The 72,089-nt window shown below is 41.3% G+C and overlaps 3 protein-coding genes across 3 annotated transcripts; 1 reads left to right on the top strand and 2 right to left on the bottom strand.

Annotated features, from left to right (window-relative positions):
- Positions 1-13,834: 13,834 nt before the first annotated feature.
- Positions 13,835-21,529, bottom strand: LOC127527582 (olfactory receptor 10A6-like). Its single transcript, XM_051926688.1, has 2 exons — positions 21,506-21,529; positions 13,835-14,848 (listed from the first exon to the last, which is right to left on the bottom strand). The coding sequence occupies exons 1-2, from the start codon at positions 21,527-21,529 to the stop codon at positions 13,835-13,837; spliced, it is 1,038 nt and encodes a 345-aa protein (XP_051782648.1).
- Positions 21,530-30,311: 8,782 nt separating this feature from the next.
- On the bottom strand, positions 30,312-38,205 carry LOC127527676 (olfactory receptor 6N1-like). The gene is made up of 2 exons (XM_051927247.1): positions 38,162-38,205; positions 30,312-31,542 (listed from the first exon to the last, which is right to left on the bottom strand). Exons 1-2 carry the CDS (start codon positions 38,168-38,170, stop codon positions 30,550-30,552), a joined length of 1,002 nt encoding a protein of 333 aa, XP_051783207.1. The 5' UTR covers positions 38,171-38,205; the 3' UTR covers positions 30,312-30,549.
- A 13,791-nt stretch (positions 38,206-51,996) lies between these two features.
- Positions 51,997-55,744, top strand: LOC114641284 (olfactory receptor 1-like). The gene is made up of 2 exons (XM_028790357.2): positions 51,997-52,078; positions 54,344-55,744. Exon 2 carries the CDS (start codon positions 54,360-54,362, stop codon positions 55,305-55,307), a length of 948 nt encoding a protein of 315 aa, XP_028646190.2. The 5' UTR covers positions 51,997-52,078; positions 54,344-54,359; the 3' UTR covers positions 55,308-55,744.
- Positions 55,745-72,089: the final 16,345 nt, after the last annotated feature.

Below are 72,089 nucleotides of genomic sequence, written 5' to 3' on the forward strand. Positions count from 1 at the left end.
GTTTGATGCATACCTGATGCCACGTGTGGATGAGCTGTTAGAAAAGCTCTGGCAGACTTCATATATCTCCACCCATGACCTCACAAAGGGTTATTGGCAGATCCCCTTGGAGGAGTCTAGTTATGAGAAAACCGCGCTTGCCACTCTGGATGGATTGTTTGAAGTTACGGCACTGCCTTTTGGTCTCCATGACGCACCTCTGACCTTTCAGCATATGATGGACCAGGTCCTGCATCCCCTTTCCACGTACGTGGGTGCCTATCTTGACGATGTGGTAATTTTCAGTGGAACTTTCCCATAATGGCAGCGCGCTTAGATGCTGCGGCTGTGTGCTCTCCGACTCAGAGTTTGGTTTTTCCATCCTGCCTGGATAAATACACCTATAGCCGGCAGGATATTTTATCTATTGGCTTATGGAGCGAGAGTTGCTCGACATCCAAGTTTCTCCGCGTCCACAACATTCCGGGCGACATTGCACGGACACCGGGCTCTCCGTAGATTACAATCCCAGCTTCGAGAAGCCAGCGGCAGCACAAAGAATGTAAACAAAAGAGGGGTTGCCGAGGCAGCATGCTAGCAAGGCTAAGGAAGCTGCCACATAAACCACTGCTTCCAAGCATTTTCTCCTCAAATGTGAGGTCTCTGGCGAACAAACTGGATGAGTGGATGCTGCGGATTGCAACAGAAAAGATCATCAAGAACTGCTGCATCCTGCTGATCACGGCGACATGGCTGAATCCACTCATACTGGATACGGCTATCAAGATAGCAGGCTACACAGCACACCGGCAAGACAGGACAGAGAGCTCCAGTAAGAAAAGAGGAGGGGGGCTGTGCATTTATGTGAACAATAGCTGGAGCACGAATTCCATCATAGTCACCAGACACTGCTCTTCAGACGTGGAGTTTATGTCAATTAAATGCACACCCATATACCTCCCCCCGTGAACTCAATGTCATACTGCTAACTGCTGTGCATATAGCACCAGATGCTTCGGCTCTGGGACTTTTGCATGACACCATCAGCAGTTAACAGAGCAAGTATCCTGAAGCTGTTCACATCATTTCTGGGGACTTCAATCATGCAGATCTTAAAGCAGTTCTCCCCAAATTCCATTAACACATAAAGTGTGCAACCAGGGGAGTAAAAACACTGGACAAGCTGTACACAAACATCAGACAAGCCTATAGGGCTAAACCCCTAGCATACCTTGGCCAGTCTGATCACACGTCCCTGCTTCTGATCCCTGCATATACCCCTCTCAGGAAACAAGCTCCCACTATGACCAGGACTGTTACCATATGGCCGGGGGAGGCCTCCTACAGTTGCAGGACTGCTTCCAGAGAACCGACTGGGAGGTTTTCGATCACCAAGACTTGGAGAACCACACTACGGCAGTCCATGATTACATCAGGTTCTGCACAGACAACGTCACCAGGGACAGACGTATAAGGATTTATCCCAACAGGAAGCCCTGGATGACGAGGGAGGTCCAGAGTCTGCTGAAAGCCAGGAATACTGCTTTCAGCTCTGGGGATGGGGCTCTTTACAGTGTAGCCAGAGCGAACCTGAAGAGAGGCATCCGAGAGGTCAAGGCAGCATACTGAAAAAGGATAGAGGACCATCTGAGGAGCAACAACACCAGTTAGGTGTGGCGGGGTGTCCAGCACATCACCAGCTACAAATCTAGCAACGCCTCGGTCGCTGAGGGATACGCTTTTCTGGCAGAGGAGCTGAACGTCTTCTTTTCCCGCTTTGAGGCGACACCAACAGCAGCTCTATCACAGCCACCTGTTCACAACAGCAACATACTCACGGTGGAAGAGTGTGAGGTGAGTCGGGTGATGAGGAAGGTGAACCCGAGGAAGGCTGCAGAACTCGATGGTGTGGCTGGATGGGTGCTGAAAGACTGTGCGGATCAACTGGTCGGAATCTTCACTAGGATTTTCAACCAGTCCCTGTCCCAGGCTACTGTCCCATCCTGCCTCAAGTCCTCCATCATTGTTCCACTGCCGAAAAAATCCATCACGACCAGTTTGAATAAATTTCCGCCCAGTGGCACTCACATCTGTCATCATGAAGTGCTTTGAGAAACTGGTGCAGAGTCATATCATCACCTGCCTACCAGCAGACCTGGACCCATTTCATTTTGCTTACAAGGCAAAGAGATCCACTGACGACACTGTGGCCACAGCCCTTTATTCTGCCCTGACCCACCTGGGGCAACAGGGAAGTTACATCAGACTTCTCTTTGTGGACCTCAGATAGATAGATAGATAGATAGATAGATAGATAGATAGATAGATAGATAGATAGATAGATAGATAGATAGATAGATAGATAGATAGATAGATAGATAGATAGATAGATAGATAGATAGGATAGATAGATACTTTATTAATCCAAGGGGAAATTCACATACTCCAGCAGCAGCATTCTGATACAAAAAACAATATTAAATTAAAGAGTAATAAAAATGCAGGTAAAAACAGACAATAACTTTATATAATGTTAATGTTTACCCCCCCCCCCCCCGGGTGGAATTGAAGAGTCGCATAGTTTGGGGGAGGAACGATCTCCTCAGTCTGTCAGTGGAGCAGGACAGTGACAGCAGTCTGTCGCTGAAGCTGCTCCTCTGTCTGGAGATGACACTGTTTAGTGGATGCAGTGGATTCTCCATAATTGATAGGAGCCTGCTCAGCGCCCGTCGCTCTTCCATGGATGTCAAACTGTCCAGCTCCATGCCTACAATAGAGCCTGCCTTCCTCACCAGTTTGTCCAGGCGTCAGGCGTCCTTCTTCTTAATGCTGCCTCCCCAGCATACCACCGCGTAGAAGAGGGCGCTCGCCACAACCGTCTGATAGAACATCTGCAGCATCTTATTGCAGATGTTGAAGGACACCAGTCTTCTAAGGAAGTATAGCCGGCTTTGTCCTCTCTTGCACAGAGAATCAGTATTGGCAGTCCAGTCCAATTTATCATCCAGCTGTACTCCCAGGTATTTATAGGTCTGTACCCTCTGCACACAGTCACCTCTGATAATCACGTGGGTCCATGAGGGGCCTGGTCCTCCTAAAATCCACCACCAGCTCCTTGGGTTTGCTGGTGTTCAGGTGTAGGTGGGTTGAGTCGCACCATTTAACAAAGTCCTTGATGAGGTTTCTATACTCCTCCTCCTGCCCAATCCTGATGCAGCCCACGATAGCAGTGTTGTCAGCGAACTTTTGCACGTGGCAGGACTCCGAGTTGTATCGGAAGTCCGATGTATATAGGCTGAACAGGACCGGAGAAAGTACAGTCCCCTGCGGCGCTCCTGTGTTGCTGACCACAATGTCAGACCTGCAGTTCCCAAGACGCACATACTGAGGTCTGTTTGTAAAATAGTCCACGATCCATGCCACTAGGTATGACTCTACTCCCATCTCTGTCAGCTTGTCCCTAAGGAGCAGAAGTTGGATGGTGTTGAAGGCGCTAGAGAAGTCTAGAAACATAATTCTTACAGCACCCCTGCCTCTGTCCAAGTGGGAGAGTGATTGGTGTAGCATATAGATGATGTCATCCTCCGCTCCCACCTTCTCCTGGTATGCAAACTGCAGAGGGTCGAGGGCATGTTGGACCTGTGGCCTCAGGTGGTGAAGCAGCAGCCTCTCCATGGACTTCATCACATGTGACGTCAGAACGACAGGCCGGAAGTCGTTCAGCTCACTAGGACGTGATACCTTTGGGACTGGGGTGATGCAAGATGTTTTCCAAAGCCTCGGGACTCTCCCCTGTTCCAGGCTCAGGTTGAAGATGCGCTGTAGAGGACTCCCATTTAAACTCGGCGTTTAACATCATCCTCCCACAATGACTTGTGTCCAAACTGGCAGATCTGGGACCCATCACTCACCTGCAGTTGGATACTGGACTTCCTGTCTGGTCGCTCCCAGAGGTTTCAGGCTGGGTCCCCACATCTCCACTGCTCTCAGCCTCAACACCGGAACGCCGCAGGGTTGTGTGCTCAGCCCGCTCCTCTACACCCTCTACACATATGACTGTGTCCCCACTCACCATAGCAACAAGATCATAAAGTTTGCGAATGACACAACGGTGGTCGGACTCATCTCAGGCAAGGAGGGTGAGCTGGCATACAGGGACGAGGTAGAGAGGCTGTCAGAGTGGTGCAGAGTCAACCTGCTCCTCAACACCACAAAAACAAAGGAGCTTGTTATTGACTTTGGAAAAAACAAAACTGACATCCAGCCACTCATCATTGGCGGGGCTTGTGTGGAGAGGGTCCCGGTGTCCAGGTTTCTGGGCATTGAGCTGGAGGATGACCTGACCTGGAGCGCCAACACCATGGAGCTGCTGAAGAAGGTGCAACAGAGACTGTATTTTCTGGGAATCCTCAGAAAGAACCATCTCCCCAAAAATCTGCTCCTTGCCTTTTATCATTGTTTCATCAAGAGTGTGCTCACGTATGGACTGTGTGTGTGGTACGGCAGCTGCACTTCCTCAGAAAGGAAAGCGCTCCACAGGGTCATCAGGACAGCGGAGAGAACAATTGGTTGTACCCTCCCCACTCTGGAACAAATCTACACCTCCCAATGCTGCAAAAAAGCAATAGACATTTCACAGGATTCATCACATCCCAGTCATTGCCTTTTCCAGCTTTTGCCATCGGGCAAGACATACAGAGCAATGAAAACCAGGAGAAACCACCTGAAAACAGCTTTTATCCAAAAGCAATCATGGCCCTGAACTCAGAATAAAACTGCTCCATATCATTCTCCCAATGTGCAATATAGACCTTAAGTCAACCAGTGCAATTTGTACATTTAACCAGTGCAATTTGTATATTACTTTTATTACCATTCATTTTGTTATTTTCTCTCTTCTTGTCTTTTTAACTCTTATGCTTCACACTGAGTTGACTGCACCTTCAATTTCATTGTCCACCCATCCATCCATCCATTTTCCAACCCGCTGAATCCAAACACAGGGTCACTGGGGTCTGCTGGAGCCAATCCCAGCCAACACAGGGCACAAGGCAGGAACCAATACCGGGCAGGGTGCCAACCCACCGCAGGACACACACAAACACACCCACACACCAAGCACACAATAGGGCCAATTTAGAATCGCCAATCCACCTAACCAGCATGTCTTTGGACTGTGGGAGGAAACCGGAGCGCCCGAGGAAACCCACGCAGACACGGGGGAACATGCAAACTCCACGCAGGGAGGACCCGGGAATCGAACCCAGGTCCCAGGTCTCCCAACTGCGAGGCAGCAGCACTACCCACTAGGGCCAATTTAGAATCATGTCCAAGGTTTGGGGCAGCCATCCGTGTAATTGGTATCATGTGCAGAAATAGATCTGATGGTATAGGGAAAAGGTGGAGGCATTTAAAAGGGAAAACAGGAAGTAAGGTCAAAGGGGTCAGGCTCATAAGGGTCTTCAGCCATAGGCTCGAGCCCGGACATGACATCACAGGGGCCAGAGCTGGCAAGGTCTTCTTCCATAGGGTCGGACCCGGAAGTGACATCAAGAGGGCCAGGTGGAATCTCCCGTGAATGGTCTGCAGGAGAGGGAGAAAAAGAGTCAATGCACTCTGCTACATCCCAGTCTGATTCGGAAATTGCCCTTACTCAAGCCCTTTAGCTGCCTCCCATAAGCATGTGTGTGACAATATATATATATATATATATATATATATATATATATATATATATATATATATATATATATTCTGGAAACACTTTCCACAAGATAGTGGAGTGTGTCTGTGAGAATTTGTGCCCATTCAGCCAAAAGAGCATTATGACAGGTCTGGTACTGATGCAAGACAAAAAGACATGACTCAAAATCAGCATTCCAATTCCAGTAGGGTTGAGGTCGGGGCTCCGTGCAGGCCACTGAAGTTCCTTCAAGTGTTTGTGGACTTGGCTTTGTGTACAAGGAACATAAAAGGGCCTTTCTGAAACTGTTGCCACAACAGTTGTCTCCCAACTGCGAGGCAGCAGCGCTACCCGCTGCGCCACCGTGCCGCCCCAATTTCATTGTTGTTTTGTAAAAGTGACAATGACAATAAAGATCTATCTATCTATCTATCTATCTATCTATCTATCTATCTATCTATCTATCTATCTATCTATCTATCTATCTATCTATCTATCTATCTATCTATCTATCACCTGGGAATCTCATCTCGTCCACCTTCAGGCCGTGCTTGACAGTTTGCAGCTGGCGGGGTTGATGACCAACCCTAAGTAGTACAAGCTGGGTATGTCAGAAACCCACTATCTGGGTTATTCCAATGGGAAAGGGTTTGCTCAGGCCTCAAATGGACAAGGTGGGGGAGGTGCTTGCATATCCGTGTCCCGAAACACAGAGACAGGTTCATGCCATCCTTGGGCTCGCGGTATATTATAGGTGGTTCATCCCCAATTTTGCACATCGGGTCACCCCCCCTCCTTACGGACTTGACAAAGGGCAGAAAGAATCGTAGTGTTGTCTGAACTAATGCCTGTGCGAGAGCTTTTGCAGCCCTAAAAGCCATTTTATCATCATTCCTGGTTTTGCGCAATCCAGACTTTTCAAAGGATTTTATTCAGCAAACAGATTCTAGCGCTTTCAGGCACAGAATATTGGTTTTGAGGGGGAAGACCATTACGTTTCTCAGCAGAAAGCTGCTACCCAGGGAAGGTCATTTTTCGACTATTGAAAAGGAGTGCTTGGTGATTAAGTGGGCGGTGGAGGCCCTCCATTACTTTCTCTGGGAACAACGGTTTACCCTAGTGACTGACCACACCCCACTACAATGGCTGTACAAACAGAAAGATACGAACACCTGGCTCACTTGGTGGTCTTTCATTTTGCAAGCTTTTGCTTTTGATGTTTGCCACCGTCCCAGGGTTGCACACAGCTTGTACGGTCGCTTTGCCCACACTGGTGGGCAGATGCAAAGTTTCTAAACTCTATTGGGGTTCTCCCAAATGGGACGACATGCCAAAGAGCATCCCAAAGCGCGATTGCCGCGTCTGTGGAAGACAGCTTCTCCATTGCCGGGGCAACTGCAGACTCCCAGCGTCGCAGCGGCTCACTACAAAAGCAAATCCGAGCTGACCGCAGTCACATAATAAGTGCCTGCCATTGATGGGTGATGCATGGAACATTATAAATGCAGGGAACTGTATTACTTGGCCACAAACCTGGCCATGACCCTGCCTGATCGCTGTGACTGTGTATAGGAGAGTGGTAGATTTTACTAAATAACCGTGCTGTTCCTGTTTCAAGCTGTATAAGCTGGTTTTGCTAAAGTACTGAGACTCAGCCTCGTGTTTTATGGTGGAAGACAGGGACTCACACATCACACTATAAACCAATATTTTTTCATATTATATGATTAATGTTGAAGAAAAATAAGATATGCCTTTTGTTTTAATCCACTGGATCAGTAGCCACAGGAAATACACTCAGGTACTAGTCAAAAACTATTCCAAGAAATAAAGAAGAGGCCATTAATAATAAATTGTTTTTTATATTTTCCTCATGGCTGTTTCCTCTGTACAACTCGGCAGTTAGATTAACAACAATAAAAGAGACAAGGCATTACTTTTCTTGCATTGATGCTAAATTCTCATTGTGAACCTGTAAATACAAGAAATATATATATATATATATATATATATATATATATATATATATATATATATATATATATATATATATATATATGTATATATAAATATATATATATATTTGCAGCTGGAGATCCACAAAGGGAGAAAAAATGAATCACGTATCATAAAGTAGTTTTTATTCCTGAACTTTCAACAGATTAATAAATTTGCAAAAACCTCAAGTAAACTTTTTTCACATTGTCATTATGGGGTGTTGTGTGTAGAGTTTTGGAATAAGGCTGTAACATAACAAAATGTGGAAAAAGTGATGCGAGAGAGAGAGAGAGAGAGAGAGAGAGAGAGAGAGAGAGAGAGAGAGAGAGAGAGAGAGAGAGAGAGAGAAAGAAAGAAAGAGAGAATGTTAAAAGCCGCAAACAATGAGACATTTGCTAATGACAAATCCTGCAGCATAAAGCATATACTCTAATATACTAATTAATTAATAATATTACAAATTAAATCACTCTAATATCTAAATAACCACAGGCTACAGATAATAATCAATTATATTTTCTTTACATAGATACAAGTAATATCCCAAGGATGAGCCCTAAACGTGAAAGAAAAGCAGAGTGCAAAAAAACTGTAGAGGAATTTGCTTGTCGGAATCTTTCTTTCTATACTCTTGCAAGCATATCTGGTTGAATCAATGCCAGCCATTTCCACTAATATCCAGTAGGTGACAGCAAAAACCATAAAACAAAAAAGGCTAGATAAATGGAACTTAAAATTATGAATTCCAATTTTAAAACCCTTGGAAATACATTTTTAGATTCGAAATGCTCAAAGCCAGTTAGGTAACTCAATGTTTTATTCAAATAAAACAAAAGTGATGACCAAAAATTGAAGCCTGCAGCTTAGCTGTGCACCTTTAGGCCTGCAGTACAGGTATAAAATTCAGCGCTAAGGCTGGAACCACCTTTGGTAGACAGAGAAGGCAGCCGTCTCATTTGCTTATCAATTATCTGATCAAAAATTTAATCTCTGTACCACATGACAATTAGGAAGAAAATTATGTTTTATAGTTTGATGTGACTATTTCATTACAATAATCAGATACATTTAGTGAAAACTCCAAAATCAAATTAAAAGCACTAGCAGTAAAATTCAATTCAGTTTATTTTTGTATTGTGTTGTTCCCTACATGCAGGCACAGAGCACTGTGACAAGTTCTCAGGTAATATGCAAGTATAAATTTTATAAATTATTATATGCAGTACACGTAGAGATACAGATTTGTTAAATTTCATAGAAAACAAAGTGCTTGACATATAGGGAAACCAACAACATCCATCCATTTTCCAACCCGCTGAATCCGAACACAGGGTCACGGGGGTCTGCTGGAGCCAATCCCAGCCAACACAGGGCACAAGGCAGGAACCAATCCTGGGCAGGGTGCCAACCCACCACAGGACACACACAAACACACCCACACATCAAGCACACACTAGGGCCAATTTAGAATCGCCAATCCACCTAACCTGCATGTCTTTGGACTGTGGGAGGAAACCGGAGCACCCGGAGGAAACCCACGCAGACACGGGGAGAATATGCAAACTCCACGCAGGGAGGACCCGGGAAGCGAACCCAGGTCCCCAGATCTCCCAACTGCGAGGCAGCAGCGCTACCCACTGCGCCACCGTGCCGCCCACCAACAACATCTGTCCATTAATTCATTTTAGAACAATGGTCAGTTGACAATGCAGGGAAAATATAAACTTCGGTCAGCAGCATCTCCGAAGAAAATAAACCTCTTGGAATGTTCACAGTTAGCTATAACAGAAAACATCAAACACAATCACAGTCGTTGTTTATGCAAATTTTAATTTGTTTAGATGGGCTTATAATTTTATAGGTGCACTTAAAACTTTTATACAGATACTTCTGTGCTCAAAAAAAGAACACATTAAAGAGACTTTGGTAGCACTTATATTTTCTGTGATTTTTTTTTTTATCTTTCAAAATTACTCTATGCACATTCAGTACATATCTTACCATCCATCTTCCAAATGGATTCACGGGGCAACTTGAGGCCTATCCCAGCAGGCATTGGCCATTAGGCAGTAACAACACCTGGAAAGGGCGCCAGTCCATCGCAGGGTGAACACACACACACAGACCAATTCAGCACTGGCAATCCATCTATTCTGCATGTCTTTGTACTGTGGGAGGAAACCAGAAGACCAAGAGAACATGCAACCTCCACACAGGGACGCAAATTCCAGTCTTTACTGTGAAGCAGGAGTGCTACCACTGTGCTACTGCGCTGCAGACAAACCTAACCATTTAAAAAAAGTGGATGTTGGACTTTGTTGTTTTATTCTTTAGATTGAAAGTGTCCTCCCATCTACAGTATGTATCTCGTTATACATTATGAACACACAGCAATGCCATGATCTGCCCCATTACACTTTCAGCTTTGACTACATCATAAACCTAAAAGTTAGCTAGGAATCACCTTACTTTACATATAAGTAATGTGGGCACTGATGTGTGCAGCAAATACAATTAATAATTTGTATGTCAATGTGATATATACATTAATTAGTTATGAAGACATTTGTCGCTCTATTTCCCTATTTTACACATAGATTCAGTTTGTAGTGGCCCAAGTACTCGGTGTTTCCCCTGTATTTACTATATAATAAAACACTAAAGCCTTTGTGTCAAGTCCTTCTGAGCAATCTTATTGGTCAGTTTCGTGGTGGTGTGATTGGTCAGTGTGGCTTTGGTGATGCGATAAAAGAGGAAGTGTAAGTGTGAGACACACGAGGAAAAGAAATGGCATGGGAGTCATGCGGTGAGTCACCTTCAAAGACGGCGAGTATAAAAGTGGACAGGTGGTGAGAAAGGTGCCTTGAAAATAATGGCAGAGTCTGACAAGCAGGCTTTATGGGAAAACGCTTGAGAAGTGGAGCACTGGTGGAGGAAGATTCACACACACATGAGTACTGAGAACAGGTGCTGAAGGTACACTTTAGGTAAGAGATTGCAAAATTTTTTTAATTATTCAGTTACTTGTCTTTCGACAGGTAGCAAGGCTAGTCAACCTTAATAAAGAGATAAGTGTCTGTGTGTCTGCCTTTGTGTCCATCTGATTGCTATGTCTCTGTCATACCAAATGATGAAAGCATTTCAGAAATGAAGTGCATTGCATTTGTCATACCAATAGATTACATTACAAACATTAACATTGCTTCATTAACATATCCCATACCAAATGGCATATAACCGAGACATATGCATTGTATGGTCCACTGCAAATGTTAGATTTCAACTCGTAGCATAGCTAGTATTAGTGTAATAGGTCAAGGGAAGAAAGCAAATTCATTCTTACTGACTGCATAACATCCTTGTATTTATATATACTTATATGCATCTCTCTCTCTCTCTCTCTCTATATATATATATATATATATATATATATATATATATATATCCATCCATCCATCCATTTTCCAACCCGCTGAATCCAAACAGGGTCACGGGGGTCTGCTGGAGCCAATCCCAGCCAACACAGGGCACAAGGCAGGGAACCAATCCCGGGCAGGGTGCCAACCCACCGCAGGACACACACAAACACACCCACACACCAAGCACACACTAGGGCCAATTTAGAATCGCCAATCCACCTAACCAGCATGTCTTTGGATTGTGGGAGGAAACCGGAGCGCCCGGAGGAAACCCACGCAGACACGGGGAGAACATGCAAACTCCACGCAGGGAGGACCCGGGAATCGAACCCAGGTCCCCAGGTCTCCCAACTGCGAGGCAGCAGCACTACCCACTGCGCCACCGTGCCGCCCTTCTATATATATAGGCACAAACTTGACCACATGTCATAGCAAGGTTTGGGGCAGCCATCCGTGTAATTGGTATCATGTGCAGAAATAGATCTGATGGTATAGGGAAAAGGTGGAGGCATTTAAAAGGGAAAACAGGAAGTAAGGTCAAAGGGGTCAGGCTCATAAGGGTCTTCAGCCATAGGCTCGAGCCCGGACATGACATCACAGGGGCCAGAGCTGGCAAGGTCTTCTTCCATAGGGTCGGACCCGGAAGTGACATCAAGAGGGCCAGGTGGAATCTCCCGTGAATGGTCTGCAGGAGAGGGAGAAAAAGAGTCAATGCACTCTGCTACATCCCAGTCTGATTCGGAAATTGCCCTTACTCAAGCCCTTTAGCTGCCTCCCATAAGCATGTGTGTGACAATATATATATATATATATATATATATATATATATATATATATATATATATATATATATATATATATTCTGGAAACACTTTCCACAAGATAGTGGAGTGTGTCTGTGAGAATTTGTGCCCATTCAGCCAAAAGAGCATTATGACAGGTCTGGTACTGATGCAAGACAAAAAGACATGACTCAAAATCAGCATTCCAATTCCAGTAGGGTTGAGGTCGGGGCTCCGTGCAGGCCACTGAAGTTCCTTCAAGTGTTTGTGGACTTGGCTTTGTGTACAAGGAACATAAAAGGGCCTTTCTGAAACTGTTGCCACAAAGTTGGACATTCACAGTTATCTAAATTTTATGATATAGTATTAGCAATACCCTCCATTGGAACCAAGTCTAGCCCAAACACTAAGAAAAGCCCCAGACCATTATTCCTCTTCCATCAGTCTTTCCAGAAGATACTGTTCTCCTGGCATTTGCCAAATCCAGATTCATCCTTTAGACTATCAGATAGTTAGATTTGATTCATCACTCCAGAGAGCACATTTCCACTGCTCCAGAGTCCATTGACCATGTGCTTTACACCACTCCAGCTGACACACAGCATTGCACACAGTGATCTTAGGTTTGTGTGCAGCTGCTCAGTCATGAAAACCCATTTCATGAAGCTCCCGATGTAAAGTTCTTGTGCTGATGTTTCTTGAAGAAGTAGTTTGGAAGTGTGTTGTGCTTCTGCACTTGGTGGCCCTGCTCTTTGAGTTTGTGTGGTCTGTAACTTTTTTCCTGAGCTGATGTTGTTCCTCAACACTTCCAATTTGCAATAATATCACTTACATTTAACCAAGGCAGATCAAGCAGAGCAAAATTTTTACATACTGACTTATGGTAAAGGTGGCCGTGACAGTGCCACTTTAAAGAAATTACAATTTTCAGTACAACCCATTCTAGTGTCATTGTTTGCATAATACTGATTGCATGGTTGTGTGCTGATTTGATGAACCTGTTAACAATGAAACACCTGAACTCATTAATTTGGATCCACATACTTTTGGCCATATAGCGTATATATGTAAATATGTTTTTTAAGAAATCACGTTGGGAATAAACTTGTCTGAATACAGGGCTATGGCACTGGCTGTGCCCTAAGCACTCAAATGACTCTCAGCAGCACAATCAAATGAACTTCAAAAACCTAAGCCCCAAAGGAGTGAAAAGTTGAAATGGAGGGAGAAAGGCAATGAAGTGAAGAACACAGATGGGCTCCTTTTAAAATGGAATCTCACTAAATTAAAAAGACATTTATTTGTTGATTTACAACATGTGTGTAATCTCAAGGACATTGTTTGCTTGAAAATGAGTGTATTTGGTATGTTTTAGGGCTTTTCTCACATGCATAGATGCCCTATAAATAGAAGAATATGTATTTTTTTAAATGTATAAACTTCATTTCAGAACACAATTTTCCATGGCAAATGATTTTGAGTAAATACCTTTGACCTGAAAAACGCCAACTTACATTTAAGTAAATATGATGATACCAATAATTTTAATGTACAGTGAATAATACATGCAACCTGTTACCTTGCCATGTGATTGAAAATGTCACCTTGAAGACCTTCAACTCTCAGCATGACATTTTAAAAAACTGATGAAGATATCATAAAGCCATATATCTTAGAGACCCATTTCACTTCTAAACATTAACAATAGGGTTTTGGCAAAAACACTCTTCAGTATGTTGAATTGAATATTCTCATGTTTACATCTTATATACTTTCTTGGCTTTATAATATCAGATCCTCTATAGGAAAATTTTTTTTTAAATATTTCATTTGCATGCATACCATTTTTGAAGGTAATTCATATTTCTAATTTCTACTATATTTTGCAGAATGATCAAAGGAGTTTCAAAATCAAGAAGACAATTTTTTACAAACTTTGATGGAAAAGATATATTTAAGAACAGAATTTCATTTTAACTTTTAGGTAAGTCCCTTTCCATACTGCTAATGGAATTCTTGGTATTTTGTGGAAAAAAAGCTTTGAGCTGAATATATCTTTTTGCTGCATCTTTCATCTTTTCATTTCTTAAGCTATAAATCATAGGGTTCACCATTGGCATTAAAAAGTAATTCAAACCTCCAATAAAAATACGTCCGTCATATGAGAGTCCATCAATTTTCATCCCTGCGTACACAATTGAAGCAGACACATAATACATCAGCACCACGGTCACATGTGAAGAGCACATTGAAAAGGCTTTAGCTCGGCTCTCCGTTGTTTTAAGTTTTAAAACAGAAACTATAATTCTGATATATGTCCACAGTACAAAAAGTAAGGGTACATAATTCACAAATAATGCAAGACCAAAAGCCCCATTGGCATGATCAGTAATGTCAGCACAAGCCAGGGAAAGTACAGCTGGATAGTCACAAAAACAGTGCATGATTTTATTTGAAGCGCAGTATGGCAGTTTTGAAGCTAATATAATAGAAACTGCTGGAATTAGAAACCCAAGTATCCACACGGTGGTCATTATGACCATGCATTTTTTCAGATTTATTATGACATTATAATGTAAAGGCTTAACAACTGCAACATATCTGTCATATGCCATCGCTGCCACCAAGCAGTTTTCTGCTGAACCAATAGAGATTATGAAATACATTTGTCCAAAGCAAGTAGCAACCAAAATAGTAGTTTCATACCCAGAAAGAACTGCAAGAAGTTTGGGAATAATTGATATTGCCATTAGCATGTCTAAAAGGGATAAATTACAAAGGAAAAAGTACATAGGTGTGTGAAGCCTGTGGTCCAGTGACACTAGGAAGAGAATAAGAAAATTTGCAGTAATCGTAATTAACAGGAGTATGAAGAATCCTATGAAGAGTAACACCTTGTAGTCCTGCAGACCCGGAAAACCCACAAGTTCAAAGTGTGTGAAAGATGCAGCTCTGGATCCATTCATTTGCATATCACTGAGATCATACTGAAAGATAAAGAAAGATAAAAGTGTACAGCATGTTATATAAGACAACCCTTTTTAATTTAAAATGTGTTTTTACAAATACAATGGAACCTGTGCACCTGCCTAATTTCAATATGCGGTAATGGAGCATGCATACTCAAATCATATTATTTTTTTATAGGTAATGCTGGCACACATACTGAATCACATACTGTATAGACACAGCTGTTTATTGAGAGATATGCACTCAAATCATGTAAGGATTTTTTTCTCTGAATCGCCTACTTTTTGCCTCTTACATTCTGAGTTGTTATTTTATGTAGCCTACAGAGCCAGGTTCACACCAAGTGGCAGCATGGTGCAAAACTGGTTAAAGATGAACATAAGAGTTAAATTGTAATTTGTACACATAACAATATATCTGAACTGCACTGATTGCACTGCATTGTATTGTTTATAAAGTCCTTTGATTTCGGAAAGAGCCAAGGCCACCTGCACATCAATACTAAGCTCACAGTGCCAATCAACACTCCTCACAGTGCACTTTCTGTGGTGTGGCATGTGTATAAATGCTAAAAAAATTACTGAGAAAACAAAAAAGGCAGATTATAAGATGAAGCGCAATGAAACAGATAGAAGCACCACAAACAAATTATTAAAGTTTATAGCACATGCTGATTATAAGTGTGGCATTCTTTCAGTGATGCAGAACAGAGACATAAATTCACATCTGGGTATCAGCCTTCAATAATGTCAATTCTACCAGCATTTGAAGAAGCCTTTTCAAAGTAAAGCCATAACTTTGGGACTAAAACTTTGGGTCAGGTGAGCATTGAGATCTAAAGATATTTATTTAAACAAAGTAAGGAAAATAAAAAAGGGGAAAATTTTTAAAATAGTGAAAGAATGTATGCAATTGGGTGACTTTTTCAGTTATTGCGTTTTAGATGCCTGCAGAACAGTGACAGCAATTCACTTCTGGGCATCAACATTCAATAATGTCAATAACAATGCTTGGTGATTGCTTTCCGAGGTGAATCAACGCCTCTGTTCCTGAAGGCTGACATACAGAAAGACGAGCAGCAAGATGAAGCACACAGCCGGTTCACTTTTTAAATGGCTGAATCTCACAAAAATGTTTTCCTTTTTGCTTTTTGATGCCTAAAATGTCATGGATACACTGTTTTGCTGCATGTGTGCAATCTCAAGATGTGGATCCAGTGGCTGGTTTCTGGCATAGCCACTCATAGGCAATTTCTTAAGATGGCTTATTTTTGCCCCCCACCCATGTCTTGCCAGGGCACTCACTAAGTGGGCAGTAATAATAGATTATAATATAATCTGTGTATTTTCTTGCCGATGTAAAGACATACTGTTGAACTACAAAACGCAAATACAACATTTTCATTGTACAGCTGTGATGACAACATTTGAAATAATCCACTCAAACTGTTATACTCATTCTTAGAAGAGAGCATGCGTGCGTCTCCTTCATACACTGCACTGACTGAAGTGAGGAGAGAGGTAGGAGAGGTTAGGAGCAGGAGCTGATACAGTGCCTTGCCACACACACCACACGACAAACCAACTCAGGACCCAGATTAGGACCCGAGTGCAGCCATGCAACGGGTGACACCTCAGCACCACACTACTTCAAATGGAGTGGAACATTGTGAAGTTTTTATGGTGGCTGGAGTGCCAATTCACCACCAACCCCCAAGTTTTTCCCTGCAGGTTAGAGGGCCTACATGGAGGGATGGATGCAGATTAATGTCATACCCAGGAAGAAGCAATTGCAGGTTAAGGGCCTCGCTCAAGAGCCCAACAGAGCAGAGTCCCTTATGGCATTTACGGGATTCGAACCAGCAACCTACCGTTTCCCAGTGCAGATCCCTAGACTCAGAGCCAACACTCCGACCTTGTTTTCATTGCCAAATCGAGACCCCAAAGATTCATGAACACTGGCCAGTCTGCCCCCAGTTCATACTGTTTCAGCATGTCAATAGCAAATACCTGGATGAAAGCTAAACAGACACTTTATCTGCATCTGATTGTTCTCTTACTGGACAATCATTGACCACTGTAAAGGACCGGCGTACTGTCCACATGTTTATTTCTTGCCTTACACTCAGTGACGCTGCAATAATCACTCATTCCCAGTGACCCTAAAGTGAGCTGATTAAATTTACCCCTCAACACATGCAGGATTAAATGGAAACTTATGACTTTTGTTCAGTTCTTTTCACTTGATTGTACACTACACTCATTGCAGTAACTGAGTAAACACAATACTTCTGTGAATTAATGCAGTAATTTTTTCGGTTGTAATACAGTAATGCATATTTGTTTTCAACTACATTTTTGACATTTTGTAAAGAACATTGAGCTACATCGTTTGTATGAAGATGTGCTATAGAAACAAATGTTGTTGTTCTTCTTCTTAAAGTAACATGTTACTGTTAATGCGTTACCCCCAACATTGCTTCTCACCCCTTGAATGAAGGGTCATCTGCCTTTGCAAGTCAAACTGTGACAGAAGAATCCAAGAGTTCTGTTTGTGCCATGTGGGTCACATGCATTAAATGTTGTTGATGATGCTGCTATATATATATATATATATGTATATATATACACTAGGGTGTTCCCCCCTGCTTGCTTTGCTCGCCAGCCACTTCATGTCTCTGCTGCTTGCAATGTGAAGAGGGGGGCTGAATGCAGGTCTCTCCTCCGAAATCCCCTCTTAAACGGTGATACAATGAGAAACAAATACAGGTTTTTTTACCTCCTCTTTGCTAGATCAGCTGCTGGCTTGCTGCTGCTGCTGTACTGTGTGATCTGCATTTCGCATGGCGCTTCAAACATTTAAAAGCCTGTACAGCAACTGTCTTACTTTTTGTCTTTTATTTCCAGCCCCAGGCATGGTTAAATTTCTTGGCACAAAGTTCCGTCTTGATGTGATGTGAGATGTGAGTTCTTGATATTTTTTAGTTTATAATTTAAAAAACGGAATAAGAATCTGACAATCTAACAACATCACATTAAAGTTTGATAAATTCTGAAAAAAATGATACCAAACATATATATGTAGAGTTTAAAATAAGCCCAATTTAAAGCATAACAATAAAAAATGACATTAAAAACGTCACCATTGCACTTTTCAGCTTAGGATTTTATATCTATTTAGAGTATATATATATATACACTAGCATTCACAATTTTGGTATAACTCCAAAATTTTTATGTTTTTGACAGAAATGTGTACCTTTTCTATGAAAATTCCATTAAATTGATTTTAAAATATAGCCAAGACATTGTTTCTAATGGCAATTACTGTTTGAAATGACTGATTTTTAATTTACTATTCACATAGGACTGCAAAGTCCCATTTTCAGCAATCATTCCTTTATTTTCATAATGGTCCAGTACCTTACAACCCATGGAAAAATAATTCCCTCACTTTTTTTGAACAGAATAACATGTTTCAGTGGTGCTAATGCAATTACAAAGGTTTCTCTAATAACCAATTGGCACATAAACATAAATAATAAGGGGTGAGCTAAACACATTTACCATTAGGACACTGAAGACATGTCTGTTGAAAATGGGTTGGTCATATGTGAAAAATAAATTAAAAATCAGTAATTTCAAGCTGTATTAGCCATTGGCAACAATGGTAACGTTTTTGTTGTTATTTGAAATCAATTCAATGGTATTTTAATAAGAAAAGGTATTAAATTCTATCAAAAACATTAAAACTTCTGGGTGATGACAAACTGTTGAATGTTAATGCATATAAATATATATATATATATATATATATATATATATATATATATATATATATATATATATATATAATTAAAATAATAATACAGTAGTTCAACAAAATATGCAAGAGTATAAAGTAATAGGAAATGATAACAACAAAGCCAACACCTCCACATACCTGATTCATTCTTGTGTTCCACTCACTCCTGACAGTGTGATGATCATCAGTCACACACAAGGCAGTGTTTATTCTTGTAATGGTTTGGGTGTTTTAAGCTTTCACAGAAGTCTCATTGGTATTCAGTAAATCTCCACCAGACAGCATAATTTGCTTTTATGTCTCCTCAACAGCATCAACAACAACAAAATGAAGGTCTCCAGACATAAAGACATACTCAGTAGAGAATTAACACCAGACAAGAGTGCAATAAATGAAAATATTTATTTTTGGCTGCTGAAAACATTTTTACATTTTTATATTAATGATTAAAAAGTCTGTATGGAATTCAGAAAGATGAACATTTAGCACAACATGTATAAGTACTTATCTGAGGACCTTCATCCTACAATATAAGGTTAGTTTAGTTTATAAATGCAGCATCTTCTGCTTTTCAACAACTGCTATAAACCAATATTCTTTCATATATTATTATTAAATTTTAAGAAAAAAAAGTACACTTTTTGATTTAGTCAGCTGGATCATCTGTTTAATTTTGAGCAGCCACATGTGAGCACTTAGGCACTAGTCAAAATCATTTCTAGAAATAAGGAATAGACCATTAAAAATATACTGATTTTCATTTCTAAATACTAAAAGCCAGATGGGTAATCAAATGTCATATTCAAATAAAACAAGAGTGATAACCAAAAATGAAAGCCTGAAGATCAGCTGTACACCTTCAAGCCCACATGTGTGAAATTCAGAGCTAAGTTTGAAGCCATCTTTGCCAGTTGGCTGGCTGGGCAGGCAACACAACCAGGGGGGTATTTTCCGTACGTCGCTTAAATCATCTGAGATCAGATGCCTCATCTTGGATGAGTTAATGCCAGTGAAACTCATCCGGGATAAGTCGGTTTTTCAAACGCAGCCGCGTAGTAGATTAGTTTAGCTGGATCTAATCATCCAAGATGAGTGCGTGTGCCTGCACTGAGTGAAAAGCCCATATATATTGAATCTAGAAAACATGACCAGCAAGTCTTTGATAGGCTGTAACAAAATGACGAAAGAACGGGCGCATTTTTTTTTTTCACACAAGCAGAGCAAGACCTTTTATTTGAAGGACATGAAGAATTTCAAGATTTAATATGCACAAGGGGTAACACTGCAAAAGCAGCCAAACCAGAAAAGACGGCTGGCAAAAAGTGGCCGATAAATTAAATGCGTGTGCATTGTACTTACTGAAAGCAGCGTTTCATTTCCTATGAGTCAGAATAATTATTATTTAATATGTCATAATTCCAGATCAAACGTGAGCACAAGGAGAACATGGGAACAGGTTAAAGTGAAGTACAAGAATATACTTCAAACTGGTAAATATTGGTATATAACTATTTAAAGAATTGTTGACATAAACAATCATATATAATGTAAAGAACATTAATTTTAAAGCTAATAAGAAGGCAGACAAGCAAAAAACAGGAGGAGGTCCATGTGGTCCAGACCTAACCCCTGCAGAAGAGTTGTCTATCCAGCAAAATGCCCATCGCCCTGTTTCTGAGGGCATTCCAGGACAAAGCTCCTCCTCAGAACCAGTGGCACGATGCAGTGGTCACTTCATCTCAGGTAAAGGATGGTCATTGCATATATTTGTTATCAATGTGTGCCATAGGTAGGTTCCATATAGCCCTCTTTTTTTGTTGGGTCAGTTGCAGGGAATGTCATATCCATAGAACCTGTGTCTGACCAACAAGATATTGACAAAGGTCAAATATTTGATGAAGACACTGTGTCTGATTATTCATCAGGAGGACAGGTACATTTTCCAAATAATGTTTGTTATCAAACTCCACTGTGCCCCAATCACATTTGGAAATCCTGGGTAATGAGAATGTTAGGCTGATTGTGAGATTCTTTATGGAACTGTGGGTGTTTTTGCCTGTGTATTACCTACCTGCAATGGCATGAAACGCCTCTTTTGTCTGCACACGCAGGTGTCCAGAAAACACAATGAAAACCTGAAGGAAATATTTCAGAGCCAAACAGACTTTACGACTTGCCTGGCAAACTGCACTTTTACATACATTTTCTGCATCGCCTACAGTATATAAAAAAGTGCCACTTGCAAAACACCTCAAAGTAATGCCTACTGTCTGTGTGGTTGTGAGAGCCCGACTTCGCAGAGTTTGACTTCGAATATAAGGTCCTAATAAATTTTTGAGGTACAATATTCACCCTCAGCTAAAGCGGTATCTTTTGAAAAGAATTTCCTCCGGGAGCAATAAAGGATCTTGCCGATTGTGCAAAACCCTCTCTATATGAAATTCTCTTCTTATAATTTGCATACCAATATCAATTGGTCGCTCATTCATGAACGGCAAAGTCATGACTAAATGAATTCCACGCACGGACACTGATTAAGTGTGTGAGATAATCCTTGTTTACATCGAACAAACATGCTCCGAGTAGGTTTGAGGATTAGGATGTGTTGCTATGACAACACATCCAGCAAGAGTTTCGAAAAACCAACAGATCCAGGATCACGGCAAATCGTCTAACAATTACATACGGCTAAACGAGTAATCCGCGTATGAAAAATACCCCCCAGGTCATTTGCTTGTCAGTTGGCTGAACACAAAATTGATAATGTTGACCTCTCAAAGCACCAGTGCACTCCTGCTGCTTGATGTGAATTATAGTCCCCACATTGGCACTGGTTTTTGGGTTGCTCCCATTCCATTACAGCCCCTCACCTCTTCATCTTCCCAGTAGACCATATAGCCTATATTATAGGTTGGCCCACAGCAACGCACATGTCAAAGTTGTAACATCCCACCCCTAGTTTTACAACTACTAAATTATGTTGTCATTTGATCATCAGATAATTTAGAAAGGTCTAAGACCCAACCTAAAAATATGTCACAGCACATGCCTGACTGGATGTGCAATGTTATAGTGTTTTACTTTCTCAATACTTAACAGTAGATTCTGTGAAGCCTACGAACATATTCATAATTATGAACCACCTTAAATTCCCTTTTACATCCTCATCAACGTCTTTGTTTTGCAAATGTGTCGAACAGCAATGGCAGTAGGCAGCCTGCTCACTCATCCCTCACTGAGGCAGCTAAAGTCTAGTCAGACGGAAAGTTCCCAGAGCTGAACTCTCTTTATCTGGGAGTTAGGTGTCTGGAATTGTATCAGGTAAATAATATATCATTATTTGGAATACATTCATTTCATGTGTGTTTTGTGTCTGCAATGATCTGTGTAAATGTAGGATGACAGGAAATGTGAGGCAAGAAATGTTGAACACATACCTAAAATAGAAACTTTTTTCATGTTATAGTAATAATTGACAAAATGCTGACGTGAAGTGTATAATGTGTGAAGTCTAATAAACACTTTCACAAAAGGTATAACAAAACAAGTGTGCTTTTATTCTATTCAAGAATATAATCGAAGAAAGAGAAAATTTCTTTTATTTTGTATCGACTGATAGTTGGGCTTCAGCAACATGACAATTGTGCAATTTCTTTTTCTTCTGTTTTATTCTTGAATAAAAGCATACTTGTTTTGTTACACCTTTTGTGAAAGTGTTTCTTGGATATTTGGGCTTCACATTTCCTACATTTCACGTCAAAATGATGTTTTTATTACTATAACACATGAAAACATTTTTTGTTTTAGCTGTGTATCCAGCATTTCTTGCCTCGCATTTCCTCTGTCATTTTATATTTAAACAGATCGTTGTAGACACGGGACACACATGACATGTATGTATTTCAAATCACGATATTTCATTACCTATATAATTCCTTACAAATGCATCTTCAGATAAACACTTCAACACAGACTTCAGCTGTGAGGATTGCAACAGCATGCCTTCATCTGACTGAATGGGGAGTAGTCAGCCTGCGTTCTGTTAAACCCACATTTGCAGAACAAAAGTGGGCTATTAGCACAGTGATAAGGAGCTATGAGCTTCTTGGTGTATGTCAGAAAACGTGAAAGAGGTCAGGGACAACAAAAAAAATCGTAAGCTTCAGGGATTCTAGTGTTAATACTGGAAAGAGTATTATAATGATGGTAACGTTTCAATGTTTGATTTTTGACACTCTGGCATGTTTAGTCACCTCTGAATAGGATTTGACTATCACTTACACCTCTACTTTGCCAGATGTTTGAAGAAAGCTTAGATTTCTCCATCTGTTCACACCAAATTCTACAGGTACACAGTGGACTCCATCCTTGCTGGCTGCATAATATACTGATACAGGAGCTGATAAGTTTATATCATAAATCACTGAAGAGGACAGTGAAAGCAGCACAGAATATTAGTGATACCAGGCTGCATTCTGTTCAGAACATAAATTACAAACACACACTGCCTTAAAAAGGCAAACAGAATTATTAAATACCTCAACCACGTTGCTCAATCACTTCTCACTCCTTTCTTCTGACATATGACATTCACACTAGCTGATTCAGTTTCTATGTATATGTCTATATAAATAGACAGTTATGACAGGAAATACTTAATGTAATTCTCCTAAACTTAATTCTCCTAAAATAACATCAAGTTGAGTTTTGAAAGTCCTTAAAGTCCTACTGTCCTCCACACTACTTGGTCACTTATTCCATGTGTCTGTGATTCTCTGTGTGACGAAAGACTTCCTAATGTTTGTGTGAAGTTTACCCATAACAAGTTTCCAACGGTGTCCCTGTTTTCTTGGTGAACTCATTTAAAAATAATCGATCCACTGGACTAATTCTCTTCATAATTATAAACTCTTCATCATGTATCCTTTTATTTTTATTTTGCTTAAACTGAAAAGGCTTAGCTCCTTTAATCTGTCCTCATATCTCATCTCCTGTAGCCCTGGAATCAGCCTAGTCGCTCTTCTCTGGACATTTTCTATTGCTGTTATGTCCATTTTGTAGCCTGGAGACCAAAAATGCACCCAGTACTGCACATGAGGCCTCACCAGTGTGTTATAAAGCTTGAGCAGAATGTTCTTGGACTTGTACTCCACACATCAAGGCCCTATATAACCTGATATTCTTCTAGTCTTCTTAATTGCCTCTGATCACTATCTGGAAATTGATAGCTTAGAGTCTACTACAACTCCTAAATTCTTCTCATAAGGTGTACTTTTCATTTTCAGACCTCCTATTATTTATTCAAACGTAACATTTTTACTTCCTACATGTAGTACTTTACATTTACTGACATTAAATTTCATTGTCCACAAATCTGCCAAAACCTGTATGCTGTCCAAGTCTCTGTATAATAATTCAATGGATTCTGGGTTATCTGTCAATCCACCTGTCTTGGTATCATCTGGAAACTTAACCAGCTTCTTATTTATATTCCTATTCAAATCATTTATATATATTAACACCACCCCTAACTTCATCCTTCTTATATACATGGTATATATAAGTATCTTATGTACAGAGGGATACTAAAAAGAACATTGTTGACGCGTTGTTGGCTTGATAATTAGCTAGCAAAACACTTCACCATAAGTAAAGTAAAACTGCACTAAGGTTGATGTGTGATATTGCTGTGTCAGTTGCAAATGTATACAAAGACAGATGTCAAACTAATGAGCTCACAATTAGGAGTGTTGAATGTGATGAAACTGTGAATGAAACCTCTGTTGCAGTCATGTGATCAAAACCAACAGTAAAAGAACTGAACCTGGCAAGTCTGGGAAATGAACTGCTGCAGCTGTCTTGACCAACTTGCATTAGATTTTACATCCTGTGAAAGACCAGCCTCGACACAGACAGACACGGACTCCAAATCTCCAAAACACGCACCATTTATTTTCTTAGTCACACACAGCACAACACAGTGCACAAATTACCACACTAAACTCAGTCCTTTTCCTTCCTTCACCCGCCTCCACTCTTCTCTTGCAAGCTCCGTCTACGGCCACCTGACTCCGGCTCCTCGAATGGAGTGAGGCAGCCCCTTTTTTCCGCCCCAGATGTGCTCCAGGTGTTCTGTGATGGTCTTCCGGCAGCACTTCCTAGTGTGGCAGAAGTGCTGTTGTCTTTGGCTCAGGAACCATCCAGGCGCCCCCTGGCAGTGGCCACGGACCCCCACAAGGTTGAGCTTCCCAGCTCCATATCCATGGCCCTGATGGAATCCAGGAGGCTGCCCTCTTGCGCCCAGGGAAAGATAGTGCCATGTTCCAAGCATCCCAGTGGGGCAAGGTCCCTGGTCGTGTGCCACAATCCATATATATAAACATATAATAACTGTCAATGTGTAAAATTAGGCATTGTGTAGAATGCCTAGGAAATCTATAGAATGTCAAAAAAGGGTTGTAAAAGTGTGAAACAATTAAAATTTCAGACATTTCCTAGGCATTCTATGCAATGCCAAAAGACAGACTGGCAAGTCATTCTGTTTAATGCCTAGGTATTATGGAATTATATACTATGCCTAGGGAAACTATATACCATATTAAAGTAACACAGACATTTCATGCTTTGCCTAAAAATGTCACACATTCTATAGAATGCCCTGGCATTCTATACAATTCCTACTTTTCACATATTGCCAGTAACATATATATATATATATAGTCCATCCATCCATCCATTATCCAATCCGCTATATCCTAACTACAGGGTCACGGGGGTCTGCTGGAGCCAATCCCAGCCAACACAGGGCACAAGACAGGAAACAAACCCCGGGAAGGGTGCCAGCCCACCGCAGGGTGCATAAACACACACACACACCAAGCACAATTTAGAATCGGCAATGCACCTAATCTGCATGTCTTTGGACTGTGGGAAGAAACCCACCCAGACACGGGGAGAACATGCAAACTCCACACAGGGAGGATCCAGGGAGCAAACCCGGGTCTCCTATCTGCGAGGCAGCAGCGCTACCATTGCGCCACCGTACCACCATATATATAGTTACTCAGCATGTTTAGATTACATAATATTTTATCATGTTCTGCCAAGATTGCTTTCTCTCATCTGTCATTAACCTGGGTTCAACTCAGCTATCGCATGACTCAGCCGTCTTCCCATTGTCTTCTTGACCTTGGTCTTTGTCAGAGTTGAGTGAGCACATCTTAACACTAGAATCCTATGAAATAGTGGTAATCCTGGGCCACCTCCTTACCAGCATCTTTGTTTTGCAAATGTGTCAATCTGCAGGACAGCAAGCAGCCTGCTGTCCCATTCCACCACCAAGGCAGCTGAAATCAAGTCAGATGCAAAATTCTCCCACCTCAGGTCTGTTTATCTGGGTGTGAGGTGTCTGGAATTGTAGAGGGTAAATAATATATCGTTATTTGGAATACATGCATTTCATGTGTGTTCTGTGTCTACAATGATCTGGGTAAATGTAGAATGACAGGAAATGTGAGGCAAGAAATGTTGAATACATAACTAAAACAGAATTTTTTTTATGTTATAATAAATAGTAGGGAGCAGGTTGAGGAGACCCTGGAGAGGTGAAGATATGCTCTAGAAAGGAGAGGAATGTAGGTCAGTAGGAACAAGACAGAATACATGTGTGTAAATGAGAGGGAGGTCAGTGGAACGGTGAGGATGCAGGGAGTAGAGTTGGCGAAGGTGGATTAGTTTAAATATTTGGGATCAACAGTACAGGGTAACGGGGATTGTGGAAGAGAGGTGAAAAAGAGTGCAGGCAGGGTGCAATGGGTGGAGAAGAGTGTCAGGAGTAATTTGTGACAGACGGGTATCAGCAAGAGTGAAAGGGAAGGTCTACAGGTTGATAGTGAGACCAGCTATGTTATAGGGGTTGGAGATGGTGGCACTGACCAGAAAGCAGGAGACAGAGCTGGAAGTGGTGGAGTTAAAGATGCTAAGATTTGCATTGGGTGTGACGAGGATGGATAGGATTAGAAATGAGGACATTAGGGAGACAAAGTCAGAGAGGCGAGATTGCGTTGGTTTGGACATGTGCAAAGGAGAGGTGCTGGGTATATTCGGAGAAGGATGCTAAGGATATAGCTGCCAGGGAAGAGGAGAGGAGGAAGGCCTAAGAGAAGGTTTATGGATGTGGTAAGAGAGGACATATAGGTGATGGGTGTAACAGAATAAGATGCAGAGGACAGAAAGATATGGAAGAAGGTGATCCGCTGTGGCAACCCCTAATGGGAACAGCCGAAAGAAGAAGAAGAAGAATGGCAAAATGTAGATGTGAAATGTATAATGTATAAAGGCTAAAGTCCAAATATCAAATACTTTCACAAAAGGTACAACAAAACAAGTGCTCCTTTATTCAAGTGTATAACTGAAGAAAAAGAAATTATTCAATTTTTATTTTGCTGTCAATATGTAAAAAGCAATGCCCATTTATCAATTGCATGGGTGGGTTAGAGTTAAGAGCGGCTGCCTCTAAATCAAAAGGCTGTAGATTGGATCCTGAGTCTTTCCCCCATTTCCAGCCTGGAGAAAACACCCACTGAGTGCAACTGGCTGCAAACTTTCTTGCCCAGGAGCATTAAAAGGATGATCACCCAAAGAGAGTCGTCTTTGACCAAGGAGACAATCTGGAGAGAGACCCTCCTTTTATGAGAGTGTGTGCTTTACTGACAGAAGCCTGATGATCTGGGGCCACTTTGATACATTGCTTTTGCTTTATTATAGTTTTCATGGCATTGTGCATTTTTTTGGGGGGTTAAAAGAACTATTACTAAACGGAGAGGGCCACGATGTCACCCCAAACTACTCTTGGCTTATCGACCCTTCTTCCCTCGACCACCACAGGTTACATCTGAACCCACATGTGTCAAGGAATACATTCAATCTTCCCAGTATAGGGTCACTAGGAGCCATTGATGAACTAGGAATAAAATAAAAAACCAACATGGTGGATGGTAAGCCAGTCCTTTGCAGGGTACAATCGCACAGCCAATCAGAAAAGAGGCATTTAAGAAAGGATCTGTTTACTTTTAGTCCAGTAATTTGCTATAGATATTTTAACCCAGTGTTGTCTGGTGGATCAGCAGCTGGTGTTCATACTTTGAATCTTTGCGGGCTCGGGTTTGGATGGAAGAAGGGAATGGATGTTATTTACTTCACAACACATAAGGGACTTAACATACAGTATTTTGTTAATTCAGAAGTATTACTGACACATTTCCAGTATTCAGTGTTAAAGCAGATAAGCATATACAGTTAAGCCCACTCACTGACACCAATCAATCCACAAATGGGAAGAACATGCAAGCCACACTCAGACCCTGGTGCTGTAATGCAACAATGTTAACTCATGTTACCACTCTGCATATATGTTAAAACATCTGTGCTAAACTTTCTAAACTTTAACCTGATGAAAACTAAATATAGACCTGTACGTTTTGTTCAGCTCTTGTCTCGTTTAGTGATTGACTTTCACAGAGTATCAAGGCATAGTTGAGGCCTGGGGAGTATTTGGTTTAGGACCTTATCAGAATTGGCTGATGTTAAGAGTGGTGTTCCACAGGGGCCAGTGCTAGGGCTGCTGCTATTTTTGTTATATATAAATGATTTAGATAGGAATATAAGTAAGCCGGTCACGTTTGCAGATGATACCAAGATAGGTGGATTGGCAGATGATATGGAAGCCACTGAATCATTACAGAGGGACATGGGCAGCACACAGGCTTGGGCAGATTTGTGGTAGATGAAATTTAATGTGAGTAAATGTGAAGTATTACATGTCAAAAGTACACCTTATGAGAAGGATTTAGGTGTCTTAGTGGACTCGACACTATCAACTGTGAGAGAGAGCTTGAAAATAGAATATCAGGTTATATAGTTCCCCGATATGTAGAGTACAAGTCCATGGAGGTTGTGCTCCCTCTTTACAACACACTGGTGAAGCCTCATCTGGAGTACTGTGTGCAGGTTTGGTCTCCATGCTACAAAAGGACATAGACATGCTAAGAAAAGTCCAGAGAATAGCGACTAGGCTGATACCAGGGCTTCAGGGGATAAATTAAGAGGAAACATTAAAAGAGCTGACCCTTTTTAATCTAAGCAAAAGGATATTAAGAGGTGACATGATTGAAGTGTTTAAAATTATGAAGGGAATTAGTGCAGTGGATCAAGACTGTGACTTTAAAACTAGCTGTGTAAGCCCGTGCTGTAAAAAGCCCGGGGTCCTAGAAACTGTTGAAATCGTCAGAAAAAAAATTGAAATGTAGAGATGTCAGGTAATTGAAAGGAATTACTCTGGGTGTCTCTCTCCTAGGAGGATTCATTTTGCTGACGTGATTGCATCACTTGTGCATTAGCAGCGGGAGGAAAAGTAAAATGAATACCGTTTTGCCGATGTTAGTGGCTAAATGAGTTTGTCTTTTTTCGGAGGTTTCGTTTTGCTGATTTGCTGGCCTCACTTGTGTTATTAGTGGCTAAGTGAGTTTTCTGTTTCCTCAGAGGTGGAGCCCTTACCCCGCTTCCACCTCTCACTTCCGGGCCGGACAGACACACACACTTCTACGCATATACGTTTATTTATAAGATGAGTTCAACAAGAACACAGGGACACAGTTGGAAACTTGTTAAGGGAAAATTTCGCACAAGCATTAGGAAGTTTTTCTTAATACAGAGAAACACAGATACTGTACATGGAACAAGTTACCAAGTAGTGTTGTAGACAGTAGGACTTTAGGGACTTTCAAAACTTGATGTAATTGTAGATGAATTAAGTGGATAGGAATGGCGAGCTTTGTTGGGCTGAATGGCCTGTTCTCGTCTCGATTGGTCTAATGTTCCAATGTAGCAGAAAGAACTGTCAACATATTTGGAAGTAAAAGATCTTCAGAGCAGACTCATTCATTTATTTTCACTATTTTCACTGGTGATAGTCATCCTATCCTTAACTCCTCCTGGGGACTTTCCAAACATTTCAGGGCAAGTTGAGAGGTATAATCTGTCCAGTGTCTTTGGGATTTGTTACCCTGGGGGTCATGCATGATACACCACTCCATGAGGGACATGCTAACCACATGCCCAAACCACCTCAAATGGTTCTTTTTGATCCATAGAGATGTTTCCATACTTTTGAGCACTTCACCCTGTCGTGGAGAATAAGCCAGAAACCTAGACCAGAAACCTAACTTCTGCTGTTTGTAATTATGATCTCATTTTTGCAGTCCATATGTAAGGAGAGGAATGAAAATTTACAGGTAAATTGAGCTGTTCATTAGATGACTTGTACCTCAAGATACTTTTAATTTAGCACCATTGACTTTTTTAAAGGTGAATTTTCCACCAGGTGCACAGGTATTTTATGCCAGCAAGACTAAACTTAACACATGAACCAACCATAACCTCGGTGCCAGCCCATAAATGGGCACGCTTATACAGAGGAAACTTGGAGTACTGTGGGGAACCTGATGTAAACACAGGGAGAAGTCCACACCAAGGGCAGCCAGGTTGACATTTCAACTGCATTACTTGGAAAGCTTTTTAATATAAATAAATAGGAAATGGCAATTTAATTTACAAAATCACCAATTATTTATTTGAACTGATATTTCATAAGTTAACACAAAGCCAGGCTATTTTTGTTTTTTAACTTATTCAGCTATAGTATATCCAAAAGCATTCTGTTGTTTTAGTTATATTTACACATACAGATACAAATTGAAAATAAATACAAATAAAAATAATACAAATTAGAATATTTCAACTGTCAATTAATGGCAATGGCGGTCCATGTTTATTCAGAGGAAACCATTTGAGTTTGGACATGGACAATATTAAAGGATTAGTGTACTTTTCAAGGTTATATATTAACATAATCCTGTTATGAATTACCGACAGATGTTTTTCTGTTTGTAGGAAAACTGATGACAAAGTTAAAATATTTTCTAGCTGCTTCCTTCATCTTTTTATTTCTTAAACTGTAAATCATTGGGTTAACCATTGGAATTAAAAAATAATTCAATCCCCCAACAAAAATGCGTCCATCATATGAAAGGCTGTTCATTTTTAACCCTGCGTATACTACAGAAGCAGAAACATAGTACAGTAGCACCACAGTCACATGTGAAGAGCACATCGAGAAAGCTTTTGCTCGACTTCCTGTTGTTTTTACCTTTAAAACTGAAAGCACAATTCTGACATACGTCCAGAGAACATACAGCATGGGCAAATAGTTACCGAGCAAGCCTAGTCCAAAGGCTCCAGTTGCATGATCAGTAATATCAGTACAAGCCAGGGAAATTACAGCTGGATAGTCGCAAAAACAGTGCATGATTTTATTAGAAGCACAGTAGGGCAGATTTGAAGCTAATATTATGGAGGTTGCTGGAATTACCAACCCAAGAATCCAAGAGGTGGCCAATATTATGAAGCACATTTTGACATTTATGATCACGTTATAATGTAGAGGTTTCACCACAGCAATGTAACGATCATACGCCATCGCTGCCACCAAACAATTTTCTGTGGTTCCAACAGAGATGATAAAATACATTTGCCCAAAGCAGGCAGTCATAGTAATTGTACTGTCATATCCAGAAAGAACTGCTAGCAGTTTTGGTAAAATTGCAGTTGTCATCAGTAAGTCCAAGAGGGATAAATTCCAAAGAAAAAAGTACATTGGTGTGTGTAGCCGGTGGTCCAGTGAAACCAGAAAGAGGATAAGGAGATTGGCAGTCACAGTGATTAGCAGTAGGATAAGGAATCCAAAAAACAGAAACATCCTGTAGTCCAAAAGACCAGGGAAACCCACCAGTTCAAACTCTGTGAAGGATGGAACTTTGGAATCGTTCATTTTCCTGTCTCTCAGATCATGCTGAAAAGAGAAGAAAGAAAGAAGAATGAAAATAACATATATCTCTATATATAATCTTCATTTGGATCTTGATCTTTGTTTGTCCGTGAATGAATTAGAAGAAGAAGCACTAGATGGCAGTAGAGAGACAGCTAAAACATAGGCATTGCATTAAGAATTTCCTCCAGGCTTATACTATTGAAGACTGTAGTACTCCAGTCACACCTCAAAACACAGACATTCAAACTAAACAAAGTGTTGTGCTTTAAATTAACTAATCTTTATATATAATCTTCATTTGGATCTTGATCTTTGTTTGTCTGCGAATTCCACGCATGTGTAGACCACCTTCAAGTTTAGTACGTTGTTGTTACTCACAGATGTCAACAATGTGCCGGAATAACGAAAGGGGTGGTGGACAGTGTTACGCTGGTTAGCTCCTGAGGCCTGGTTAGAGAATGAGATTGCCGAAGATAAAAGGTACGTGCCTACGTAACATATGAATGAAAGAAAGACAGTGGGTAAAATGAATGACAACGTAACAGCACGTTCCGGAAATTATTATTGTTACGTTGTAGCTGGCGAGTGCTGCGCATCTCACAGTTATACCCTGGCTTGCTCACATGTCAGTGAAGTGATTCCTATTTATGCTTTAAAGAGCCTGGATACCTATGTGTCCCCCTTTTATAACCATTGCTCCGTGTATATTGCCTTACTCTTTGGATTGCCACAAAGCAACCTGCGATATTGGAGAAAGGTTGAGAAGAGATTGTGAGAGGAAATGACAGCGTCATGAAAACGAGACAGACTGAACGGAGAGAAGCAGAAATGCTCCTACACCACCACATAATAACTATTCGGACAGTGATTCCGAGTAGTCCGTTCCTATCAAATCAATGTCCAAGGGTTTTCTTTTGTAATTTTGTTTCCCTTATAAAAAATCATAATGCTGTGCGACGAAGGGCCCAGTTCACGACTGGCAGCCGCGTTTAAACAGGGAGCCCTTCACAGATAACTTTAACACGCGCAACGTAGTTGGGCGCACATGGCTAGTTATATATATTCTTCAAAAGATGAAAAGTATGTGCACACAAATTGCCAAACCTTAAGATAAATGTAAGAAGTGGCGTATATTGGAAAAAGGAAGGAGTTGAACTGTGAAATGGGAATATGAATATATGAATGTAGCACCATCTCAATGAACTGGTATTTTGGATGAAATATCAAAAGGATAACTTAAAAAAATGAATTAATATCTAAAGAGAAATTACACTATCCTACTAGCACTCTGTCTGGGATTTATTCCTGTATTGTATCCAGTATTGATGGGACAAGCTCCTGACTTCAACTGTATCAAATTTTATTAACGCGTTGACTGCTGGACCATTGATTACCAGGACACAACAGTTTTGGTCTATGCTTATATGATAAATAACAAACTCAATCAAAACTCATAAAAATGAAAAGAAATGTATCAGAAAATAAAGGTTTTATTATCACCAGTAATTATATTAAAAATGTAAAGAAACTTTATTTTCTCCAGCAACACAACTAAAAGTCTCCCTATGAATTAGAGTCCTAGAAGCACCACGCAGAGTGCAGGCTTACAAAAAGATGTGCCAAAAATATAATATTTCCTTGCACTGTTCACGCCTGTTGCAGACAATTTGGTAGCTGATGACGGTTTGCGCTCAGTGTGCAGCAGAATGTCCATGTAGTGCTGTCCTGTCAGTCATGACAAGTTGGACGACTTGTGATGAAGAAACACCTACGAGTTAGCAATCCACATCAGTTCCAGAGCCTACAGTTTCCACATCATCCAATTGATTGTCACTATCTCAGTCACAGTCATCATAAAAATATTCAGCTGAGAGCAAATATAATTTTTTCAAAATATTAGTTTTATACCTTTTTCCTGACGACATAACTATGAACTGTCTATTTATAGCACTATCTGTTGCCACCAAAATAAAAAAAAAAAAAACTATGGCTTTCCCCTAGATGGCAGCACTACATTAGGTAACTGAGACGTGGCAGCAACACTCACCAGCAACCTGGCAGATTCTATAGTGGCTGTATACTGAAATAAGAGTTCTCTAGCATATCGTGTTTTGACAGGCTTAATTTGTACCTCGCGTTTAAAGTGTTAAGTGATTTTGGAAAATAGGTACATGGATAGAAAAAATATATATATATACATTTACACATGTGCTCAGTAATGTAAATGAAAATATGAGATTTTATCAAGCTTTAGGTAGGGAATTTGTACACAATGTAAATCTTTGTAAAGCATTCTAAATCTGCTTGAGTAAGCCTTGATATTATCAGCTGTTGATCACGTTATTTAGTGTACTTCTCAAGGCACATCTTGTAGGTTTATACACAATCTCATTCTTTTATAGATGTGGGACAAGGTTTGTAATTAAAGGGATGAAAGTGTAATAATGCTCTTTCAATGGAGGTATACATGTGCAGGACATCTAATCGGCTGGTATATACTGAACTGGAAAGACCACCTGTAGCATCCTCAAAATTAAGCATTCATCTAGGGCAAGTAGATAGATCTTCTGGTATTTTTTTAAAGGCCTGACGACTCTCACATAAACAAAGAGTGAAGGTTTCTTTCTTCTAGAATAGTGAGTGCAAATATAGTCTTATCATTTAAATCCAGATGGAATCCATGGGACCCGATAGGTTCTTGTAACCAAGGAAGTGTAACAAACTTGTATTTAGTTCTGAGCTCTTCATTTGCGATGATCAATTTTGTAACCTTGTCTTGTTACGCTCGTTCCCAAACAGTCCCACAAACTAATGTTTACTTAAATGTTTACTTGATTAAGTTGACCCTTTTGTAAGTCGAGTTGTTAGTAAATAAAGTAGAGTCCTCTGCAATCGTTTTAAATGATATTCAAACATGGGTGTCCTTTATTTACACCTACAGGTGGAGTCCCACACACTCTTGTTAATGCAGCATGGCAGACTGAAGAAATCTAACAGAGCACTCTTTTTATTTATTTATAATTTTACTGTAATATACATCGGTGGTCTTTGAATTTATCGATTTATCTCATGCTACTTTAATAATGCAGCCTGCTTTGCAATTATCTTATATATAAACGTCTATGCATGGAAGTGTGTGTGTCTGTCTGTCCTGCCAGAAGTGCGATGCTACTGCATGAAGCTCAAAGAAAGCGACTCTGTCACCAAAGTGAAACCCCAGAGAAAAGAGAAACTCGCTTAGCCGCTAATACACAACGAGGCAAGCACATCGGCAAAATGAAACCTCTGAGGAGAGAGAAACTCACTTAGTCGCTGATAGACAACAGAGGCAAGCACGTTGTCAAAACGAAACTGCCAAGGAAAGAGAAACTCGCTTACCCGCTAATACACAACCAATGCGATTGACTGATTGAAGTGCCAGAATTCATTGTTTCTAGGAGCCCGAGCTTTTTACAGCACGGGCTTACACGACTAGTATCTTATAATTGAGTTTATTTTGATGCTAATTGTGTCTGAAGTTTGTTAGATTTGTTAGATGTATTTCCAAGCATCTTGTTAACACTATCAGTGTGGCATTTACTGTTTATTAACTATAAACAATTATATTAATTATAACTGCTGGCTATTTTTTGTATTGTTCTGGTCACTATTTAGGGAGTGAATTTCGAGGTGTTGCACTGCTACAAGTACTTGGGCATTCCACATCAATGGATTGGTCTCATAACACAGGGGAACTATAGAAGATTTATTTTTTAGATCACTGTGTTCATTTAATGTGACATCCTTCACATCTTCTACAATTCTATGATGGCCAGTGTGATTTTAAATGTTGTGTTATGCTGGGCCAGTAACATCACTTCAAGAGAGGTCCACCAAGTTAACAAACCAGCTAAAAAGGCAGGCTCAGTTATGGGACGCCCCTTGGCATTGAGGAGAGAATGAAGACAAAACTGAGTGCCATTATGAATAATGCTGCACATTCTCTCTCTGACACACCAACACTGAGGACTTTCAACCAACAGATCATTCAGCAAGAAATGTGACAGAGACTCCTTTATACTAACAGCAATACGCCAATATGCCTGCATAATGCCTCACTGGGACTGGGACTGATTTTTTTATCTTTAGCCAAGTCAGAGAATGTTTGTTATACTATGTCTTGAACTTCTGTAAAAGCTAAATTTCCCTTTTGTGTCTTTTGTTTCCATACTTGATCTTTTATTTTAATTTTGTCTCCTCCACAAATCACCTTGTCATGGTGTGTGTCTCTAACAGGGTTGTATACAGACAAATTGAGGCCATTGACTGATTGTTCATTTTTCTTTATGTTTGTGCCATTAATAAATAAATGTGCTTTCTAGTTTTAGGTATGTTTTGTCATTTCAAGTGTTTATATATTTCTAAATTTCACATAAAATAATGTACCTTTTATTTTTTTACATATGCTCTTTAAGGGGTAAGATTTATCATTAATTTAATACAGAACTGATTTTAATGCTTTTGTTAGATGGAAGAAATTAATAAATCCACCCCCCAAAAAAAAACCACATAAAGTAAACTAGCTTCAAGTTGAGACAATCATCCTCTATCAGCAGAACAGTTCCAATTTCAGGACTTATTGCCTTGAAGAATGCAGACAGAACATTGACTTTGGCCAGTCATCTGAAGACTGCACATTTGTAATATGTGATGGCGTGTCAGTGTTAAAGACTGACTGTCTTATATTTGGTTTATGTCGCTTTGGAAGCCTTTGTACAAGGTATTTCATAAGAATAAACCTTTTTATTATAATGGGACTTCAGTCTGTGAAGTTGTGTTTTGGGTTTGGGCTACTACACCAGCCTCCTGGTGGTCACAATATTTAGAAGATAAATATATTAACATGCTGTACAGAATAAAGTACAGTTTTTTTTCTAGAAACAGCATGCTTATGTATAATTAGCAGCAAAAAAATTCTCAGAAATAAGCAGGCATGCTAATCCATCTTGTTAGTCTCAAAACAATCATCACGTGCAAGAAATTCAGAAGTATGAATTGAATTGGAGTTAAATAGCAGACTAACTCATTATGAAGCGACTTATTCAGAATTTTACTGACACACGTGTTTCTGATTTACTAATGTTAATAAAAATACCTCACTGCAGTTTTAGCTCCCACCAATCCTTCTGTGTTCCAAAACACTACTAGAGCTCAGAGTTACAAAGAGCCCAATACTATCCAAGAAGCAGTGAGCCCAAGGGATGGACAACATTAGGATGTATATGTGATTTTGACGATTCTTGTTAATAAATCATTTGTACATTTAAAGGTGTAAACTATCAATGGTTTGTCTCAATAAATGACATACAGATTTATTTTTGTCCTGATTTAAACTATCAGTTTAAATGCAGTAGAAAATGCGATTTGTAGGAATATTTGTATCTATATATTGTCATTTTTAAAATAGCTCAGCTAGCATAGGCCACAAGGCAGGAAGAAACCTTGGACAGGATACCAGTCCATCGTAGGGCAAACACACACATCCAAACACACACACCAACCACAACCCAGGGCCAATTTAGTATCACTAGTCCATCGAACTCACATGTCTTTGGTCTGTGGGATGAAATCAGAGACGCCGGAGGAAACCCAAACAGACACGGGGAGAACATACAGACTCCATGTGAGGAGGACATGGGATGTGAACCCTAGTCTCCTTACTGTGAGGCAGCAGTGCTACTACTGTACCTCCATGCAACCCATATATATATAATATATATGGTTGAAATAGTTTACTGTCAGATAATGCTGTCAAACGTCCGAGGTTCGATTCCCGAGAAGGAGTGCAGTAGAGTGTGTACGCCTGATCAGCCCAGAATTAGGGCGAAACACGTGTTGCGTACTCTTTGCATTATTTGACAGTAAACTATTTCAACCATTCTATGATCTGCTTCTCACAACTGAGGGCATTGTGACGGATGTTAGCCGACTTGCTGACCAACCACAAGTGTTACCTGGTAGGTAACCACCCATACAATCAGATTATGATTCAGACTTCGAATGCCGTGAATATATATATATATATATATATATATATATATATATATATATATATATATATATATATATATATATATATACAGAATATATATTATTGACAAATTAATGTTTTAGCAGAATGCACAAAATATTACAAATTAAACATTTCTCCTACATACAGCATCTACTCGTTATTTTGTTTGTGTATCCTGTTGTTTTTGGCAGTTAATAAATGTCTATGAGGTTGTCTTTTATCCAAATATAAGCAATCAGTAAAATACGTTACACTGAAAAAAAATGAAATGCTGTGCCAAGTGAAAGGTGTTTATGTCAAGCCATTAAATCTTATGTTCCTTACAGTAAGATTTATTGACTAATGAAGAAATCCGTGTTTTAAATTATTGTGCTTATTTTAAGAAATCCTGTCAAGTACATTTTGTTTACTCTTTGGCAGATTTTTTTTTGCTAAATAAAAGGTACTCAGCTCCTGTTTGTGTTGTTTTTTTTTCTCTTTAATTTTTGTACATGCATTTTTTTGCAGTGCATGAAATACACTTTATATACAAGTAATATCTAAAGAATAATTTGAATTATATATGAGATGCCAAGCACCTCCACATACCTGATTCATTTTAGTTCTCCACTTGTTCCTAAGGACATGATGATCGTCAGACCGGGATCGTAATATTCTTGCAATGGCGTCAGACTTTTAAGCTTTCACAGAAGTCTCAATGGTAAACAGTAAATGTCAATCACACAGAACAGGCTGCTGTTTTGTTTCTAGACATTAATTAACACTTTGTAGGGGACTGATGTCTAATACACCAAAAGCTTTATCAGAAGTGTTAACAAAACATTTATTGTCTACCAAAAAGATTTTTATATTTTTAAATTGATAAATAAAGCAAGGGCATAGAATGGTCAATGAAATATAAAAAGCCAACTAAATTGATCTCCTTTTATTTTTGATGTCATCCAGAATTTCATGCATATTTGTACTTATTTAGACAGGTCTACATTTCACACTGTCTAGTCAAAATGTTCATAACATACTTTTGTTCTTAAAATGTTGAAAATAGACATACTTTTACAGTCCTTCATTTTCTGTGACGTTTTAATCTCTCAGACTTACACAATGCACATTCAGCACATAGCTAGCCATTAAAAAATAAACTCGTATAAGCTGAACTTACTTCCATTCTCCTTTTCAGACTGTAAGTGTCCTTTCATCCATACGCTTCTCTGAGTACTTCATCCTGATATTTCTTTCAGCGTTGACTGCTTCATAAAGTTAAAACCTGAGAGGTAGTTAGGAATTGCTTTATAAATGTTCAGTTTTACAGCTTTAGAACATTTGTCACTTTGTCATTTGGATTACTAAATGAATTGGGCATAAACATTTTGGTGATTTTGTTTGCTATTACTTCATTATGTTACTCATAGACTTTGCTGACATTTACAGACTAATATTGTCAATATGAGACAATATATTAGAAATGCAAACTCCAGAAAGAAGAGGACTGGTTCAGACCTAGAAATTGCCAAGATTTTCGATTACAGTGACAGTAAGTATGTTTATGGAATTTAATTGCTTATTAGCCTCGGTATCTGTCAAAGACTGGTAATATTTAAGAATATTTGCTATGTCTTCCCTACGTGTACCTTCAGCAGCTTTCCTCTGTCTTTGCGTGTGTTTGAACGTTTCTTTATCAACACTCCTCTCTTCACTGTTCCCATAAAGCCTGCTTCTCCGACTCTCCCATTATTATTCAGAAGCCTTCCTAACCTCTTGTCCAGTTTAATACTTGCCATCTTTGAATGAGACCCTTATCAGCGTGAATCATATGCCTTTATTCCTCCTAGTGATCCTTATATTTGCATTTCCTTTTTCATTGAATCACCAAAGCCAAACTGACCAATCACACCAAAGCCAAACTGTCCAATCAGATTGCTCAGGGGGACTGAACTCAATGACCTTAATGTTTTATTATATAGTAGATTGGGCAAATTTAATGCCTTGACCTTTTTATTAAACAGCCACACTGCAATTGCAAATAATGTTTCACACTGAGAAAAAGAGACCGATTACATTTTTTCTTTTTACATGAAAGACCCCTTTGTTATTGTGTGATGAGTGGGTCTCTCCAAGTTCATTATGTATTTGCCTACTGTCACTCCCTAAGTTTACCACCCACTATCACACACGGACCCTATACACTTAAACACCACTTATGAGTAATGTCTGCACAGCTTTCTTAGTACTCCACAGAAGGAGGGGGAGGGGGGGTGGGTTTGGGGTTTAGGTTGGGAGGGGGGGGATTCACTAACTTCAACAGTGGGTATATGTTTGATAAATTAAAACTGTATTATATAATTTACAGCAATTCCCTTTTAGTCACCTTCAAAATACTGCCTTGAGATTCAATACACTTGTCCCAGCACTTCTTTCATTCCTGGAAACATTTCCTGTACTCCTCTTTTGTTACACTGTAGTAAATCATCTTCCCTTCGGTCTTAATTTTAATGCTGGGAACAAAAAACAAAAAAAGTCACAGGGAGTGAGATCTGGCGAATACAGAAGGTGTGAAGTAACAACCACATTGTTTTTGGTCAAAAACTCTTTGACTGATAATGCAGTAGGCGGCACGGTGGCGCAGTGGGTAGCGCTGCTGCCTCGCAGTTGGGAGACCTAGGGACCTGGGTTTGCTTCCCCGGTCCTCACTGCGTGGAGTTTGCATGTTCTCCCCGTGTCTGCGTGGGTTTCCTCTGGGTGCTCCGGTTTCCTCCCACAGTCCAAAGACATGCAGGTTAGGTGGATTGGCAATTCTAAATTGGCCCTAGTGTGTGCTTGGTTTATGGGTGTGTTTGTGTGTGTCCTGCGGTGGGTTGGCACCCTGCCCGGGATTAGTTCCTGCCTTGTGCCCTGTGTTGGCTGGGATTGGCTCCAGCAGACCCCCATGACCCTGTGTTCGGATTCAGCGGGTTGGATAATGGATGAATGGATGATAATGCAGTATGTGCAGGTGTGCTGACAGGGTGCAAAATGCACCACTGTTGCAGACTTTTTTTTTTTTGTACCAATGCTTTTCTGAACCCAGCCACGGAGGATGCACAAACCAGTGTGTTTCTCCCAAGCCCGGATAAATGGGGAGGGCATCCGATGTAAAATTTTGCCAAATCAAAAAATGCGGATAACAATACAAATTTCCATACTGGATCGGTCGAGCCCCGGGTTAACAATGACCGCCGCCAGTACTGTTAGCCAACAGGGTGCCAGCAGAAATTGGGCTACTGTTGGCCGAAGAAGAAGAAGATGGTGAGAGACGTGTCCAGAGGCGGGAGGAGACAGTGGAACTGAGGGTAGGTACTTTGAATGTTGGCAGTATGACTGGTAAGGGGAGAGAGTTAGCAGATATGATGGAGAGAAAGAAGGTTGATATATTGTGTGTGCAAGAGACTAAATGGAAGGGGAGTGCGGCCAGGTGGATCAGGGGTGGATTCCAATTGTTCTATCATGGTGTGGATGGAAGGGGAAATGGGGTAGGAGTTATTCTGAAGCAACAGTATGCTCAAGAGTGCTTTGTAGGTGAAATGAATGTCAAACAGAGTAATGATTCGGAAGCTGGAAATTGGAGGTGTGATGATGAATGTTGTTAGTGCATATGCCCTGCAAGTTGGGTGTGCAATGGGTGAGAAAGAAGATTTTTGGAGTGAGTTGGATGAGGTGATGAACAGTGTACCCAAGGGACAGAAAGTGGTGATTGGAGCGGATTTCAATGAACATGTTGGTGAAGGGAACACAGGGGACGAGGAGGTAATGGGTAGGTATGGTGTCAAGGAGAGTAATGAAGAAGGTCAGATGATAGTGGATTTTGCCAAAAGGATGGACATGGCTGTGGTGAATACATATTTTAAGAAGATGGAGGAACATAGGGTTACGTACAATAGTGGAGGAAGATGCACACAGATAGATTACATCCTTTGCAGAAGAGTCAATCTGAAGGAGATTGAAGACTGCAAAGTGGTGGCAGGGGAAAGTGTAGTTAAGCAGCATAGGATGGTGGTCTGTAGGATGATGTTGGAGATCAAGAAGAGGAAGAGAGTGAGGGGAGAGCCAAGGATCAAATGGTGGAAGTTGAAAAAGGAAGACTGCAAGGTTGATTTTAGGTAAAAAGTGAGAGAGGCACTGGGTGGCAGTGAAGAATTACCAGACAGTTAAGGAAACTACAGCAGATGTGGTAAGGGTGACAGCAAGAAGGGTGCTTGGCGTAACATCTGGACAGAGAAAGGAGGAAAAGGAAACCTGGTTGTTGAATGAGGAAGTACTGGAGAGTATACAGAGGTAGAGGATGGCAAAAAAGAAGTGGGATAGTCAGAGAGATGCAGAAAGTAGACAAGAGTACAAGGAGATAAGGCGCAAGGTGACGAGAGAGGTGGTGAAGTCTAAAGAAAAGGCGTATGATGAGTTGTATGAGAGGTTGGATACTAAGGAGGGAGAAAAGGACCTGTACCGATTGGCTAGACAAAGGTACCAGCTGGGAAAGATGTGCAGCAGGTTAGGGTAATAAAGGATAAAGATGGAAACGTACTCACAAATGAGGAGAGTGTGTTGAACAGATGGAAAGAGTACTTTGAGAGGCTGATGAATGAAGAGAACGAGAGAGAGATGAGATTGGATGATGTGGATAGTGAATCAGGAAGTGCAATGGATTAGCAAGGAGGAAGTAAGGACAGCTATGAAGAGGATGAAAAATGGAAAGACCGTTGGTCCAGATGACATACCTGTGGAAGCATGGAGGTGTTTTGGAGTGATGGCAATGGAGTTTTTAACCAGATTGTTTAGTGGAATCTTGGGAAGTGAGAGGATGCCTGAGGAGTGGAGAAGAAGTGTACTGGTGCTGATATTTAAGAATAAGGGGGATGTGCAGGACTGCAGTAACTACAGGGGGATAAAATTGATAAGCCACAGCATGAAGTTATGGGAAAGAGTAGTGGAAGTTAGGTTAAGAAGTGAGATGATGATTAGTGAGCATGCCAAGAAAAAGCACCACAGATGTGATGTTTGCATTGAAGATGTTGATGGAGAAGAATAGAGAAGGCCAGAACGAGTTGTATTGCGTCTTTGTGGACCTGGAGAAAGCATCTGACAGGGTGCCTTGAGAAGAGCTGTGGTATTGTATGAAGAAGTAGGGAGTGGCAGAGAAGTACGTAAGAGTTGTACAGGATATGTACGAGGGAAGTGTGACAGTGGTGAGATCTGCGGTAGGAGTGACGGATGCATTCAAGGTGGGGGGGGGGGGGGGATTACATCAGGGATTGGCTCTAAGCCCTTTCTTATTTGCAATGGTGATGGACAGGTTGACACATGAGATTAGACAGGAGTTCCCGTGGACTATGATGTTTGCTGATGACATTGTGATCTGCAGCGATAGTAGGGAACAGGTTGAGGAGACCCTGGAGAGGTGGAGATATGCTCTAGAGAGGAGAGGAATGAAGGTCAGTAGGAACAAGACAGAATACATGTGTGTAAATGAGAGGGAGGTCAGTGGAATGGTGAGTATGCAAGAAGTAGAGTTGGTGAAGGTGGATGAGTTTAAATATTTGGGATCAACAGTACAGAGTAATGGGGATTGTGGAAGAGAGGTGAAAAAGAGAGTGGAGGCAGGGTGGAATGGGTGGAGAAGAGTGTCAGGAGTAATTTGTGACAGATGGGTATCAGCAAGAGTGAAAGGGAAGGTCTACAGGACAGTAGTGAGACCAGCTATGTTATATGGGTTGGAGACGGCGGCACTGACCAGAAAGCAGGAAACAGAACTGAAGGTAGCAGAGTTAAAGATGCTAAGATTTGCATTGGGTGTGATGAAGATGGATAGGATTAGAAAAGCGTACATTAGAGGGTCAGCTAAGGTTGGACAGTTGGGAGACAAAGTCAGAGAGGCGAGATTGCGTTGGTTTGGACATGTGTAGAGGAGAGATGCTGAGTATATTGGTAAGAGGATGCTAAGGATAGAGCTTCAAAACATGCACCCTTTATTTCATGACACACACAATAACACAGAGTGACCAAATCACCACACTATACTCAGTCCTTATTCTCTCTTCAGTCGCCTCCAACTCCTCACTCGCAAGCTCCATCCTCTTCCACCCAACTCCGGCTCCCGAATGGAGTGCGGCGGCCCCTTTTATAATGCATCCGGATGTGCTCCAGGTGCTCCCGATGATCTTCTGGCAGCACTTCCTAGTGTGGCAGAAATGCTGCTCTTGCACCCGGAAGCACTCCGGGTGTACATAGTTCCTGGTTCGGCAGCACTTCCTGGTGTGGAGGAAGTGCTGTCCTCCAGGGCTCCAGGACCGTCCAGGCGCCCACTGGTGGTTAGTCCATCTCCGTGGGCCTGATGGAATCCAGGGGGGCTGCCCTCTTACGCCCAGGGAAAGATAGTGCCCCTCTCCCGGTCTGTTCTTCTTCCAGGTGTTCCGGTGGGGCAGGATCCCTGGTTGTCTGCCACACCTGTCTGTGTGTCGCTTGGTCAGTGGAGCGTTCTTGCTTCTCCATCACGGAGACTGGCTGAAAAGTCAGAGCCACAGTGCGGCATCAGCGCTTACTGGTCCTGCTTACCCTGTCAGTGTGTCTGCAATTTGTTTGTGTTCTCATACTTGCATACAATTCTTGCATTTTGTTTCTTTTCAAATGGGTTACTGATCTGTATACAAATAAGCTTGTGTGACTTTTTTTTTTTTGCTGCTGTTTCTCCTGCTTTTTTCATACTTTTAAAAAAATGTAATGTATAGCACACAGTGTGTAACTCAAAGCGAAGACTATGTCTTAATTGCTATGTTTGGAATTTTGTTTCAATAAACTTATTGTTTTTAAGGCACCTTGGTATCTTTTTTTCTCTTCTTTATGAATCATTTTATAACAGAGATGGGTTGGGTAGGATCATCAGGTAAAGGATGCAAACTGTGTGTCCTTGAATCATTCAATAAAGTTATTGTTTTTAAACCACCTTGGTATCTTCTACTTTATGAATTGCTTTATAAATGGGATGGTTTGGAAGGTGGGTGAGGTAATGGGATGCCCATGGTGTGTTTGGGCTGCACTGCCAGGTTCCTTGGGTGTGTAATAGATTCTCTCTAAAGCTTTCTTGCACATCCTCTCTCTGGGGTCTGTCACTCACGCGCTCTGTACTCTCTGTACATACAGGCGCTGTACACACTTAGGAGTAGAATGCGTTCTCCACCTCATTGCTGAATTATCTTTTGACTCCTTACAGGTCCCTGAAGGTCAGCATCGGCTTACAAAGCTGACCAGTCCTTTTATTGGACCTCGGCCAAGATTCGCCAACCAATTCCATTCAAACAACTGACAAAATGCCCGATGCCTGTCAAACCACCCCCGACAATAGGTATAGACCAGAGGGTGGAACTTCCATTAACCAGGTGGCATCAGGTGGGTACCAGAAATGCCAGGGGGGTGGGATATACACCTGTCAAAAAGATTTTGATAAGGATAATGGTGACAATTTATACTATTTTCATTGCCTCTTCTCATTGCATTTCCATCCCACTTCAATGTACTTTCTTGTACTTTCTTAGATGTCTCTCCCACTTTTGTTGCACCTTTGATTGTCTAATTTCTTATTCTCTCCTTTCTTGTAACTCCACACATCCATCTCCACTTTCTCATTTCTGCCACATCTTACTTCTTCTCCGTGCTCCCTTTACTGGCCATATCTTGGCTCTATAGATCGTTGCTGGTCTTACGACTATCTTAAAACACTACCTTTAACTTTTGCCTTAATTCATCGATCATACAATACTCCTGCTACCTTCTTCCAATTGTTCCATCCACACTGCACCTGCACTCTATGTGTTATCCCTGCATCTAATTTTCCTTCTTGGGCTAACACTGATCCTAGACATTTTAACATTTCCACTTCTTTCATGTGCTGTCCCTGCAGGCTAACTTCTGAATCCTGACCATCATTAAACCTCATTTACAAGTCTGTGTTCTTCTTCTTCCTATTTATCTTCAGTCCTCATTCTTCCAAAGTCCTTCTCCATTCTTCCAACTTCCTCTCCACTTCTTCTTTTCAGGTGCTGCACAACACAATATCATCAGCACAAACCCTGCATCAGGGGGATTAGTCTTTAATCCCTCAAGACAACACATTCATAACCAGATCAAAGAAGTAAGGACATCAAGCGCAGACCTTCTGTAAGTGGGATCTTGTCTGTTACCCCAACACTACTTTTAACTTGAGCCCTCACTCCCTCATACATATCCTGGACAATCCTCACATACTTTTCTGCTCCTCCTTTCTGTGTTATGCACCTTCAGACATCTTGATGTGACACTCTACCATAAGCCTTCTCCAGATTAATAAACACCATTTACAAATCTTTCTGTTTTTGTCGATGTTTCTATATGAGCTATCTCAAAGCATCAGTTGTTCCTATGGTGGTCTCTTTCCCACGCCTTATCTCTATAACCCTTTCCCAAAATTTGCATAATGGCTCTAATGTTAAATAATATTTGAATAAGATAATAAAGAGAGGCATATGCAATATCCTGAGGTTTGCTTGTAAAAGAGGTTTAACATATAAGCACTGCCAGTTAAATATATAGGATGGGGATGAGAATAATATAAATGGATATACAGTTTATTATTTAGCAAAGAAAGGAAGATTGAAAAGGTAGGGGAGTTGCTATCAATATAAAACTTATGTTCTGTGTTTGTCTATTATAATTGGATAATGATGATTTAGTAAGGATACTTGGATTTGACTAGAAAGCATTAAGGATAGAGGCCTGAAATTGAGGGTGTGTAACAATTACAATTCAATACGATACAATACAATTTATTTTTATATAGCCCAAAATCACACAAGAAGTGCCACAATGGGCTTTAACAGGCCCTGCCTTTTGACACCCCCCCCCCCCCCCCCCCCCAGCCTTGATTCTCTAAGAAGACAAGGAAAGACTCCTAAAGAAGAAAAACCTTATAGGGGGATAATAGAAGAAACCTTGAGAAAGACAGTTCAAAGAGAGACCCCTTTCCAGGTAGGTTGGGTGTGCAGTGAGTGTCAAAAAGAAGGGGGTCAATATAATACAATACAAAGAACAGAACGCAAGTAATCCTCAATACAATATAATAGTGCAATAGAAATATGACAAGTACAGAGCAGAATTCAACAATAGATGGTATCACGTAATATGATTTGGATTTGTTCCTGGAGACCTCGGCCATCAAACTGCCTCCCCCTATTGGTCATTCCAGAGCTGAGTCAGTGTTGGGCCAGCCAATCCGATGAAAGGACCTCTATACCCAATGATTCCTGTGATCCTCCATCAGAGATGACTTTACCATAGGCAGGCAAAGCTGCTTGGCAGTAGGGCAGTGGCACCAAGTACCACATTTGAGTACCAAGAAGAAAAATGGAATAGGCAAGGGATAGTAACAAATTATAACTATCATATTACTTATGTTTTAATGCTTATAATTAACAACAGAGATGCAGTCTGTACAGTTAATCAGCAGCTCTAGTCAGGGTATGCTAAAATGACATAGTGAGTCTTCATTTTGTATTTGAAAGCTGACACCAAAGGGGTATCTCTTATAGTAGTAGGCAGACCATTCCACAGTTGCAATATTAATCTTTTTGATAGGACTTAAAAAAAAAAGTTTCACTACTGTGGCACCCTGACGGGGCTCATGCCCGGCCGGGATGCCCAGGAAGACAGGAGGAGGGCTCATTCCTCCTCCAGACCATGAGGGGGCGACCGCCCTGGTTGTATTGGGGGCCATGGGTACAGGGCTTGGAAGCCCAACCCTGTAGGGGCCTGTGGCCACCGCCAGGGGGCGCCCCAATGCCTTGGGAGCCCTGGACCTCAGCACTTCCGCTACACCCGGAAGTGCTGGGGGGAAGAGGAGCAGGGACACCCGGAGTCCTTCCGGTTGCGCAGCTGGCACTTCCGCCACACAGGGGAGTGTCGACGGAAGAGTGTAGGGAAGCACCTGGAGCCCATCCGGGGGTGTATAAAAGGGACCTCCTCCCTCCATTCAATGGCAAGAGTTGGGTGGAAGTGGATGAAGCTCGGTGGAGAGGAGTGGAGGCTGAACAGAGACTGTGAAGGCATTGTGTTGTGTGGCCAGGACTGAAGGGGTGATAGGTGCTGAGGCACTGGGTATTGTGCACCATATTACTGTAAATATTGTAAGTAAACGTGTGTGTGGTGAAACCATCATGTCTACCTGTCTGTGTCCAGGCTGTTCCCCACAATGGCATCCCAGATGGGACTCTCTGTCTGTTACAAGGCAGGGACCCCAAACAAATAAGTTTGTGGGCAGTCCGGAGCAGCAGGTTAGCCCACACACGCGCCGCGGGAGTGGCACCTGCACAACCCCGCATGAGCAAATCACCTCACGGACCGCCACCGGTCCACCAAACGGCCATATTCCCCTGGTGCGGGGAAACGACAATGGAGGTTGCCGGAGTGCAGTGGGCTCCAGCAGGCACTCTGTCGCTGAGGACGTACGAGACAGCAGCACGGCGAGGATGGCACCACGGAGAGACGAGACCTGGGAGGTAAGTGCCCTGCCCAACGGAGATGGGCCCTGTGGGGGCAAACTTACATTCTGTGTTGCAGGCAGGGACTGCCCGGGTCCGTGTCAGTTGCAACGGCATGCTGAGCTTCGGGCTGTCGTTGCCGCAGAGGTGGCAGCACGAGACGCTGCGAGGAAGGAGTCACTTCAGCTTGACAGGCCGCAGCAGCTGCTCGGCTCCTCGGAAGCACGTCGCCGCACCAGGAGAAGAGGAAACAGAGCCAAAATGGCCACGGACCGGAAGTTTCTCCACGGGACAGGCACGGGATTGGGCGGTGTGTCTTGCGTGTTTCCGCCGATGATTGGATGGAGGCAGGCCCAAGGAATGTCCATCCCAGGCCGAGGAAGGACCCCGGATATGCCTGACAAAAAGGTAAGGCAACCGCCGACTGATGATCTGTGCTTGCTAGTGGCTCTGCGTGAGTTGGAGGAATGCCTCCAGCCCACTGAGTCGCTGTTCCAGGTGGTACGCGTCCTCCGCAAAGGATTGAAGGAGCTGGAGATGAAGGCAGTCGCGTCTGTGATGACGCTGCGACAGTGGGCGGATCGTCGTGGCGCTGGAGTCTTCAGCCGGAGGGACATGACGGGGAAGGTAAGTGAGACCGTCCCCATAAAAGAAAAGGGAGATCCCACTGAAGGGGCCCGGGATGTTTCTGAACGGAACCAAGTAGGTGGATCTCCGACAGTGGATGCGGCGCTGAGTGCTGTGTGCATGACGAGGGGAAAGTCATTGAGAGGGCTGGCAGGACACGGGCTGTTGTGTGCCCCAGGTCCTAGTGCCCTACGCCCCGAGTCAGCGGCAGTCTCACGTCGCTCTACAGGGACACAGACAAGAAGGAGTCTCTTTTTATGCAATAAGGAGATTCAGACCGTCATGGCGTCCCAGAGTGATAGGAGGAATCGAGGGGTGAATGCCGGTTCCTCGGATAGGAAGGGACATGCAGCTGGGTGCACACGTCCAGAAAAGGGACACTCCCCAAAGTCAGCGGAGAAGAAAGGAATGCAGGCGGTCCCATCAGTGTCGTCATCTGGAAGGACATGAAACACGTGGGGGGGTGCTGAACAGCAAGTTCCGGGGTCCCCGTCAGAGTGGGAAGCGCTGCCAGTGCGTGGCACAGAGGGACGCCAGGGAAGGGTGTCCAGGCAGCGGCTCTGCCCCCTTGTTTCTGTGTGTTGCAGGACCGGACCCGGAACGAGCAATAGGACCTGCTTCGTGGGAAGCCGGCCCTCATTGGACGGACCGTCTGGCTGGAGGACTCTTCGCTGGCGATGGGGCAGCCGCACAACTGGCGGAGGCTATGAAGACGCGAGCGGCACAGAACAGAGGGGAGCGAAGACCTCGGAGAGGGTGCCAAAGAAGAGAGTTCCAGGGTGCCGGATTGGACCCTGGACAAATAGTAGGACCCACTTTGGGGTTGAACCGCCCTCACGGGTTGTGTCGCTCAGACCGACGTGTCTTTGCTGGCGATGGGGTACTGTGGCACGTGGATGGGGCTCATGCCCGGCTGGGACACCCAGGAAGACAGGAGGAGGGCTCATTCCTCCTCCAGACCGCGAGGGGGCGACCGCCCTGGTTGTATTGGGGGCCACGGGTACAGGGCTTGGAAGCCCAACCCTGTAGGGGCCCGTGGCCACCGCCAGGGGATGCCCAAATGCCTTCGGAGCCCTGGACCTCAGCACTTCTGCCACACCTGGAAGTGCTAGGGGGAACAGGAGCAGGGACACCCGGAGTCCTTCCGGTTGCGCAGCCGCCACTTCCGCCACACAAGGGAGTGTCGACAGAAGAGTGTCGGGAAGCACCTGGAGCCCATCCGGGGTGTATAAAAGGGGCCGTCTCTCTCCATTCAATGGCAAGAGTCGGGTGGAAGTGGACGAAGCTCGGTGGAGAGGAGTGGAGGTGGACCAGAGACTGTGAAGGCATTGTGTTGTGTGGCCAGGACTGAAGGGGTGATTGGTGCTGCAGCACTGGGTATTGTGCACCATATTACTGTAAATACTGTAAATAAACGTGTGTGTGGTGAAACCATCATGTCTACCTGTCTGTGTCCGGGCTGTTCCCCACAATACCCAGATATTAATTGGAATAACCTAACAATTAGTAAAGCAATTTAGCTGCATTCCAGTTTAGCTATTGGGCTTGAAGGTTGGCACCTGTTTTTTGCAATCACATGTTTGTAATTCCTGTTCAACTCATGCAAAAATGTACAAAAGGTCCAGTGCCATTTACTCCCTTAAAAGTAGCTACGGAAATCTGAAAAAAGAAGGAACAACAACATAAGGAATGCATTATTCACGGGGCATCACCTTAAATGTTCTTAATTTTCATGCACTGCTGAGGAAGGCTTCACTTAATATGAAAAACCCTACATGAGATCCTTCCACTTCCATGTCGGAGAGCATTACAAAGATCGGATATCAATCAAGACAGACCAGATACCAGCATCCCATTGTGTTCTGAACTGCGCATGAACTTGCATGTTTTGTTAGACATTAGCAAAAGAGGAATAGACATGATGTTATTTAAGTTAATGTTAGAGATGTCTGCATACATATAACAAAATTCTGGTATGTCCACATCACAATTTTCATGACTCAAAATTCTCTTGTGTCTCCTGAACATTTAAAATTTTAAATAGTGAGAGGAATCCTTCTATCGGTGGAGTTTTGTTCACAAGTGAGGGAAGAAGATGGACAGGAGAATTGGAGTGCCATCTACTGTCATGTGGATGACATACCAGTCAGTTATTGTGAAGAGAGAGCTGAGCCAAAAAGCAATGCTCTCAGTTTACCAGTTGATCAACATTCCTACCCTCACCAATGGTCACAAGCTGTAGGAAGGGGCCAAAAGAACTAGATCGCACATACAAGCAGCAAAAATGAGTTTCCTTTGCAGGGTTCAGGAGTGCAGACATTTGGGAAGAGCTCAACGTAGAACCACTGCTTCTCCACATCAAAAGGAGCCAGTTGAGGTGGATGACTCCTGTACGTCTCTGTGGGTAAGTGCTTTGGACATGTTAAACCGGAAGGAGATCTTAGGGCAGACCCAGGGTGTGCTGGAGAGATTATAACCCAGATAAGTTGTAGAAAATGGATAGATGGATGCAGGTATGAATTAAAAACAAAGATAAAAACATTCATACTGTTTCTTTTACTTTTTTTTTCAAATTATATCGAAGTATAATCGATTGTTATTTTAACATTTTCTTGTACAGAATCAGTAAATGATCATGGGTGAAAGTGTTTCATATTAATCAGTGAAATAAAATACTCATTTATATTCCTTCATAAACACTGTCAAACCATCTTGAACTTATTTCTTCCAATTTCTTTCTGTTCTGTAAAGTGAGTAAGTGGTATGGAAGCATAGCAAAGGGGTACATCAGGTAAGCTGATTGGTGTTTTTTTATTAAATAAGATCATGGGAGTGGAGACATGCTTCACGTTAGTTGACATTCAAGTAAGAATTTCATTGTGCATGTGACAATACTACAGCTACAAGGCAGCCATTTTGTTAGAAAGTCATAAAATTCTAAAACAACACTTTTAGGAAAATAAGTCGAGGTGCTCAGGAGAGCTGATGTAATAATGTATGTGTCCCAGATGATATAAGTGTTTACACAATGGAAATGAAATTGTTGCTGCTCAACACATCTGCGCTGTCATTAGCAGGGTTTCTAATTAACAGTTGTTTACGCCAACTTTCTGTAAAATTATGTTTAGTTGGACTGCATTAATGTCTTTAATAGGAAATATAAGAATAGGACAAGCATCCTTGACCAGGTGTTGTCATGTTTACCATCTTTGAGACAAACTAAATTATTCAGAAGAGACCCATATAACAGCACATGAAAAAATCTGGCTAGCGACAAAAGCAGGACTGCAGCAGTCATTGGAATAACAGACACTGAGCAAACATCGGATGCCTCTTTTCAAAGGTAACGGCCCTGATAAATTTCAATCTGCTTGCCCTAATTTTTGTTATGTAGTATTTTCATATGTCTGAAGTGCTTTTCTTGTTACTGGTCTTTTTTAAAAAATTCGTATATATTTTTTTCACTGAATGTTTTATTTTTGACTGAGATAATACCTTGACATCATCTTTGTGTAATTTTATATATATATACGTGACAAAGTATATTAGAAAGAAAGATATGAAATTGAGAATAAGATAATATAAAAAGTTAAAAAAAATATTAAATTGAGAATAAATAATAGGCAGCTTGTAAAGTCAAAACCGTTTTTGTAAAATGATCATCTCCACAAGTTTAAGGTTTCTGTTTTTCTAATAATAGTAATAAAAAAATAATAACTGTTCTTATGCTGTCTTTATAAATAAATAAAGACATTTATAAATATTTTTTTTTAAATTACTAAATACATAATTAGTACACATATACTGTAGACCTACATTTGTTAAAACACACAGAAAACAAAAACAAAACTGATTAACAGACATGGAAAACAACAATGCCCATTTATTAATTGTAGGGATATGTGACTGGTAAATTAAAAAAAAAAAGATGTGAAATTAAGAAATATGAAATAATTATGAAAAAATAGTATGAAATATGAAAAGAATGATCTGTAATCAAGAATAATAACAAGAATAACAGAGAACTGGCAAAGTCAAAACCATTAACATCAGGGGTTCCCTATCTGTGAGATGGCATTTCAGGGGGTGCAATAAAGAGGAAGGTTGCATCACGATTCATCAAGATTGAGTGAAGTGCATTGTCCAACTTTATTGTGGTGCAGTTGTTGTCTTTCTGTGTGCAATTATTTGTAGGTCATTTATTAGTTAGTGCTCACGTTCTATAATATGGAAAGAGTCAAGCATTGTGTGTACAATTGTCACAGTTGAATAAGCTGCAGAAATGCGTATTCTTGTGAGTTCCTTGCTGTAGGTGCAGCATTCGTAAAGGCAAATAACTTTTTTGAAGAGAATGGAATTTGGACTTTGCAATGAAACTAATTTGCCCTTTATACCATGAAAATGTAAAGTAGTGTTAAAGAACCTAAAAAGCATATTATAAAGAGGATAGAAGCGGGAGAAAAGAAACGCCATCATTGGGATTAGCACACGTTCATTAAAGGTACAAACCATGAAAGAGTCGATGTTAATACAGAGAACTTATCTGCAAGCACTCCATAGATGCTTCTCTGATGTAAAATTCGACAGTCTTACTGAATAACCAATGATAAGTCTCCTTAAGGATCCTGGCAGAGCTGGGAAATATAAGATAGATAGTGTATGGTGCCACCATGTGGTCCACACATTGTAGGGCCGCCAAGGAGGAGGCCAGATGCTATGAGCCCCATGCCAAAAGAAGCATCTCCAGCACTCGTCATTATAAAATTTATCAATATTCCTCCTAGGTTATATCTGCCTTTGGTAATTATGTTTCATAGTAAGAACTAAAATTCAAGAACACATCTACTTCTTCAATAGCATGAAGTTCTACTGTTTATGTTTCAACTTTATGTTTGCATTTTTTTCATTTTAGATTTGTAATATGAAATAATGTAATATATACTATGTTGGGATCATAGAACACTTAATATGAACAAATAAAAATAAAATCCACACTTACTGAAGACCACCAACTTAAATTAAATCATTATTTCATTTTCCAAACCTAGACATCACAGTCGTGCAGTGGGCATCCAGCATCTTTGGTTGGAATTCTGCTCACTGATGCTGTGTTCATAGCGTTTGCACTTTCTTTCCATGTCCACATGGGTTCTCCTTTGGGTACTCTGGTTTTACTTCCAAAGTGTAAGTTAGCTTAAGCGGTGATTCTAAACTGGTCTCCAATGCTAGTGTGTGTGAATGGGCACTGCAGCGGATACACCTGGGGACTTTAGCAACTGGCTACCCACTCCACACTGATACTTTGTAAGATGGTTTCTAAACCACAGTATTTGGATAACAAATCTTAAGCCTTCAATAGTGATGATGGTAACCAGTCAAGGAGCTGATCACAAGTACCTAACCCAGGGAAGAAGGAGTACTGACGGTGTACTGTGTGTAGCAACAAGAATATCCATCCATCCATCCATTTTCCAACCCGCTGAATCCGAACACAGGGTCACGGGGGTCTGCTGAGTTGCAGAGCAAATGGAGACAATTACTGTACTAAGTGCCGACTCTTTTAAAATCTGAAGGATTTTGTAACAATGCAATATTCTTTTATTTGCAGGTGGACTCTTTTGTCTATGAAGATGAACACCTCTGTGGAGTCAGTGTCAGAGTTTGTGCTGCACTGCGTGATTGATTCCAGTCAGAGGAACTATACGATTGCGGCTCTCATCTTCATTTACTTGACGTCAATTTGTAGCAACCTGCTGGTCTTTCTGGTCATAGTGCAGAACCATCAGCTTCAAACACCTATGTTTCTTTTAATTGCAACTCTTGCAATACTAGACATACTGAACAGCACTAATCTTATTCCGCGAATGGTAGCGGCCCTCATTTCAGATTACCTTGCTGTGCCGTATGGACCCTGCATTCTGCAGATTCTTGTAGAAGCTCACATCTTGATAGTCGGAACTGTTACTTTATCTCTCATGGCAGCTGACCGCTATGTTGCTGTAGTTTATCCCCTCAGATACCCTTCAGTGATTACAAATCAAACAGTCTTGGTCTGCCTCTTACTAACCAATGTCATTGCAGTTATATTCGTCATACCATTGACAGTTCTTTTGACCGAACTTCCTTTTTGTCAAGGTAACATTCTTTCTTCTTGTTTCTGCGATTATTCTGCAATGGTTCAGAAGTCATGTACTGAAGATCCCAAATTTCTGACTTATCTCTCAGGGCTGACAGTTATCTTTTTTATTGACCCACTGCTACTGATTTTGTCTTCCTACTTTCGAATCACATTGGCAGCACTTCAAATTTCTTCAGTGGAAGAAAGAAAAAAAGTGTTTAGCACCTGTCTGACTCACTTATTGGTGGTTTGTACTATTTACGTACCTTTGATTTTGTCATACTTGCTACCAGGAACTGGGATTATTTTGTCTACTGAAGCCTACAACACTCTTGTCATGGTTGGCAATACTGTTCCTCCTATGTTGAATCCCATTATTTATAGTTTTCGCAATAAGGAGATTAAAACAAGCCTTTACAAATTTTTCATGTGGAAAACAGCTGGAGGAAATTAAATCCTGCTGCATGTACTGTATGTCTGTTAACTTGCAGTAAGCTTTTCAGCTAGGCAGGAAAGCTGGTCGAAGATGGCACCATTTCCTGCCAGAAGGAAATGCATTTCGCTTTGTCACGCATTGTTTTTTAATTTAGTTGGCAGTAGTTGCTTCATTTCAATCGTTAATGAAGTTCTTGCAAGTGACGCACAGGTCATTGAATTTGGATGTAAAGGGGCAACCTCACCTATCAACAAAATTACTTTCTTTGCTATGTTGTGTATAACAGAAGAAATTTAACAAATGAGTAGAAATCAATGGCTCTTATCAAATCTGTTTGGATAGCTAACAAAATAATCAAAATATCTGGCAAGGATGTCGTTAACAGTGCTTTGACCCAGAGGATTGTCAGTTTGTTCATGGATAATGCTATCAGAAGAGGGAATTCAATTGTGTTCAATTGTATTTTTTTATTAATTGTGATTTTCTAGGACATTTTTTTAATTCACTATTCATTGTTGTCATGTTTGAATTAGTACACTTGAACTGTTTGTAAGATTACATTTATTTATTTTTACAAAATAAAATCTAACATCTTTGTATGTGTACTTCTTGTGTACCTTGCAGATGGAGGAGCACCAGAGCAGGAGTTTTTAGAAGTAATCAGTGACTGTTTTCTAACACAGCATGTTAAAGCACCAACACGGGGTGAAGCCTGTCTGGATTTAGTATTTTGTAATAATCACATAGAATTGAGGGTGTAGAGGTGATTGAACCACTAAAGTCAAGGGACCATAATGTAATACAGTTCTCAGTATTTTGTAAGAGTGCGGATGCAAAGACTAAAATTGTTAAGTTGAACTTTGGTAGGGCTAATTTTGAGCAGATGTGACAAAGTCTAAGGAGGATACACTGGGATAAGCTTTTAAGTGTGGAGACAGTTGAGGAGCAGTGGAACAGGTTTAAAAATGTTTTACATGTAATGCAGGACAGATACATACCTAAAACTGGAATTAATAGGAAATTCAAAAAAACTCCATGGTGGATTAATAACGATTTAAAAAAGAAGTTGCAAAGGAAAAACTGCTTTATAAGGCATATAAGACTAATGACTGCAAAGTGAATGGTAGAGCGTATGAGAACATGAGGGAAACCATTAAGAAGAATATCAGGGAGGGTAAAAAAAAATTGGAGAGGAATATAGCAGATAAGGCGAAAGACGACCCTAAGAGATTCTTTCAGTATTTTAGTAGTAACAGAACAGTCAAGAAGGAGGTCAAGTGCATCATAAATAGTAAAGGAGAATTAAAAGATACAGACAATGAAATAGCAGATGCCCTACACTTACATTTTTCTAAGGTGTTTACAAGGGAGCAAGTGGATAACCTCAGAGCAGTAACAGGGACTACTAAGGAGGTACTGAGGGTTTGGAAACTGTAGAGGGAGAAGTGCTGCTCAGATAAAATAAGCTGAAATCCAACAAATCACCAGGACCAGATAATATTTATCCTCAAGTTCTTAAGGAGGCTATTGAGTACAGATATAAACCCTTGACAGATATTTTTAGGAAGTCACTGCGCACTGAAGAGATTCCGAAGGACTTGAAAATGATAAACATCATCCCATTATCTAAAAAGGGTGACAGGGCAGATCCAAGCAACTATAGGCCAGTAAGCGTAACATGCATCACAGGAAAATTAATGGAAGGAATTATTAAGGATAAGATTGAGCAACACCTGACAAGGACAGGAGTTATTAGGAACAGTGAGAATGGGTTAAGAAGAGGGAGGTCGTGTTTTACTAACATGCTGGAATTCTATGACGAGGCAACAAAAGGTTACGATCAAAGTGAAGCATATGATATTATTTATCTGGACTTTCAGAAAGCATTTGATAAGGTGCCACATGAGAGGTTAGGCATCAAATTAAAAGAAGTGGGAGTTCAGGGTGATGTTTTTAGATGGGTTCAGAATTGGCTCAGACACAGGAAGCAGAGGGTGATGGTGCAAGGGACCTCTTCAGAACTGGCCAATGTTAAGAGTGTTGTCCACAGGGGTCAGTGCTAGGGCTGCTGCTATTTTTAATATATATTAATGATTTAGATAGGAATATAAGTAACAAGCTGGTTAAGTTTACAGATGATACCAAGATAGGTGGATTAGCAGATAATTTGGAATCCGTTATATCATTACAGAACAACTTGGATAGCATACAGACTTGGGCAGATTTGTGGCAGATGAAATTTAATGTCAGTAAATGTAAAGTATTACACATAGGAAGTTAAAATGTGAGGTTTGAATATACAATGGGCAGTCGGAAAATCGAGAGTACACCATATGAGAAGGATTTAGGAGACATAGTGGACTCTAAGCTATCAACTTCCAGACAGTTTTCAGAAGCCATTAAGAAGGCCATCAGATTGGTAGGTTATATAGCACGATGTGTGGAGTACAAGTCACAGGAGGTTCTTCTCAACCATTATAATGCACTGGTGAGGCCTCATCTGGAGTCCTGTGTGCAGTTTTGGACACAGCAGCACTAGAAAAGGTCCAGAGAAGAGCGACTAGGCTGAGTCCAGGGCTACAGGGGTTGAGTTATGAGGAAAGATTAAAAGAGCCGAGCCTTTACAGTTTAAGCAAAAGAAGATTAAGAGGTGACATGATCGAAGTGTTTAAAATTAGGAAGGGAATTAGTCCAGTGGACCAAGACTGTGACTTTAAAATGAGTTCATCAAGAACACGGGGACACAGTTGGAAACTTGTTAAGGGTAAATTTCACACAAACATTAGGAAGTTTTTCTTTACATAAAGAATGATAGACACTTGAAATAAGCTATCAAGTAGTGTGGTACACAGTAAGATGTTGGGGACTTTCAAAACTCGACTTGATGTGTTTTTGGAAGAAATAAGTGGATAGGACTGGCGAGCTTTGTTGGGCTGAATGGCCTGTTCTCGTCTAGAGTGTTCTAATGTTCTGGAGTCTGCTTCTTATTACAGTTCAACTGGCACCCAATCCTGATACTTGATGACTGTGTCTCACCATTAATACCCTATTGCTATGCTTAAACCACAAACAAAGAAAGTCCTCACAGGTGGCGCAGTGGTAGTGCTGCTGCTTTGCAGTAAGAAGATTGTGGGTTCACTTCCCGGTTCCTCCCTGTGTGGATAGTGCTTTGAGTACTGAGAAAAACGCTATATAAATGTAATGAATTATTATTATTAGATAGATACTTTATTAATCCCACATTATTATTACCATTCCCAGTTTATTACTGAATCATAGTTCTTCCATATGGCTGCAGTGTGAAAGGGAGATATCCTACACAGTCAGGAAGACACTTTGTTCATTGGGAAGGGTGCTACTGAAGAGTAAAATGAACTGAACCTTTTAACTTTATTAATTCTATTTAAAATGTTTTAATGTTATTTCTTTGTACTTATTGTGTCCCATTCATTAAGAATTCCTCTATACTCGATTAGGTTTTTAAAATCTGGTAGATATACAAAAGAAGAAGTTTTCATTAATTTCTTCTAAAAGTACTTTTATGTACCCTATACAGAGTGTGATTTTGGTGTACAGCTTATCAGCTCTTACCAACAGTTGACAATTAATCTCTTTAATCATGTACTGCTTGCTACATGGTTATATATACAGTATATATATATGGGCGGCACGGTGGCACAGTGGTAGCGCTGCTGCCTCGCAGTTAGGAGACCCGGGTTCGCTTCCCGGGTCCACCCTGTGTGGAGTTTGCATGTTCTCCTCGTGTCTGTGTGGGTTTCCTCCCACAGTCCAAAGACATGTAGGTTAGGTGCATTGGCGATCCTAAATTGTCCCTAGTGTGGGTGTGTGTGTGCGTGCCCTGCAGTGGGCTTGTGCCCTGCCTGGGGTTTGTTTCCTGCCTTGCACCCTGTGTTGGCTGGGATTGGCTCCAGCAGACCCCGTGACCCTGTAGTTAGGATATAGCAGGATGGATATATATATATATATATATATATATATATATATACACACAAATATACAGTATATATTGTTATACATGCATATCCAAGGGGCACTTCCAGGCACACCAGGGAGTGTGATTGCTAACTCTTTTATCTCTACCAGAAAAGATACCCCTATCCCTTCGGGTGTCCATCGACCTAGACCCGCCTGTTTCTATTGGACGGACCCAAAACTGGAAGATCCGCCATCTTGGGACAGTGCTGATCTGATCTCACGTCTGCAAAATGACTCTGCAATAATTGCATGTAGTTTTTGTTTATTCTGAAAAAACAATTAACTAGGTTGGTACCCCAACTCTTTATCATTGTCATCTTTCTCTTACTATATAAATGGTATATACAGTATATATACATATCAGAAAATTACTTTATTCTTAGGATTGTTGTTTCACAGATTAGAAATGTTAGGGTACGAAAGGCAATTGTATTGTTTTCATTTATTTTTTTCTTCATAGACAGATAGAGAGACAGATTGGAAAGCCACTTAAATCATGGTTCAAGACGAAGTGTTGTGATCCTCTGAAATTTTTGATCTGAAAGACACAGAAAAAACATTTATCCTAGCAGTATTAAGCGAAGAAACTAATACTGGACAGGGTTTCTGTTGGTAGATAGATAGATAGATAGATAGATAGATAGATAGATAGATAGATAGATAGATAGATAGATAGATAGATAGATAGATAGATAGATAGATAGATTGATAGATTTTCGGCTTGCGAGCTACTTTTAAAATGACCAGGTCGAAATGATCTACCTGCATTAAAAATGATATATATATATGTATACAGTAGTATATACAGTGCATCCGGAAAGTATTCCCAGCGCATCACTTTTTCCACATTTTGTTATGTTACAGCCTTATTCCAAAATGGATTAAATTCATTTTTTTCCTCAGAATTCTACACACAACACCCCATAATGACAACGTGAAAAATGTTTACTTGAGATTTTTGCAAATTTATTAAAAATAAAAAAATTGAGAAAGCACATGTACATAAGTATTCACAGCCTTTGCCATGAAGCTCAAAATTGAGCTCAGGTTCATCCTGTTTCACCTGATCATCCTTGAGATGTTTCTGCAGCTTCATTGGAGTCCACCTGTAGTAAATTCAGTTGACTGGACATGACTTGGAAAGGCACACACCTGTCTATATAAGGTCCCACAGTTGACAGTTCATGTCAGAGAACAAACCAAGCATGAAGTCAAAGGAATTGTCTGTAGACCTCCGGGACAGGATTGTCTCGAGGCACAAATCTGGGGAAGGTTACAGAAACATTTTTGCTGCTTTGAAGGTCCCAATGAGCACAGTGGCCTCCATCATGTGTAAGTGAAAGAAGTTCAAAACCACCAGGACTCTTCCTAGAGCTGGCCGGCCATCTAAACTGAGCAATCGGGGGAGAAGGGCCTTAGTCAGGGAGGTGACCAAGAACCTGATGGTCACTCTGTCAGAGCTCCAGAGGTCCTCTGTGGAGAGAGGAGAACCTTCCAGAAGGACAACCATCTCTGCAGCAATCCACCAATCAGGCCTTTATGGTAGAGTGGCCAGACGGAAGCCACTCCTTAGTAAAAGGCACATGACAGCCCGCCTGGAGTTTGCCAAAAGGCACCTGAAGGACTCTCAGACCATGAGAAAGAAAATTCTCTGGTCTGATGAGACAAAGATTGAACTCTTTGGTGTGAATGCCAGGCATCACGTTTGGAGGAAACCTGGCACCATCCCTACAGTGAAGCATGGTGGTGGCAGCATCATGCTGTGGGGATGTTTTTCAGCGGCAGGAACTGGGAGATTAGTCAGGATAAAGGGAAAGATGACTAGAGCAATGCACAGAGACATCCTGGTTGAAAACCTGCTCCAGAGCGCTCTTGACCTCAGACTGGGGCGACGGTTCATCTTTCAGCAGGACAACAACCCTAAGAGCACAGCCAAGATATCAAAGGAGTGGCTTCAGGACAACTCTGTGAATGTCCTTGAGTGGCCCAGCCAGAGCCCAGACTTGAATCCAAATGAACATCTCTGGAGAGATCTTAAAATGGCTGTGCACCGACGCTTCCCATCCAACCTGATGGAGCTTGAGAGGTGCTGAAAAGAGGAATGGGCGAAACTGGCCAAGGATAGGTGTGCCAAGCTTGTGGCATCATATTCAACAAGACTTGAGGCTGTAATTGCTGCCAAAGGTGCATCGACAAAGTATTGAGCAAAGGCTGTGAATACTTATGTACATGGGATTTCTCAGTTTTTTTATTTTTAATAAATTTGCAAAAATCTCAAGTAAACTTTTTTCACATTGTCATTATGGGGTGTTGGGTGCAGAATTCTGAGGAAAAAAATGAATTTAATCCATTTTGGAATAAGCCTGTAACATAACAAAATGTGGAAAAAGTGATGCGCTGTGAATACTTTCTGGATGCACTGTATATACTGAGTATACATTATACATAAAATATATGTTGTCGTACCTTGCATAACTGAATAACCCTTACGGCACAATAACAATTCAATACATTTATGGTCACTACAGTATTTGGATTTAATAATCTTCATGTGGGAAAAGGCTGACTCGCATAAATAAGTAGAGCTGAATAATGCAGTCAAGGAGGTAGCACATTTCCGCATGTTTGGGTACTTTTCCTCTGTGAGTAAGTTCCAAAACTGTCCATGAGCCCCAGACTTCAGCTGAATGTCATCCTGTAGTGTCAAAATCTCATCTTCCACTGTAGAGGAGTTTTAGGTGCAGTGTTGCAATGTTTGATGCAGGTGAATCCCCCTCAACATCTTTCCTAAATGGATAGCACTTAAATGTAGCGATTGGCTCAAGTAAAGCTGAGTCTGGAAACCATCTGTCAAAGTCTGACAGGCAATTTTCAATCTGCTCTCTGTAGCATATGCTGTCAAGTTGCACACACGCCTTCCATTGCGTCTCCAGCTCTGACGCGAGGTTTTGGATGTTACCCAAATCAAGGCGCTGCAGCTTTGAGGACAGATGTTGTTTCTTCCGTTTAAAAGCATTAACTGAGCTAATCAAATTGACCATGGCTTTGCCTTTTCCTTGCAGCTATAAATTAAGCTCATTCAACACATTGGTCAAATTGGAAAAAAAAAAGCCATGTCTAGTTGCCATTGATCGTTATTAAGTTGCTTGTATTCTGCATGTTTAATGACAAGGAAAAACTCCTCTTTCTCCAGCCAGGGGTCTTGAAATCTCAGCAGGAATTTCTCCCTAGCCATCTGCCTCAACGAAGGCCTATTTTATCATCTCTCCATCTTGGAAGGACTTCTTATGCTTAATGATCGAGTGACTCACCCGGAACGATGCTTCGGTGTGTCTGCCTTTCCTTTTGAATTCAGCCGAGTGAAAAATAACGGCTGTCCGATTAACGGCGATTTTAGTTCCCTCTCCTTTCTCTTTCTCAGATCGCTTTTTGGAAGGAAGTCAGTTTCGTAGTTTTTATGAACAGTTCGAAAGTGCCTTTCCACATTTTCCTTCTTTGGAATAGCAATGATAGATTGACAGATCAGACAAACGCACTTCGATTGTGACATTGTGAGGAAAACAAAATCTTCTTCCAATTCCACATCCAGCCCATACCAACCCTCAACAAATTTTTTTTAATCCCTTCTTTAGTTAATATAAATTGGAAGGCTAACTAGATCACTTAGATAGCCGGAGTTTTGCAATAGCTCATGCGTTTGATTGTGCGTGCGGGATGACCAGTATGTTAGAAGAAAGAGATCTCAGACTGGCCGCCCTGTATGTCAATCAAGTGGCAAATGCCATAGGGAGGATATATGATAGACTAACATTTAAAAAAAATTTTTTTTGATTGCAACGCAATCTACCTGCACTACCTTTCTGATCTACCGGTTGATCGCAATCGATGTATTGGGCACCCCTGGTATAAAGGATCCCCAGTAGCATTTCCTGACACACTTCTGCTGAATTATTCAATGGCTTAAAGACATTGGGCTTGAAGGTCATCACCTGTTTTTTTGTTTGTTTCTAATTACACATTTGCAGTTCCTTATCAAGTTTTTTCCCATGTAGGCCCATAATCACCTGGTTTGCAGCAACTACAGGGGGATAACACTGCTCTCGGTGCCAGGTAAGGTCCTTGCTAGGGTTGTCCTCAATAGTATCCATGATCACTTGCTCAGAATAGTCTGGTTTTACGCCTAAGAAGTCTACCATTGACCGCATCCTGGCACTGAGGGTTCTCATGGAGCGGAATCGCGAATATCAGCATAGTTTCTTTGCAGCCTTTGTTGATTTTCACAAAGCATTCGACTCAGTTGATCATGCTGGCCTGTGGGACATCCTGAGGGTTCGCGGGATCCCCTCGAGGTTGCTGGATATCATGGCCGGCCTCTACACTGGTACTGTGAGTGCTGTGCAGAGTGGAGGCAGGACCTCTGCGTTTTTCCCAGTTGATTCTGGGGTTCATCAGGGGTGTGTTCTTGCTCCTACTCTGTTCAATGCTTGTATTGACTGGGTGTTGGGCAAGGTTGTGGGGTCCAGCGGCTGTGGGGCATCTGTTGGTGAAGAAAGATTCATGGATCTTGACTTTGCTGACGATGCTGTGATCTTCGCGGAGTCAATGGAGGCTCTGATCAGGGCGCTCAAGAGACTGAGTGAGGAGTCTGAGTATCTGGGCTTGCGAGTATCCTGGATAAAAACCAACATCCAGGCCTTTAATGACCTCTTGGGCACAGCCATCAGCAATGTGTCTGTTTGCGGAGAGAGTGTTGACCTTGTTGAGAGGTTTACTTACCTTGGCAGTGACATTCATGTCTCTGGTGACTCTTCCTATGAAGTCAGTAAATGGATTGGGAGAGCATGGGGGGTTCATGAGATTGCTGGAAAGGGATGTGTGGTGCTCACGATATCTATGCAAAAGGACGAAGGTCCAAGTCTTTAGAGTCCTGGGGCTTCCTGTCTTGCTATATGGTTGCTAGACATGGATGCTATCCAGTGACCTGAGACGAAGACTGGACTCCTTTGGTACTGTGTCACTCTGGAAAATCCTTGGGTACCATTGGTTTGACTTTGTGTCAAATGAGCGGTTGCTCATGGAGTCCCGAATGAGGCACATTACCTGCATTGTGAGGGAGCGTCAGTTACGGCACTACGGCCATGTGGTGCGATTCTCTGAGGGAGACCCAGATCATAAGATCCTCATTGTTGGGGAGGCCAAGGAACGTAACACCTGGCTACGGCAGATAGAGGGTCTACCTGGGGGGTTGCCAACCGGGATCCCAAGCTGTTTCGTCGTGTAGTGGGTGCGGCAACACACTGTTACCAGTGCATGCTCCCTAACCTAACTTGACTTGACTTGACTTACAATGGGGATCCATGGAACTTTTTCAGAATTAGCTGAAAATAGTAATAATAATTATACATTTACATAATGCTTTTCTCATTACTCAAAGCGCTTTACATAGACAGATGAGAACCACGTCAACTACCAGCAATGTGTAACACCCACCTGGGAGATGCAACGGCCGCCATTATGGCCCCAGTATGCTCATCACATTACTTATTAGGAGGTGAAGGTGTGAGAGAGACAGTTAGCCAATTAGGGTCAGGGAATAATTAAGGGGCCAGAATGGATGAAGCCGTGATGGGCAATGTAGCCAAGATATCGGGATAAACCCAACACTTTTTAAAACATGCCCAGGTATCTTTAATGACTCCAGAGAGTCAGAACCTCAATTTTATGCCTCATTTGAAAGACAGCACCATATTTACAGCACAGTGTCCCCATCACTGCACTGCATTGGGATCCACACACAGACCACAGGGTAAGCACCCTCTGCTTGCCTCACCAACACTTTTTCCAGCAGGAATGCAAGCAGGATCTGTGGCTGATGAAATTTAAAATAATCAAGGATAAAGTTTTATATGTAGGAAGTAAAAATGTTACATTTGAATATACAAACCTGAAAGTAGAAGGCCCTGGGAGTAATAGTGAACTCATCACTAACTACATCAAGACAGTGTTCAGAAGTGGTTAAGAAAGCTAATAAGATGTTAGTTTATTTATCATGATGTATGGAGTCAAGGGAGGTTTTGCTTAAGTTATATAATGGACTAGTTAGCCCTCGGCTGGAGTATTGCATACAGTTTTGGTCTCCATGTTACAAAAAGGACATAGCAGCACTAGGACTAAGAGGTACAGTATGAGCTCTGAGAACAGAGTGAACAATTTGAAGCTTTTCAGATTAAGCAATCAGATTAAGAGGGGACGTAACTGCAGTGTTTAAAATTTTCAAAGGAATTAGTACAGTACAGCCCAGTTGTTACTTTAAAATAAATTCTGCAACAAGATAATGGGGACACGGTTGGAAACTTAAAGACAGATTTTACAAAGTTTTTCTTCATGCAATGAACCATAGACACATGGAAAAATTTACAAATTACATGTAGTGGGGTATTGACGATGATTTTAGGGATCACCAAATTTTAATTTAATGTTATTTTGGACAATCTTGGTGAACAGGATGGACAAGGTGGTTGGGGTGATTGGTCTGTTCTCATCACAACCTTTCTAACATTTAAAGTACTGTATCAGCTTTCATGTGTCCTGTTATAAAAGATTTATACCCTGAAAGGAGAAAACCAGATTACAACGTGGGTACAAGTGGGAGAAAATAAACACCACATATAGTAGAATCATTGGGATTAGCACCCATTCATAAATTGAGCACAGTACAATGAGTGGAAGAGGGGACACAGATAGGGAGCTACTTACTTTCAAGCACTTCAGTGATATGTCTGAGCTGATAAGTGTATTAGTCTTGGTGTGTGACCACTGGTGAGTCTACATAAGGATCCTGCCATGGATTGTCTCACAGAGCTGATGAAGTTAAGGTAGTTTGTGTTGCCTGTGAGGCCAATCAAGGTCAAGATAGAGCCAGTGGTGGGAAATATTTAGGTGGTGTACAAGGCAGATGAGAGTGGACTGACCTGCATGGAAAAAACTGCTGGTGGCTACGCATTATAGGGATAGATAAGGAAGTAGAGAGAATATATCATGAGTCAGATGACACCCACCAAAACCAGAGTTCCTGACCCTGGTTATTGTACTGTAAAATGTATCTATAGTCCTTCTACATTCTTAAAATGAACAGTTAACAGTGTCAAAACGGTTCTTCAGAGTGATGCCATAAGAGAACTATTTTTGGTTCCCAAAAGAACGACCCACATGAAGGTTTCAGAAAGAACCCTTTATTTAGATCTGCAACACATTTCATAAATCACAATGAATAGATGAAAACAGATTTGTAAAATGTCAAAGGGTTTCTGACTTTAAAAGGACTATATACGATAACACAGGCTAAGTTCAAATTTCTTTGATCTGTTAATAGCCTACTATACTTTAACACTAGAATTACCAAAGCTTATGAAAAACTCGTAAATCCGGCCCACCTTAAATCTGCTCGCACATCTCCATTCAGCTTCTTTTGTCTTGTAAATGTGTCAATAAGCCCAAGAAGCAAGCAGCCTGCTATACCATCTCCCCCGCCACAGTAGAAACTGCAAAAACCTCCCCCAATTGAAGCCTTGTTTATCAGGGAGTCAGGTACCTAGAGCTGTATATGCTAAAAAATATATCGTTATTTGGAACACTTGCTTTTCATGTGTGTTCCGTGTCTACAAAGATCTATGTAAGCGTTGGATGACAGAAATATTGAACACATATCTAAAACACAAACTTTTTCCATGTTTTAGTACAAACAACTGGCTTTCTTACCAGTTGGCTCCAGACTGTGAGACTTGGCCCCCACCACTCCTTCATTCGCGCACTGAACACTAGTACCCCACAAGGCTGTGTGCTGAGCCCCCTTCTGTACTGTCTCTACACCCACGACTGCAGTCTGGCCCACAACAACAACCTCATCGTCAAGTTTGCTGATGACACTACAGTGGTCAGACTCATCTCAAAGGGAGACGAGGCAGCTTACAGAGAGGAGGCCCTGAAGTTGGCAGCCTGGTGTTCAAAGAACAATCTGGCTCTGAACATCAGGAAAACCAAGAAGATCATTGTCGACTTCAGAAGGCACAGCACCGACTTAGCCCCCCTTTACATCAACGGCAAGTGTGTGGAGAGGGTCCACACCTTCCGGTTTCTCGGCGTCCTTATCTCCGCTGACATCTCCTGGACAGACAACATCACAGCAGTCATCAAGAAGGCTCAGCAGCGGTTACACTTCCTGAGGGTCCTCAGAAAGCACAACCTGGACTCCAACCTGCTACTGACCTTCTACCGCTGGTCCATCGAGAACCTGCTGACGTACTGTATCACAGTATGGTACGGCAGCTGCACCATGGCAGACAGGGAGAGGCTTCAGAGAGTAGTAAAGGCAGCACAGAAGATCATCGGCTGCCCTCTCCCCTCCCTGATGGACATTTACACCTCCCGCTGCCCCAGCAGAGCAAAAAACATCATCAAGGACAGCTCCCACCCTGGCTCTGATCTGTTTGACCTGTTGCCTTCAGGGAGGCGCTACAGGTGCATCACAACAAGGACAAACAGACTCAAGAACAGTTTTTCCCAAAAGCCATAACCATTCTAAACTCACACATGCACTGACTACACAGTCTAACCCATCCAACCCCTGGACTTCCTTCTATCCATCAACTCTGTAATTTCCAATATCTAAATGGTACTGATAATAACTGGGCAAAATCTGTATACTGTACAATATCATTACTCTCAGGGTCCAACATCCACTACTCACTGCACATGATCACCATTATTGTGCAATATTTAAATTATGTGCAATAACCCAATAGTGCAATAGTTATCATTCTTTCCATATGTATATAGCGTCGCAGAACTTTTTTGCAACTTCTTTGCAACTTTTTCCACCATTTGTTTATTTATTTACTTGTTGTGTTCTACATATATGTCTGCACTGAAGGAGCTGCTTTTAATCTCATTGTACATGTTTATAGTGACAATAAAAGGCATTCTATTCTATTCTATTCTATTCAAATGATAAGATTTTGACATGAAGTGTATAATGTGTGAAGACTGAAGTCCAAATAACAAATAAGCACTTTCACAAAAGGTATAAATATAACAGAACAAGTGCGCTTTTATTCAAAACTATAGATAGATAGATAGATAGATAGATAGATAGATAGATAGATAGATAGATAGATAGATAGATAGATAGATAGATAGATAGATAGATAGATACTTTATTGATCCCAAGGGAAAATTCACATACTCCAGCAGCAGCATACTGATACAAAAAAAAACAATACTAAATTAAAGAGTAATAAAAATGTAGGCAAAAACAGACAATAACTTTGAATACAGTAATCCCTCCTCCATCGCGGGGGTTGCGTTCCAGAGCCACCCGCGAAATAAGAAAATCCGCAAAGTAGAAACCATATGTTCATATGGTTATTTTTATATATTTTAAGCCCTTATAAACTCTCCCACACTATTATAAACATTTCCCGCACAATTATACAGCATAAACCCTTTGTATTCTCTTAGATATTAGGTAAGATTCGTTGAAATTATGTATGTAAACACAGTTTACATACAGTAAAACCTAAATATTATTTTAAAGATATCGAGCGTCTCCGATATCACATATGTTACAGCCATTACGACAGACAGGCCAACAGCAATAAATACGTACAACGCAAGAAAAATTGTATACAGTAAAATGTGTGTACAGTGACACTAAACTATGTACATGTAATAAGTACTGTACGTGAATAATTAATTATGGTTACTCACCAACAATGACAGGACGACTTGTCCGATAACGATGAGTTTAATTTTACTGCACAACAAAGGATAGCGTTACAGCTCTTCTAAATGAGCCTCTTCAGGCAACTGTGTAGCATCGCCGTTGTTCTTCGTCCATCACTCTTCAATCCAAATCCCTAAAGCAGATTCCATCCAGACTACTGCCTTATCACATCCACTTGCAACTCGTTTTGCGCCCTGGTTAAAGGAGACTGCGGCCGTAGATCTTATATGCTTTTCCTCCTTTTTAAATAAAAAGAATCGTGGACTCATTGATGCTGTAATGGTGTCCTGCAGCGGTGTAGCTGTTTCCTTCCTTCAACATATCCAAAACTGTTACCTTTTCTGCAATCATTTGCATCTTCTGTTGGCGCTTGGACACGGCTCCTGAAGCAGTAGCAGTAACGTGCGTTAATGCTGAATGAGTGAGATTAGACTTCCTGGTTAATGCAGCACTCCGTCACTGAGCCAATCAGCAGCACACAGGAACTTAACTGAAGGCTCTGATTGGGTAGCTTCTCAGCCATCCGCCAATAGCGTCCCTTGTTTGAATTCAAATGCGTCCCTTGTTTGAATACAAATGGGCAAATCAACTGAGGAAGCACACGTACTGTAGACCGCAGACATCCGCGAAGCAGTGAAAAATCCGCGATATATATTCACATATGCTTACATTTAAAATCCGCGATGGAGTGAAGCCGCGAAAGACGAAGCGCGATATAGCAAGGGATCACTGTAATGTTAATGTTTACCCCCCTGGGTGGAATTGAAGAGTCGCATAGTTTGGGGGAGGAACAATCTCCTCAGTCTGTCAGTGGAGCAGGACATTGACAGCAGTCTGTCGCTGAAGCTGCTCTTCTGTCTGGAGATGACACTGTTTAGTGGATGCAGTGGATTCACCATAATTGATAGGAGCCTGCTGAGCGCCCGTCGCTCTGCCACGTATATCAGACTGTCCAGCTCCATGCCTACAATACTATAACCAGAGAAAAAGAAATCGCATTAGTGTATGTCCTCGTAGCAACTGGATGTGAGGTTGAATGTGCAGATAACAAATCTGCAGAAGTTATGTGATACAATCATGTCAACATGGACCAGAATTTTAAAGGAATGTTTCAAACATCTTATGGAATCCGTGCCATGAAGAATGGAGGCTGTTCTGAGAACATAATGTGCCCCTGCCCAGTATTAGCATAGTGCTCCTAAAAATTTGCTTAGTGGGTGAGTAAACAAAGATAGTTTTTCTTTTTGTAAATTTTCATGTTTTTGAAATTATTAGGAGTGCCAGCCAAGGTAATTCAGGTAAATGGTCATGCAATTTTAAGAGAAATAGTATTGTGATCATGCATGTCTATGTCTGTGTGTGTGTGTACGCATTATTAAAAAGGCATAGTCAGTGCTGGGATTGAAAGAATGACTAACAGGCACAATATGATTAGTACTTGACATATTTCATTAATCCCGTCAGGGAAAATAGCAGTACAGTAAATATTGAGGATGCCAATTTTAATTAAAGGGAGGTGAATTTAAGACTGAAGTGAGGAAGCACATCTTTTGCACAGAGAGTTATTGGTATCTGAAGAAATGTATCTTGGATGTGAAGCAAAAACCTTGGTGAAATATTGGGACAACTTAACTATTAGGTAATCAAATGAGCTTGATGGACTGAATGGTCTCCTTTGCTTGTCAAACTTATTATTCTATCATTTTAACAACTTTACGCCAGTCATGGCCTACCTGAATCCACTCATTCTCTCTTTCTCTGTTGCTAATTACACTTGCACTAGAGTGCTCAACCATTTCTTGTATGGTGCAATCATTTTAAATTTCAGCCATGGTGCACTTTCAAGATCATGTCCAAAACTGAAAAGGGTCCAGCTCCAGACCTCCACAACTCTGAGATTCAGCAGCTCCACTGGGCAGCCAATAGGACTGCATGTTTTTGTTACTTAGTTTTCTTCACTTGAGTCAGATAACTCCTCCCACAACCCTAGTATCCACTATAGTGTAACCAGGCTGGTCCTGTAACATCTCTGACATATAATACAAAGAGAGAATATCCTCAATGGAGCAGAGCTCTGGAGGTCTACAGATAGCCTCTATTGCTAAAATCACTGTCATGGAAGGAGGAAAAAGGGCCACTCAGGAACAGCCACAGGGGATTTTGCACAAAAGTAAGCCAGTATCCTCTGTAATTGTACTTATTATTCAGGAAAATGTTTAACACTAGAATTACCAGAGCCTACGAAAAAACTCGTAAATCCGGCCCACCTTAAATCACTTCTTAAATCCGTTCACACCTCTCCGCCAGCGTCTTTTGTCCTCTAAATGTGCTGATAAAGACAAGCTGCCAGCAGTTGGCTATTCCATCCCCCCACCAACTTAGAATGTGCACAAACTTCTCCGAGCTCATGCCTTGATTGATTATCTGGGAGTGAAGTAGAATTTTAGAGTGGAAATAATAGATCGTCATTTGGAACACACGTATTTCATGTGTGTTCCGTTTCTACAGTAATCGTAACACTTCACTCCCAGATAATCAATCAAGGCATGAGCTGGGAGAAGTTCGTGCATGTTCTAAGTCGGTGGGGCTATGGAATAGCCAGCTGCTGGCAGCTTGTCTTTATCAGCACATTTAGGTGAGGTGGAGTGGTGGCTCTGAGGTTAGAGATCTGCACTGGCAATCGGAAGGTTGCCAGTTCGAATCCCGTAAATGCCAATAGGGACTCTGCTCTGTTGGGCCCTTGAGCAAGGCCCTTAACCTGCAATTTCTTAGTGCTTTGAGTAGTTAGAAAAGCGCTATATAAATGCAAAGAATTATTATTTAGAGGACAAAAGATGCTGGCGGAGAGGTGTGAACGGATTTAAGAAGCGATTTAAGGTGGGCCGGATCTATGAGTTTTTTCGTAGGCTCTGGTAATTCTAGTGTTAAAACAACCCTCAGCTTTGTCTTCTTAAGCAATTTTTTCCAATTTTGTATCAAACAATGTAACTATTTATGTAGAAAAATACTGCTTCTTGCAGTTG

Source organism: Erpetoichthys calabaricus, chromosome 4, assembly GCF_900747795.2.
Source record: "Erpetoichthys calabaricus chromosome 4, fErpCal1.3, whole genome shotgun sequence".
Taxonomy (NCBI): Eukaryota; Metazoa; Chordata; class Cladistia; order Polypteriformes; family Polypteridae; genus Erpetoichthys; species Erpetoichthys calabaricus.

Excerpts from the sequence above, each read along its gene's own strand:
- LOC127527582 (XM_051926688.1), bottom strand. The coding sequence starts at position 21,529 with ATGGTCTACTGGGAAGATGAAGAG. Across the intron at positions 14,849-21,505 it reads TCTACTGGGAAGATGAAGAG|TATGATCTCAGTGATATGCA; the intron begins GTGAGGGGCTGT and ends TTTATCTTTCAG.
- LOC114641284 (XM_028790357.2), top strand. The coding sequence starts at position 54,360 with ATGAAGATGAACACCTCTGTGGAGTCAGTGTCAGAGTTTGTGCTGCAC.